This window comes from Carex rostrata, chromosome 1 (assembly GCF_964058835.1).
Source record: "Carex rostrata chromosome 1, lpCarRost1.2, whole genome shotgun sequence".
Lineage (NCBI taxonomy): Eukaryota > Viridiplantae > Streptophyta > Magnoliopsida > Poales > Cyperaceae > Carex > Carex rostrata.
The window spans coordinates 267,969-340,057 of NC_135918.1; the positions used below are offsets into that span (position 1 = coordinate 267,969).

Genomic DNA, 72,089 nt, shown 5'->3' on the forward strand with positions numbered 1-72,089 from the left:
TATATGCTGCTAAAAAAGACAAGTAACAATGACTTAGCAAAGCGCTAAAAAAAATTGCATCAGATTTTCAATCTAACTGAAAAGAACAAGTACCTCTGAATTGAGCACAATCGCTCTTTCACTTCAGATTTAATCTGCATTGTTTTGCCTTATTTGTTTCTTATATGAATAATAGTCCATGGTAATTTCATTTGCAGGTGGCTGGTACTCAAATACATATACTTGTGCTGTAACAGAATTCCAATAATCTAAAATCAACGCATTGCAGACTCCAACAGATTAAAGTAAAATAGAACCTTATCCATATATAGTCAAAACCGTAAAGAGAACAACCATGTACGAAGTGATCTGGCCTATTTTCTTCTTGAAAATGTAAATTAATTTGGATAATTTTTGCCAATTCTTACCAATAATTGCAATCTAAACTTCACTACTATCTTAGAATGTTGAAATTGGCACAGAAACTAGGAAACAAATAAAAGAATTAAAAAGAGAGAGCAATTTGGGAGTTTACTCAGGGATGATGCGAAAGGCGAGAAGCGTGTCTTGAAAAACGAGAAATTGGAGGGGCAGAGAGGCGGGAGGGTTTGGGTGAGCGGAGATTTTGTCTGCAGTTGGCGCAGAGAGGAAAGCCGGTGCTTGCTTCACCAATCTACGCACCTAGGCCGTTTACCGGCGTTTTTTGTAACGCCGCTTGGGTTAGCGCCGGGAGATCGTTATTTTCTTGTAGTGGTGGAAGAGGTCACTGGTTAGGGTTCCAAAGGAAAAAATGCATGGTTTGAAATTTCAGGACAAGGAGTTACTAAACGAGAGCCGCTCTTAGGCGGGATCCGTTGAAAAAGTATAGCCACGTCAGTGATCCGTGCGATTACATCTGATTGGCTCCCTGGCCTAGCTCTCTCTGTTTTGTTGAATCATGGCCATTCTATACTTATCAGACGGCTTTGACATTTGCCCTTTTACTGATGACATAATATATACAGCAATACATATAAAAAAAATCAAAAAATTATTTTTATTTTTCTTACATCTTTTATTGCCAGATAATACCTATCAATATAATTTTGAGTGACTTTCATCATTATATGTCCTTTGAAATTTAGAAAACTTTTTCGGACCGTTCGTTTTCACGCGGAAAATCAACGGTCGATCTGTAACAAAATCATTCCAAATCTATTTTACAATGATCAAGATACAACATTAAATGTAACCAACATAAAAGTTTGCAAGTTTTCTTATTTATGAGCTTTGATCCAACGAGAATTGCTCACGGCCATACGATTCTTCAATTTTCGATCAACTAGATGGAATGGTAAATCAAAATAAAATTTTATCAAAATTGGTTGGAAGACAATAAATGAAGTGCTCTTCGATTTCAACGGTCCCGATCGACCAACGGACGACATATCACCTTGCGTCTTCATTAACTCACCACACAAGAGTTTATGTTTCGTGAAACGATCAACTCTTGTGTGGTGAGTTAATGAAGACGCAAGGTGATATGTCGTCCGTTGGTCGATCGGGACCGTTGAAATCGAAGAGCACTTCATTTATTGTCTTCCAACCAATTTTGATAAAATTTTATTTTGATTTACCATTCCATCTAGTTGATCGAAAATTGAAGAATCGTATGGCCGTGAGCAATTCTCGTTGGATCAAAGCTCATACACAACCAAACTTGACATTTATTATGTTGGTTAGGTATAATGTTGTCTCTTGATCATTTCAAAATTATTTTGAAATTATTTTATTGCAAATCGACCCTTGATCGCCAGTACGAAAATAAACGCTCCACATTATTTACAAATGTGATCATATAAAATGTAATTGTAAGCGTGATTTTGTCATAAAAAATGCAAAAACTTAGAAAATATATTTTAGTAATTTTTCAAATTATTTGATGCCTACATTTACTCTTTACAACTTTTATAATATTTTTCAAAATAAATATGCTACGATTTTAAAGAATCACAAGCGATTCCACATCCAACCCTTCAGTTATTTTGAAATATGTGCAAAGATAATAATTATTGTTGAGATTCGTGTATTCTAAAATATTAAGGATGGGATGCCTTCGTTGCAGGGTGCCTGTGATTCTTATATGCCAAAAAAAATATATGCATAATTCTTCTTTTATGCTAAAAAATATAAAATAGGCGGTAAATTGGCAGTAAATTGGGAGCTAAAATAAAATCAATATCAATATCATTTGTTTCATCCCAAAAGATACAAAATAGGCAGTACATTGGGAGCTAAAATAAAATCAACCTTAGTTTCATCATTTGTTTTCATAGATCAATATCATTCTTTAATCACAAAAATAAAATCTTCTAAAAAAATGCATTGTAAGAAGTACAATCCAGATTCACTTTTAAGTAAATATGAACCGTTTCATTAACCAAGAAATAAAGCACACTGACATCCTGTTTCATTGACCTGACAGCTGACCCACCTACGTGTTCTCCAAGCAACTTCGAGTCTGACCACCTTCTTTCGTTTGGCAAGTATCTGAAAGAAGTACATAATTGTCAACCAAATTTAGCCTGCATGATTCCTTTTTGTGAAATTATGCAAAAATTAAGCCCCAATTTAGCTGCCGTTTATTATAAGCTATGAAATTAAGCAACAGCAATCAATAGCACCAGAACAATATGATAAGCTTTTCCAAAATGGGAAAAAGTGTCCATTTAAGAGTAACAGGGTTCAATTCGAGATCAGCTTGCACAATTTTACATGCAAATTAGAAATATAAATATTCTGTTAGAAGTTCTTCACTAGAAAAACCCAAACCTAGTTAGTCGAACAGTACCGTCTTCACAGCCTGTTGCCACCAAGGCACAAGGGGTAGAATTAATATAGTGACAATGACAGAAAATTAGTTAATGAATGACTATTTACAATTTGTACAATCTTTGCATGCTATATCTGCACCAAAGCATTGCTTAATTCTAGCTCTCTATTTAGTTAAAAAATGTTTCCCTTCTACCAGCTAATATCGTACCAGTATTCTGTATTCATCACTATATGCCCACGAATACCCATCTAGCAGAATATATAAAACCAGTTACTACTGGTACCGTACCAGCATACAACCCAGCTATTATAATCCAGGTAGCACACATAAATTACAAACCTATTACAAATTGCGGTTCCCTTCCACTGTGATATCCAATTTGCCAAAGTTTGAGGTCTCTATCTAAATCAGCTACATGGGAGAAATAGATTTGTGCAAGCTCAGAGTATGTTTTAGTTCCCTTAGATCTCTTTGTGTTCAAACTACATCTAGTTTGCGATCCAATTGAACTGCTAGTATCCCCAAGCATACAAGGAACCAGTTTCAATAAATGATTGTCATTCTTCTTCAATCATACTGGGTTTATTTGGGTTAGAGAAAAGCTTATCAGGTCGGAGAGGGGAGATATCGGATTGAGAAGGCATTTACCTGGAAGAAGAGGAGACAGACAGAGGAGGAGAGACGACGGAGATAGGCCGAGCGGAGACTGCCGTCGCTTCTCCGAGCGGAGACAGCGGAGATAGGCCGAGCGGAGACGGCGGAGAGGCGAGCAGAGACTGCCGTCGCGTCGCGTCCAGAGAGAGCCGTCGCTAGTGTCGGTAACAAGGCTTGGACGGCACGGCCGTCTCCACCTTGCCTCCGAGCCTCAAGAATCGCTAGCACACCACCCACTCAAGAACAGAAAAAGGGTGATTTTTCTTTGAATCGGAGAGAAGCTAGGGAGATTGAGAGAGGATGCCATGGCAGATCGCGAGAGAGAGGGTTTAGGTCTGAGATCGCATCGTGTGAGAGAAGATTAGGTCCGGCGTTTTTTTTTTTTTTCAAAAATGAGAGGACATAAAATTACCTTTTTAACCTTCTGACAATAAATTGGACTCAATTTCTCCGATAGTGAGAAACAATCTGAACCGTTTGATCAATAAGAAATGAACGGTCCTAATTAAAACGTTTCCACAGAAGCATTTGCCATTTTTATTTATTAAGTAATTGTTGACATCATTGAAACAGGGATATTAGTAATATATATATATATATATATATATATTCATGGTGAAACACACGTAGACGTAGGTCATTGGAATATTTTTATTTGTATGTGATTTTTGTGATGAGGAATCAGAAAAATGAACCAAGTCTACCCTCCTTAGGACTTAGGTTATGCGTAAAGCATATGATAATGATACCCAACCCACGTGAGTAGAACTAGAAGCCTAGAAGACCGCGTCGGTTGCATCACAGCCGCTGATAACAGAATTTTACAAGACAAAAAAAATATGGTCCGTTAGATTCAAGGATAAGGTCAGATGGGGATGGGAAGCTCATCGTTTGCCCAGGCCCAGCCCACAACAGCAACTGTCGGTGGTGTCGAGTGGAGTGTTGACACGTACGTACAGTCGTTCACAGTCTGCACTGCACCAGATTCCAGATAGGTTGTACGTAATAGAAAATCTGAACTACTCACCGCCTCACCGGCCATTAGTTAATTAGTTAAGCTGGTTAATTGCAACTTGTAAGTTGTAACCAATCACCAATGACAGTTGTCGAATTTCAAATGGTAGGCAGCAGAGCTAGGCCACGACCCACGATTCCACGAAGCATCAAATCATAATTATTATCAGCCATCAGGTTAGAGTTTGACAGGTAAAAATCTGGTACAAAAGCGCATGCGTTGCATTCTTTTTGAAATGAATCAATTGTAGATTTGTAGGTGTGGACCGTGTGGTACAGGTACACTGTAGTAGTGTACTGTACAGCCTCTAAAAGATAAAGAGGGCAGGGCAGGGCAGGGCAAGCATGTTAGATTGTTAGGTCCGTTTGATCGATCGATCGGTGCAGCATTGCATGTGTTCTTTTATTTCCATTTCACGTCTCTTTTAGATTGTTAGCCTCTTAATTTCTCACGTGTCTAAACATGTACATCACTTGATTGGTCAACTACATTTCAATTAACGGTCCGGTCCACCATATTTAATTTAGGGATGGTACTTAATTAAAGTGTTGTCGGACTCGGACCTACATATATAATTAATTCATTATGGATCTCATCTACATATTATCTTAATTCAAACTTAATTAGATTCCTTCTTTCTTCATTTCTTGGAGTATATATTATGTGTTTGGCTAATATGCTATGGGTTGCATAGAGGGCTACGGTGCTACGGCTCAATATTCGAGTTTTCAAAATCTTAACGATCGATCCGAACTGTTCATCTTGTTCTCCATATTAATATGTGTTTGGAGACCAAATTTTACATTTTTTGGAAATATTTTACTATTTTTTTAGATTTATTGAATATCGCTATTTTTTATGGTCCAGATTTGTCTGAAAAATAGCGATATTCAATAAATCTAAAAAAATAGTAAAAGATTTCCAAAAAAATGTAAAATTTGGTCTCCAAACACATATTAATATGGAGAACAAGATGAACGGTTCGGATTGACCGTTAGGATTTTGAAAACTCAAATATTAAGCCGTAGCACCGTAGCCCTCTATGCAACCCATAGCACCGTCGCCAAGTCCTACACATATATATGACTTTATAGCGCCATACCTTTTATGGTCCGAAAACACTATAACGGCGCTATTTAGAACCTTGAGTTTAATTAATATAAATAAGATCGCTTACAATTATAAATAGGTTTATATATACTAGATGTTGTTTAATAACAGATTTAGAGTGTGTTTGGTATTGCATGAATTTGGAGCAGTGTGTGAGAAGTGGAATGATCACTGATTTTGTGCTATTTGGAAGATGGAGTGCATATGTCGTTTTAATTGTATAATTCGGAATTGTGCAAACTTAAGAGCAAATTAATTTGTTATTCATACTGAATTTTGGATTATTGAAATAGCTAGGACAAATTTCCTTGTTAATTTTCATAATAAATGGTCTTTGAATTGTAGATTTCAAAAATCAATTGGTGAGTACAGCTGACTGTTGATCATGATTCATGCCATGCCAATGCAAGCTTCATTCAAGTTTACCACGATAATAAGGGCTCTGCCTCAATTATGGGTCCGATTTGAGTCTAGTCAATTATGGCCTTATGGCCTGCCTGATTAAGTAGCCCATTCATTAAGCCCACTAACTAGTCAGAGAGAGAGAGAGAGAGAGAGAGAGAGAGAGGGCCGGGGTCGGCATTCCTATTCCTATTCCGTTACCTCCTCAGCTCCTCTCTCTTTCATCAAAAGAAAAAGAAAAAGAAAAAGAAAAAGAAAAAGAAAAAGAAAAAGAAAAAGAAAAAGAAAAAGAAAAAGAAAAAGAAAAAGAAAAAGAAAAAGAAAAAAAGGGGGAATGGCAATGGCTATGGTGAAAATTGGTGGCGAAATAGAGAGGGTGGATGGGCGGTCCTTGACCTACGACCACTTCATCGACAGATACATGAAACCTAATCTCCCCGTCGTCCTCACCGGTCTAACTCACACGTGGCAGTCCCTCACCGATTGGGTTCAAAACTCTAACCCCAATCTCTCCTTCTTCTCTTCTCTCTGCTCTACTTCTACTGTTCAGGCACCATTTCTTTTATTACAATCTTTAATCCAAATTTTTAATTGTTCATCATCAAATCAAATCTCACAAGTATCGTCTTCTCTGTAACTCATTATGCAATAGGTTGCAGATTGTAATAAAAAACAATACTCTGATCAAAAGAGGCTAGAGATGACACTGCCAGATCTTATTCGCAGCTGGACTCAACATTCACATGATGGCTACAAACCTACCAATGAACCTCAATCATTCCTATATCTTAAAGATTGGCACTTTGTCAAGGTTCACTTTCTACACTGTTGCATTTTTTTTAATTCTTCTTGCTAAAATTTAATGAAATTAACCTACATCCTTAGTATAACTGACAACGAAACTATATTGTTACACAATTCTAATAATATATTGTGATATATACATAATATGTATATGTTATTGCTTATTGGTAATTGTATTTGCTGGGCAGAAACTATGCATGTTCAAAAAATAGAGGCTAGTTTTGTTTTAGGATGTTCCACAATGGTAAGGTTTAATGAATTTCCCCTGTGCCACCTCAAAATGTGAAGGCTGCATATATATCCCTTCAAATATAACTGTTTTCATCCTTGATGATGGGGTAAATGTTCAGGAATATACTTTGAAAATCATACTTTCTGTATGAATGTTTCCAGTGTGTCTCTTTTGTATTACAAAGTTAAATATAGGACAATTTTTTCTATGAATTGGCAGGAATATCCAAATTATTGTGCATATACAACACCAACCTTTTTTAAGGATGATTGGTTAAATATATATCTAGACAGCCATACTCTGCATAGAGACTCTGATATCTGTCCCCACCAAAATGAAGCAAATTGTGCAGACTACCGTTTTGTCTACATGGGCCCAAAAGGTCAATCTCATGTAAAGACTTTTTTTTCCTTTTTCTTTTTTTTTCCTGTGACTGTTACAGTAGCATACCAATTACTGACTGTCTGACTATCACTTGTGCATCTGGTTTTGTTTATTAGGAGCTCAATTGGCTGATAATAAGTTTTCTCAGAGACTTAGACTTCAATCTAATGTTCTTTATTGGGCAAATTGTACCCATTTTTCCTGTTTCAAATCTCCAAGATCTCAACTCTTTCAAATTGCTTCTTACGGTTTTGTCTGTTAATACACATCAACCAACCAAGCCTTTAGTCCCAAACAAGTTGGGTAGGCTAGAAATGAAACCCAACTGGAGTCATACGGTAGGGTTTCATTTCCATAAAGGGGCTGTATTTTTTACGTTGGCTCGCCACGCCTTATCACAACCCTCTTTCTTTTTCCTGGCTTGGGACAGGCTATGTGGAAACTACACAGGCGGAGTTTGTCTGTTAAATTGTTAATACACATACAACCACAATTTCAAAACAGCCTTTGTTTGATTATAGTTATTTGGAACTTGGATAAAACAAACGATTGTTAGCCGGGGCAAGGTTGTGAAATGTCAGCATTTAATGCAACGTGCCTTCTTCATATCCATCTAATGGTTCGGTGTTGTTTGCAAACATTAAAAAAGTTGGCCTTTGTTGCAAATGTGATAAATATTTTGTTATATCTTATAAAAACGCAAGTAATTGATTGTCCTTGCAAGAACTCACATGTTTTTGGTACTGTTTCATTTACCTTGTTCTAAATCATCTTTATTGTTTCTTTGTATTAAATAGGTACATGGACACCTCTACATGCTGATGTGTTCAGGTCATATAGCTGGTCGGCAAATGTGTGTGGTAAAAAATATTGGCTCCTCTTACCTCCTTCCCAATCTCACCTTCTCTTTGATAGGTAAACTTCAATTTTGCTTTTGTTTAATTCTAACTTTAGAATAGTGAAGGAACACACTCGATTAATTGCCTGCCATATTTTGCAAATAAAGCCCATGATTTTTGTGTATTTGGTAAAATGTACCATGGGCTATTAGGGGGGCATCAAGAGGTCAAGAAAAAGGAAATGCAGAATACAATATTTGTCCTGTTTGTTTAAAATGGCCTTTTGTCTTACCTGGATATTTTTACAAATATTACAATTATGCATTTTCTGGAAAAAGATAATTGTTGGTCTTGCAACTTATAGCCAGTCATTTAGTGAGTTCGTTTGCCTTTTTCTGGTTGACAAACAAAGTGATTTGTCTTTTTTTTTTTGTTATTCCCTAAATCATTTTTTTAATGCAGGAATGGTAAATCACCAATTTATAGTATTTATGATGATATTTCAGAAATGCAATTTCCTGGCTTTAAAAAGGTATTATTGTAAATTATGGTTTTTTTTTTCATTTTTTGTATTGTTTCTTATTGTGTTTCTCATGCCAAACTCTAATCAGTACATATTATTTTGCAGACTGTATGGTTAAAGTGCACTCAAGAAAGTGGAGATATCATTTTTGTACCAAGCGGTTGGTACCATCAAGTTCATAATTTAGTATGTATTATTTTATATTTTGTTTTGTTTCTTTAGTATGGATAATATTTTTTTCTCCGGAAATATTCTCTAATTGAATATTATTCAACACTTCACAGGAAGATACAATATCAATAAACCACAATTGGTTCAATGGATATAACCTTTCATGGGTGGTGAGTAACTATCAACAATTACATGAAAATCCTTTTTCTTCTAGTTATTTCCTTTGTGAGCTCATGGAGTTTGTTTATAACCTAAATTTAGGTCTCTAAATTCAGTCCTTTCACTCTGTGAAAGTCTTATTTTGAATTTAAGATTTTATTTTATTGAATTGAATTAAAGGAGATTTCCTTAAAATCACTATAAATTGACCTCACTCAGAAAGTATGGTTCCAGAATGATATCGACTAGCAATGATAGGATCATCTACTGTTTTATAGGGAAAATTTCTGGTGTACCCATCTAAACTTTCAAAATAGCCAATATCCCCATATAAATTTAACTTTCTTTCTTCTACCCTATCATTTATTTTATTTTTATTTAATTATTTTATAAAATTGTATTCACCAATATACCCTTCTATTAAAATGAAAGTGTTCATTAAATTACTAATCAGGAAACACTTTCATCTTTCATCTTCCATCTTCCATCTTCCATCTTCCATCTTCCATCGTCCCTTCACCTTCTTTCTTTAATGTCTCTCTTCTCCTCTTTCTCATGGTCTCAATAAAATTGTACCTATCTAAACTCTCTCCTCTCTTCTCATGTGCCTTGCCCTTGTCTCTTATCCACAAGTTCTACTGGAATTTAAAACTCTTTTTGTTCTCTTTGAAATTTGGAATGAACGCTGCAATTAGCCATGTCAGGACCAAGCAAAATACCCAACAAAACTAGTAACGATGAAAGAAAGAAGAGAAGCAGAGGCGTTTCATTTTTCCCATTAATCATAAACTTAATCGAGTATATACAGCACACTTAGTTAAATGGAAGTTCTTAATAATCTACAATATAAAGGAGATAATCATAGCATAGTTCGAGAAAAACAATACTATAGGATAAATTTTGCACCATCAGTTCTTGCTAGAACTACAAATATGTTGTTCTGTTATTCACAATAATTTTCATGCTTCATTCCCTAATAACAACAATCTAAATTCAATTTTGATTTAGGTAACTAAAAACCATGTCTTTTGTGTATCTATGACTCAATACTTCTGATCTGATATTACGATGGAACTTAATTAATACTTGGTCCCAAGAACTCAATCAGAAAGTCTCTACTTAATCTTATATTTGAACACGTTTATAACACACTCAATAGATAAATTGTGATTGAAATCAATCAGAATCTGAATTGTGACGACTCATCTGCTTCTCTTTGCCATGATTTTATTGATCCCATGAGAAGAGAAGAGAAGAGAGGAGAAAAGAGACGGAAAAAAAGAAGTTGAAGAGACCAAGGAAGATGAAAATGTTTCTCTGTAGAGATTTAATGGACACCTCCATTTTATTAGAAGGGTATATTAGTCAATATAATATTTAAAATAATTAAATAAAAGATAAAATAAATGAAAGGGGATAGAAAAAAGAAAGTTAAGTTTATATGGGGATATCGGATATTATCATGTATTCATGGGGAAATTGGCTATTTTGAAATTTTAGATGGGGACACTAGCAATTTTCCCTTTTTTATATTTTCAGAGGAAGTTAACTATTATGGCTGATGAAGCTTTATTTAAGCAATGAATAGAATATCGAGAAAGAGGAATAACACTTGTGGGGAAGGTAGTCTATGTTTATTAAACCTCATAGTCGGGAGTGTTTACCAAAGAATACAAGCAAGTGTCTAAATCACTATTACTTTTTAGCAATCTTATCTTTTGTCCCCTCTGTGTTTGTGTATTGTAGTGGAATTTGCTAGTTGAAGATTACAAAATAGCAAAGGAATACATAGAAGATATAAGAGACATTTCAGATGATTTTGAAAGTTTGTGCCAACGTAACCTGGCAGCTAACACCGGTACAATTTTCTCTTTCCAAGTAAAGTGACAAACTTCCAATGTAACTGGTACTATCCCAAGCATGAATTGACACCATCAAAGAGCACTCTATTTTAATAATTACCAGTAGAAATTCCTTCTGGTTTACTGGTTTATGTTTCTTTAGGTTTACTGTTAAGATTCAGCACTTGTCCAGAAAGCAAGAACCAGTCAATACATTACCCAACAGTCAGCCAGGTGACTGTTTTTTATTTTTTTTATTTTTTGTTCATGTAACTAAAATGATATAGGCATTTAATATGCAGGAATGAATTTCTACGACTTGTTCATTTTCATCACAAGATATGCCCTTGCAAATATAATTGAATTATATCATGTGCCAAACTCCAAAATTGCCATCCATCTTGTGCATAATCTGACATCGATTCAAGATGTAGCATTGAAAATGACATCAGAAGAGGCATTTAGTGCACAAAATGTAAGAAGCATTTCGTGGGAGAATTATGATGCGTTTTCAGATATTGGAAAGGCTTTTGAAGAAAAGAAATTCCATGAATTATGTGAGGCGGTGATTAAGACATATAAGAGTGTAGAGAGTGATGAAGAGGATGGTATTAAGTTTGAAATGAGAAATGGGATTAAAAAGGGGGGTTGCTTTTCAATTAATTGCTCAAAGGACGATTGTGATGTTCCTGGACTTGTTAAGGGGCTTGTCAGTAAGATCAGTGGGCCTCAAGATTTGGTCGATTTAATGGGTCGTGTTATGGAGTCGATAAAGGATAGAGATTAGAGACCACTCTAATTCTTTTGCTTATTATACTACCTTAATTTGTGATTTTATAATACGTGTGCTATATATATTTGCGTGAGAAACAAACAGCTATTCTTATTTTTCTGGAAGCTATTTTACATCATCAAAGCCTCAAAGGCCTCAATCAATCATTCGTTATTATGTTGTGAGTTTTGAATCTGTAATCTTTCATATCGAGAATAATAATTTAACAGACTATGGGAAGAATTATCAGAAACAAATTAAATGCTTTGCCAGGAAATATGGGTGGTTGGAGAGATGTAGAGAAGGGGATTAATTACTTTTAAAGTTTAACGTTTAAACTATGACTTTGTGACCTACTAAAATGGTCCTGTCTGTAGCCGAATTTTTTTTTTCTTATCACCCAATTAATTGGATTTAAGATTCCACCATAAACATAAACGCATACCCAGTATGTGGACGGATTTAAGATTCCACCAAAAAGGGTTGCTTTGTTGAAACAATTGTTAAACCAATTAATTAGGGGAAGCTACACAGGTATATATGTTGAGATGATATCTTTGTTGGTTTTTTCTTGTAGCTTTGGAAGGAAAGGAAGAGACAAACAGCTGGAGAGGCACTGTACTCTATTAACCTTTTTCATTTTCATTTTTCATTTTTCATTTTTCTTTTTCTTTCTTCTTTTGCTTTTCTTTCTACGCTAATTGACATCAATCTGACCTTGTCAGGTGAGAGAAGGCTTTGTTGCATGAGATTGAGAGGGGGAGAGAGAGAGATGGAGAATTGAAATTCATAGAACGTTAAGAAAAAAAAAGAAGAAAAAAAAAGAGAGGAAGTCAAACAGTGTATGTTATGGTAATTACTAATTAATTCCTTTTTCTTCTCAAACTTTACAAAAAGAGCCCACTAAAATAAAATAAAACTGTATATAATGATAATGATAACCCAAATTTGGTAAAAAAATAAACCCTTAATTTAAGATCTCTTCGTCAAGCGTATATACCTTCAAAATGATAATGATAATGATAACCCAAATAAGCAGGCTTATATCAAACTGTGCACCCCTGTACCCTAAACCCTAAATCTGGTGCAATTAAATTAAATTTCTTTCTATATCCATATCTATTAGTGCATCTTTCTTTTTTATTAGAGAGAGCACCAAGAAACATTTTGAGCCAATCAATTAGATAGCGTGTCATTAAGCAAACGTTTTCTTATAAAGTAAATTTGTTATTTAGCAATTGTAATACATCCCAACAATTATGTTAACAATTAACACATCAGATTAGCAATGTTCAAACAATTACCATTGAAGATGCTCATATTAGAGTTAATTTGATCCACAGACTTCCATTTGTCCATTAATTGGCACATCGATCTCAAGACGTGTCAAAATTAATTAAGCAGCACTCATTTTGTCCAATTCACTGTGTTTGACAACTCTTGCAGGCATTCCTTCCACTTCCACCTGATTTTGAGGATTTTAAAATGTTTTATATCATTCATTCGTTGCCAATCTTCATTCCAAAATATCTATTTGGTTTCTTTAATTAATTTTGATTATTAATTATACTTTTCGGAGCGTTATACTGAAAGTGGGTGTTGAAATTACTTTTCTAAAAATAAATTTTATGACTTTAACCTGTATTTATTTAGATTATTTAATTTATTGTAAGTAAATTTTATGACTTTAACCAATATCAGAAGATCATCAAATAATTATATCAATTAGGACAATATATATATAGTACTGCTATAAAAAGTTAATTATTTACTATCGGTACACTACAACTGACCGATAGAAGAAAGTGGAATACATCTCCTATCGGTTCCAGAGGACTCCACTGATAGAAGAATATTTCAACTTATTTACTAACATCCTACGACATCTTTAATCTATTAGCTTCAGGCCAAGTTCGGCTTAAACGGTTAGAAAATCCCCTTTTTGTAGTAGTGTGAGAAGTCATGAGTAGATCCGGACCGTTCTTTTAACCTAGCTCAAATCTCAAAATGGACCCCTATATTTTTCATAGCACTACAACAAAGTAGACACTTTTTGCGAGAAAAAAAAGTACATTTATGACGGTCGTCTGTAGCAAAAAAAAAAAAAACTGAACAATAAAAGTAGTCCGTCGCAAAAAATCATTTTTTTATCCTCACAAAAAATGTCTCATCCTTGTTGTCACTAGTGGAAAAACAGAAATCAGGATCGGCCTATCTGGATCGGTTATATGGACACCCGATCCTAATAAGTATCTGGATCGGTTTATTTAAAAAAACCGATCCTAAAAACTATTCAGATCGGTTTTTAGTAACAACCGATCCTAGTTTATTACTATTAGGATCGGTTTTTTGTGGAAACGGATCCTGATACTATCAGGATCGGTTTTATTTTAGAACCGATCCTAATAGTTCAATCATTTGGATCAGTTTTTAGTAAAAACCGATCCTGATAGTATCAGGATCCGTTTCCAACAAAAACCGATCCTGATAATTAAAATATCTCAAATAAATCTTATTAATTGAAATATATCATAAAATAGCATCTGGATCGGGTCTATACATAATAACCGATCCAGATAACTTAAATACATATAACAAATTAAAATATATCAGAAAATAGCATCTGGATCGGTTTTTAGCAATAAAACCGATCCAGATACTATCAGGAACGGTTTTATTGCTAAAAACCGTTCTTGATAATTTTTTTTTTTTTTTTTTTTTTTTTTTTTTTTTTTTTTTTTAAGGTAGCATGGTAAAACCTGGCCAGCTTTCAAGTACTTTTTTTTTTTTTTTTAAAGAGGTTTATAATTAAATTAATTTCTTTAAAGAGGTCAAATTAAAGATATTTCATTCCCTATGTACATCCTATATATGAACCGTCTGATCAAATTCGAAATAATATGGTCTTGGTCTAACCATATATATTTTGTTATCTCAGGTAATATGAATTCGTTTCCATTTGTTCATGACATCAATTAAGCAATTAATTTTATGGTATTAATTTATAAATAACAAATAAATAATTAAACAAACAATTATACAAACACAAACAAGTTGTTTATTTTTTTTTAAATAATCTCTGGTTATATATATATATCTCAGATAACTTAAATACATATAACAAATGAAATATATATCAGAAAATAGCATCTGGATCGGTTTTTAGCAATAAAACCGATCCAAATACTATCAGGAACGGTTTTATTGCTAAAAACCGTTCTTGATAATTTTTTTTTTTTTTTTTTTTTTTTTTTTTTTTTTTTTTTAAAGGTAGCATTGTAAAACCTGGTCAGCTTTCAAGTATATATATATTTTTAAAAAGAGGTTTATAATTGAATTAATTTCTTTAAAGATGTCAAATTAAAGATATTTAATTCCCTATGTACATCCTATATATGAACCGTCTGATAAAATTCGAATCAATATGGTCTTGGTCTAACCATATATATTTTGTTATCTCAGGTAATATGAATTCGTTTCCATTTGTTTTTTTTTTTTTGCAGAAATTTTTTTGAAAAAAAAAAATTTGTATCAGGATCGGTTTTTTTATAAAAACCGATCTTGATAGTACGTATCTGGATCGGTTCTTAGTCAAAAACCGATCTAGATAACAACTATTAAGATCGGTTTTGTTAAAAAACCGATCCTAATAGTTTCTATTTGGATCGGTTCTTTAAAAAATATAAAACCGATCCTGATAGTATCAGTATCGCCTTCAACAGGATCGGTTGGATTCCGATACTGATATGTGTATATAACCGATCCTGATTCCATATTTTCCACTAGTGTGTGTAGGCAACGGATTGAGTTTGGCTTGGCTATAATTAATCTGGGCTGTCAGTTTTTCATTGTACCCCTCCAATATCTGACGGGACATTCACTCCATAGAGAAGAGAGAGGAGAGGAGAAGGACAACGTCATCAAAAGTATACTTCTTCGTATTTCAATCTTTGATTACAAAATGTAAATAATATGTATATAGAGGTTATCTTCTTTATTATCATCTTTCCTTATTTTCTCTCTTCAAAATTTAGTATTTAGAAATAGTTTATTGAAGTTGTGTCGTGTCGTGTTTAGGTGTATTCGGAACACCTGTCGTGCCATTCCAACAAGTATAAATTTTGAAACGTGCAGTGTCGTGCCATGCCGCACAGTTAGGGATGGCAATGGGCCGAGCCCACGGGTATTTTGTCAAGCCCAGGCCTAGCCTGCCCGTTAAAAATCAATGGCCCGCCTGCCTGGCCCAAACTGACGGGCTTGAAAATTTAGGCCCAACCTGCCCATAGGCCTTTCCTCCAGGCCCAGGCCTGCCCGTGCCTGCCTGTCTATGCCCATGGGCTGCCTTACCCGGCCCGGCCCTGCCATGCCCAACCAAACCAACAATAATTTTTTGTATAATCAACAGTTCAACAAAGCATAAATTAATACTTAGCATATATTGAAAAAAAAAATATCCAACATTATATGACAGCACATCCCTAAGCAAAACAACACCATAAATTAATACTACGTAAAACAACACAGAAACAAAAGTTCCAACATAGCAAAACACTTTACTATCCAATACAGCACAACAAAACAACAACACAACAAAGTATAATTCAGTACAAGTATAATTTAATACTAAGTTAAAAATAAAAATTTAACAATTACACAAATATTATTTAGCACCCAAGCAACAAGCATTCCTCACCTAATACTTGATGTTACCTTCTAAAACTACAATTCTCTCCTGTTGCTTGCTTATTTGATCAATTACTATCTGCAACTCACTCACATATTTGTTTTCAGCCTATTCCTGATTAAGAAAAAAACATAGTACCTAAACATTAGCAAAACAATATTTACGAGTTACGAGCAAAAATTGGACTACAATTTTGAGAAAATCAACATGCACAGATCAACTAAGGTGGGTTTAACAATTCAAAATCATCAATTCCACAACTCAAATTTCAACGACTTCAAGCAATCAAAAGGCCTCAATATCAAATAATTCATCACAACAGATTTTAAGCATATAATTCATCACAACAGATATTAAACATATTCAAAAATCATACTGGGTTTATTTTAAAAATAACTATACCAGAGGCCACTTCCACATTTTATTAGTGCATTCATTCAAATCACAGAACCAACAACAATATGGATATATAGACATATGGATAGAAAGCTAATTTAAGAAAAAGATGCAAAATGAAAAATATCATGGCTATATGGATAGACATATAGGAAAATACATTTGCTGGTTATATGGATGAAATAAACTGAAATTCACAACACAGCTTTGTTATGCCTCCCATATGTAAACCTAGGCTTCCACAATTCAGCACTTAAGCACTAAAAAAATTTTTGAAATTTACCAATTTCCAGCAAAGTCGAAGCGAAAGATACTAATTCCTTTCTTAGTAATTGTTGCTGCAAGGTTGAGCATTATAACGTCATCCTAAAATTAGCAAAAAAATTATACAAAAAAAATAAGAGAGAGAGAGGTACAGCATTTCTAAGAATAGAAGAGCCATAAATGCAAATGTAGTCCCTGCAACTAGAAGTACTATTTGAGATTTATATTTGAAAAATGCAGTCCCTGCAACTAGTCTTAAAACTTGTGGCATTAAAACCCTCCTCAGTGAACAATTCAAAAATAGTTATTTGAGATTTAATTTTATTAGCACTGATTTGGCGCCATGACCATGGGCAATGGATACCTCCTCATGGTCTACAAGCAAATGCAATATTTTCCATATTTATTAGTGGGGTAAATGGGAAATTTTGTTCCTCAAGACTGAGTGTTATAACAACTAACAAGCACTATAATGACAATGCCACGAAAACAGAATATCAACCCAAAAATTTTAACTCTAGTTTAAGCAAATTCTATTAGTCAGTACCTTACTAGACCTGAAACCATGAGAAAGGATCACAAGTTCACAACCCCCTTAGAACCAGTGTTGTGCAACACGCCAACAAGCTTCTCTCCATGTTTGTTAGTTATTTCAAGCCTTTCTTCTGATATGTCTGTTTTATTTCACAGGGAAGAACAAAATAAATCATTAGTATTGAGAAAGGATGCATACGTGACAATTTCAATAGCAAAATTTGTTATGATCTTCTCAGTTAAAATGCCAAATTGGTTATTACAATTTCAGTATTCCAGTTTAATTATACGAGCATGAATCAGTAGCCCTTAAGCCGAGCTAAGTTTCAGTTCAGAAAAACGAAAGCAAACGACAATCGATGGAAGAGAGAGGGAGCAAACTAACCTGATAGAAGAGCGATGCAAATCGATTTTGAGGGCGTGACTGGTGGCGTCGTGGTGGAGGACTGGCACCGTAGCCAAGGACTGGTGGCAAGAAGAGAGGGAGAAAGACAAGAGAGTCGGAGAGAGTGACAGAGAGAGAGATGTAGTGAGGGAGGTAGATCAGATCTGTGGTGGCGGAGGGTCCGCGGTGGCTATCCGGTGGCGGAGCGAGTAACAGAGAGAGCCGACAGAGAGAGGGGGCTAAGAGACAGAGAGAGAGAGAGCGAAAGAGACTCAGAGAAAGAGCGGCTGCACTGCCTCCACATAAAACCCTAAATTCATATTTGCTGTATTAACATATAAGCCCAACGGGCTGCCTGTGGTCTTCGACTTAAGCCCAGGCCTGACCTGGCCTGTCTTTAGGCCCGGCCTTACCTGGCCCATCACAGCGCCGGGCCGACCGGGTAAAGGACAGGCCGGACGGATATGACCGGGCCTCCGGGCCATCTGGGCTTTTTTGCCATCCCTACGCACAGTGCTGAAGATTAACACAACATGTTTCTCAGCACAACACAACTTGGTAAGGCCCAATTCGGTGTGCCGTGTTGATTTTTGAATTCCTTTTCGGAAATCTTGCTACAAAATAAATAAAAATTTAATCAAAAAAAGTAATAATGTAAAAAAATATGAAAAAATTGTCCAAAAAGCAGGTAATCAATTCAAGTTACTTTTTTTTTGCAAGTTTCAAAATTTTCTTTACATTGTTTTCCGGTCTCAGACCTTTTTTTAAAGTATTTTTTATGCTTTGATATACATAAAAGAACGGTTTTGGGTGTGCATAATATGAAAAAAAAATGTCCAAAAAGCAGGTAATCAATTCAAGTTACTTTTTTTTTGCAAGTTTCGAATTTTTCTTTACTTTGTTTTCCAGTACGAGACCTTTTTTTTTTAAAAAAGTATTTTTTATGCTTTGGTATACATAAAAGAACGCTTTTGGGTGTGGATTTGCTTTTTCAAACTTGATGAGATTGTATGACTTGAAACCAGAAAATAGAACTGTTAAGCCGGAGGTGATCGATAGTTGATATCTGTACCTCATAACCAGACTTATATATATTATATCTGTGAAACCAAATCTTTCTGGAAAATTCGTTGATTGATGTTGATGAGATGTGAATTGAAATCTGTTTGAATCTATTCCCGGTACATGTGCATTTATTATTACTGGTAAATGAATAAATAGATGCCCTATTGCTAGTGTATTTAGTTCTGGTGATGGATTTCGCACAAATCCAGTAGCCCTTTAAATTCCGCACTGAGAAAACGGATGACAGGTTTTCTCACCCCCTCCCCTCGGGGAATTTTTCCCTTTGAATTGATATGTGCAGGTAAACGCGAGTGAAGTGGGACTCGGGCTCGACACGTGAGTTTAGGCCGGGCTAATAGGTTATGCCAAACCCTTTTATGTCCATTTTGAATGTGTAGTTGAACCCGTAGTCGGTTATTTTGATGTATAGGTTATTATCGAACCGTATTATGTTATAAAACCCTAACGGTATGTTTTAAATAGTTGTTATGATTTAAATGTTGAAATTGCATTTTTAATGTCATTAAAAGGTCCAGTGAATGGGGAGTAATTGTTTAAGTATACGGGGATTTGATCGGGTTTGAAAACGGGGTGAAATTCCACGAAAATGGGCAAAGGAATGAAAAACAGTACTCTTATTGCGGGCCGCAATAACCCTATTGCGGGCCGCAATGAGAGCAGACAGAGGGAAGTTCGCAGGCTGACTTCCAACCAGGTCATTGCGGGCCGCAATGAATGGAGGCAGAGGCTCCCTTCAGAGGCTGGGAAATTTGGAAATTGTTGCGGGCCGCAATAAATTCATTGCGGGCCGCAATGAATGGAGACAGAGGCAAATTTCAAAGGCTGGAAATTTTGGGAAGTGTTGCGGGCCGCAACAGCCCTATTGCGGGCCGCAATGGGTTCTGAAAAATGCTGTTTTAGGGTATAACTTAGTCAAATTAAATCAGTTTTGAACCAAACTTGTTTTAAATCAAATCATATGATAATTTGACTAATCTGGACCGTCGGTTAAAGGATTTTCATGCAATTTGACTTCTCCAAAATAAAATTTTTCGTAACCTCAGACAACGCTCGCAGGGGGCTGCCGCCCCCCTGCCACCCCCCGCATACTAATAGAATCAGGCCCACCCACATAAAAATATATTAATATAAATATAAATATAAATCCGCATGCATGAACAAAACCGCATTTTAAAACAAAACTGCGCGACCCCCTGTTCCGGGGTGTGACAGTACCATACCAGAGGTCATTCTAGGGTGCTTGTGCATGGACAGAGGTCTGAAAACGTTATAGCGCCGCTACTACACCGATATAGCACTGCTATAGCCCGCTACTGCGCCGCTACTGAGTGTGGAATTCAGATCCTAGATACCTGAGGTTCAATTATAAAATCTAAACCGTTTTTTTAACTTGGCACACATCTTGAAACAGACTCTTATATTTTTTTAAGACATTGGATTTATTTCGACATAGAATTAATCTAGATCGTCTATATAAATTGCACCTCAGGTCCCATAAGATACGGATTCTTTGAGTGTGGTGTTCCGGTTTGCTCTTTTATTTTTTTGAGTGGTGATTTGACGAAAGTAAAACGTTGATTTGACAAAAGTTAAAACAATGTATGTGAGCTGCATATTTGATTCCCATGCACGTATCATGTATAAATCGTAGTAAAGAGTTACGACATAACTTCATAAATATATCAAATGTCTTATTTTTTGGCGTACACTCTAAACAAGAAAACTTTTTCTTCTCAAAATTATTTAAATCAAAATATTAATATCTCTAAATAAAAAAATAGAGAACTGCCCCATGTAGGGGCGGTCCGCTAGTGGACTGGCCCGTCTCTGCATGGGGCGGTCTGATGGATTTATTGGGCCACCTGTGGGCCTAGCGGTTGGGGCAGTTTTGAAAAAAAAAATAGATAGCAGGGGTATTTTTAAAATTTTCTTTTTTTTGAGGGGTATTAATAAAAATGGCCGCTAATTTAGAGTGCTAGACATCATTTATTTAACTATATATCCGTGACACTTTATACAAACAGTACATTTAGACTTCCTGATCTTTTACAATAGCTACAAACAGTACATTTAATGCTCCATCATAGTCTTAGGGGCTGGGGAGACATACATGAGCATTGTTAGCATCCCTTGTACAGACTGAGTACAGTACATAGATTTATCAGTATTGTTCAACTTGATAACCCTCTACAATTTACATATGTTCTAACAAGCAGATTACATAGTTCAACGTAAAATCCTGCAGAAGATTTAGTTGAAGATTGGTTTACCTTCAATTTAATTTTTAGGCAATCCTAAATTTAGGAAACAATGAGGTAAAGGAAATATGTTATTCAGGCAATATGTATCTGTTTGGAAATATGTTTTTTAAGGCAGGATAATATGTTATTCAATTGACCAATGACCTATCACAGTTGACGAGGAAATTGAAAGGTCTTCAGGTGTGATAATAAACCGCAGGAGCATCATAAAAAAATATATCCCTCGATAATATCTCTTCCTGGATGATGTCATACCCTTATTTAAATCATGTAATAATTTTTTTAATTTAATTACTAGTCCTTCAAAGAATATCATTTGGGACTTTAGGTTTCAGATAATTTTTCAATTGACAATTATGATATAAAATTTACTTAAGATATCAATTATTCATGTATGATTCATGTATATGTAAAATTTTAGTTTATACATGATTGTATAAGGGTTCATCCTTAATGAGCATAAATTATGCACAAATTATTCGTACTATAAGCCTGTTTTGGTTATCACGGAATTGTGTGGAATGAGATTTTACGGGAACTCATGTGACATGAGTCATGTCCATGAGTATGCAAATTAATGATCACATAAATTTGCTGAAATAAATGTTCAGTTGTAATATGAAAATGGTTATGAGAAATCCTCTTGTGTTCTCAAAATATGTATATCAACGTGACTAATGAACAAAAAACAAGTTTAATTATAAAATTAAAGACGCATATTAGACTATTGACCATATAGTGAATTTATCCAGCTTATATGGAAGAAATTATATTTAATTTTTATACAGAAGATGAAATTAAAAAAAAAAAAATATCCATCTTATATGGAATAAACTATACCTAATTTCCCCTTAGAAGCGTCTTTGGATTAAGACAAGATAGGTGTCGTTTGGAATTTCCATGAATTGGAGCATCTCAATTAAGTTCAATTCACTCACATTCATTCACTGCGTTTGACAAGTCTTACTGCCATCCTGCCTTCCCTTCCACCTGATTTTGAGGATTTTAAACTGTATGTTTTGTATCATTCACTTGTTATCAATTTGCTGATTTCAATAATTAATTTCTATTATTAGTAATAGAGCATTATACTAAAATTGAGTTGAGTGCTGGAATTACTTTTAGTTTACTACAAGTAAATGTTATGACTATACCTGTATTTATTATATTAAGATTATTGACCAATGACCTATCACAGTTGACGAGGGAGTCGAAAGGTCGTGATCAAGTGTGATAATGAACCGCAGGAGCTAGTATCACACAAAAAATGGATCCCCCTAATCATATCCGTATTAATTTATAGCATGTAATAAATAATTGGTTTAATTTTCTAATCCTTTAAAGAAAATTATTTGGGTTTCAGATAATATTTCAACTGATCGTTCCTGTATGATATACGCTTTTGTAAAATTTAAATTTATACATGATTAATTGTACAGGGTTCATCCTTAATGAGCATTAATCCTGCACAAAATATTCGTACTATAAATTAGTAGTATGAATGAAGGAAAACCATGTATCAATTATACTAATTTCCAACTTATGTTGCTGGTTGAAAATAAAAAAAAAGATACGATACACTTTATTAAATGTTGATGAACAATATTTTAAAACAGAAGGAGAGTGATCCAGTATCCAAATATGAATAAGATAGTTTGTATGATAGTACCTGCTAACATACATACTTCCCCAAAAACCCTGCGAAAAGTATGTGTATATATCAATTATTTCTGATACGCAATTAGAACCACTATCCAGCTAGAAAGGTTAATTGTGACATCAACTCAATTTAATTTTAATTTATGAGAAACAAATATGGGGTTGGTATATTGCATATATTGTTCCCCGCGTATAGTTGCTGATGTTCAAACTTCAAAGTGAGATCAGGATCTAACCTTGCAGCTGCATTGAACCCAACTGAGATCAAAGCAATGCATGTAAAATTTAAATGATCATGATAAGCCCATGCTAAAAACATATTAGTTAACTGAATTTAATATTTGAATTGTTACCTAATTAATTACATAAATTCAATGGAATGTAATGATTGGTTATAAAAATATCAAATGCATCACTGACACAGGGAGGAGCTGTTGCCTCTTTCATTAAATGTGGACCCACGTGTCAAATATCAGTTACAAAAAGCTTCTTAATTTGCTTCAGATCAGAGATCCCTATAATAATAAATAATTGAGCCCTACCCTGCTCCCAAGTCCCAACTGACTCTTCTTAAATTTACCTACGGGTTTTTCCTCAGAAAAAAAAAAAGACTCTTCTTAATTTTCGGTCTGTATGTATACACTATAAGATGTAACCAATGGCACTGGGCGAGCCTGGGCCTGGTTCTCCCTCGGCCCAGAAAAATACACAGATGACACTCTGGCGACTGGACTCCGCAATGGTACTCTGCCCCTCCCCGATGGCACTCTGGCGACTGGACTCCTAGCCCTCCGATGGGTTCCGCCGGTTAAACCATGTATATGTGTCTGTATGCATGCACTATATAAGATGTTTTTTCTAGACACTAAGTTAATTTTTGGTTATGATATAAATTACTTCAAATTTCAAAAAATTATGTATTCCTGATTAACCGAGTAAAATAAATATTTTATAGACAAAAAAAAAAAATCATGCGAACAAACCAAGCTATATAATTCATTATTTGTTATATTCTTCAGGAGGAGCATTAAATAAATCATATATTTTTTTTAAAAAACAGATATCAACAGGTTGATGGTGTTTATTCAAATAAAAGTGTTTAAATATCAAATTAAATGTTAATTTGAGTGGAGTAAAAATAAAAATTGTTATCTGCAATAATTTTAAAATATTCAGGGATATCATTCCCAAATAATTTTTCATCAAAAAAAAATTTAGTAATTTTTTATTTCTCATATTTATATTTATTTTAGATACCGGTTAACTTTTTAACTTAATTGTATGAAAAATCAAACTATGTTTTAAAAATATTCTGAATTCAATTAAGAAAATAAAGAATATATGGATATGCTCAATGACCAGTGGTACATAATTTCTTTTGATTAAAATATTTTTTATTAATTAAATGAAACTTGTTTGGAAGTAGAAATTGAGTTCGAGAATTATATTTTTAAATATTGGTATAAATTTTGTATACTCTGCACTTTGCTTTTCTAATTTGTTCGTCGAAGTTTTTTTTGTAGATTCACGACAAATTTGAAAAAAAAAATCCAAATTTTTTCAAAAATAAAAACCTCAACAGAACTAAATAAATCTGAATTTTTTTACCAACTTTTGTTCATTTTAATAACATTTTCTAAAGACCTTGAGACCGATTTTTTTCATTTTTTTTATAATTAATTACTAAAAAAATCCGAGTCATATGAACATGGGCAAGTCAGAACAAAAAAAAAACAAAGGTGAAACACCATCTGAAAAATCGACTAACCCTATGGTGCCGGAAACAAAAGTAGATAGAAGAAAAGAACCGACATTTTTAAAAATACCCAAAAAAAAAAACAAATTATTAAATATAATCAGGGTCTGCCCAAATTTCTAAAAATGCCCAAACTGCCTATTTTATCGGCGGTTCGAGATTTTTTTTTTTTTTTGCAAATCAAATTTACACATTTGGTTAACATAACAAAACACCTTCAAAAATTATAAAAATTGACCGACATATATTCTTGACATCGTAGAACAGGACTGTGAAGTTTCATACAAAATCTTTGAACAAGTCGTGAGATATCAGCTCTCAAAAATTGCCCGAACTGCTGGATATTTCATTCTGAGCCCAACTTTACACATTTGGTTAACATAGCAAACCACCTTCAAAAATCATGAAAATTGACCGACATAAATTCTTGATATCGTAGAATAGGACTGTGAAGTTTCATGCCAAAACATCGAACAGATCGTGAGATATCCGCGCTAAAAAATAGTCCGAACAGATCGTGAGATATCCGCGCTCAAAAATAGCCCGTGCTGATCGTGTTTTTTTGTTTAGTGTTCTTTTGTTGTTATTTTTTTAGTTTTTTTGTTTAGTGTTTCTTTTAGTGTTTTTTTGTTCTTAATTATTTAGTGTTTTTCTGTTGTATAAATACTACCAAAAAAACTCAGCTCAACCCAAAACTAAATCTAAAACATAATAAAACATAAATCATAATAAGCTAACTAGCGTACATACAACATAATAAAACATAAAACACTATAAAAATATAAAAATATAAAACTATAAAAAAAAACTCTCTATCAATGATACTGCGAATCAGAATATCGGTCAGCTGGTCTACCTCTATTCTCTCTGCTGAAAACCCGATGCCAGTTATTCCACTGTACTTCTCCTTCCTACGCCACGCGAGCTGGTGTGATCTCCACATTTGGCTCAGCCTCTCTGCTCATTGTGAGTGCTGTACCCCATGGATCCTCGGCGGCGTGGGTAGCTGGTGGGGGGGGGGGGGGGGGTATATGAAACAAGGATAAGTCAGGCTGAGTCCCGCTACCAGAGGCCTCCCAATCGTGAGCCCTCTCTAGATACGGCTGACGCGGTGGCGGAGAGGCGGTTGTATCCCACTGATCCCCGCCAACTAGATCTATAAGGCTAAAAGACAAGCTCTCATCATGCATAGGGTGGATCTCTGGAGATCCAACCTGATGCTTAGGCGGTGTCGGCATACAGGCAGGACCCTGTAAAGATACCAATAATTCAATAAATTTTAACTAACTTACTTTATCCAAGGAGGAAATTTTAACTAACTTGACATAAAATAAAGAATGCCATACCTGGGGAAGACACGGACGTCCATACTGGTCAAAATAGGCATGCCAACTGGACATGCCCAGAACCTAACGATGGTAGTCTCACTCTGGCTAGTCTGCGGGCTCTGGTGGCATCTCAGTAGCCATATCAGGTGGCGCGCCGGGTTCTAAGCATCGTGATTAGCTTGGCCTCATGGCTGTGGCCCTCAATGCAAGGCGCAAAGTAGTTCAACATTGTGTGTCCAAAAGCCCTAAAGCCACGCTTTCCAAGACAAACGATTGAATGTGCTCCACCTTTAACCGCTAGTAGCAGCTACAAAAAAAAAACCAATGTTAGACAACAAAAAAAAAACATTAGGGAAAAAGGTTAAAAAGGTGGCCAAAATGAGTTGTTTTAGGTGCATTACTTATATCGCGAGCAGCTTTTCTGCCAGTGGGAGTATAACCATCATCTTCGAAGATCTTCGCGCGAAGATAATTGCCGTAATCTCCCTCAAGATACATGAATGCCATGTTGACCCGCAGGTACCAAGCCTGATATCGCAGTAGAGGAGGCCCCTACAACAGCATCTTATCAACCCCTGACATCTGCCATTGGATCTTGAGGGATATGTTTAATTATCGCAGTAGAGGAGACCCGCAGGTACCAAGCCTGAGACTTGGATATGTTTAATTATTATTTAGAATTGTAGAGAATAGAATTTGGGTTCATTTGGAACTGATTTGAGTTAAATTGGACTTAGTATGAGAAAGTTATGATAAAAAATGACTTGAAATGACTTATTTGTAAAGATTTTTATATTTTAGGGACTTGTTTGTGATTTTCCAGGGACCTGAGGCTATGATTTGGGCTTTTGACAGGTTTTGGAGTGTAAATTGGGCCTTTAAGGGCTTGTTTGAAAATGTTTTATGCTGATAGTGGCCTTTTTGTAAATTTACAGGATCTTTTTTGCATATTTTAAATAAACAGAGGGGTTATATGAAAAAGGGCTTCTTCTAGTCACATGTGGACTTTAAGATTTGTGCTGTGGTATCAAGATTTGGGCTTTGGGCCTTTGAGATGTGTACAAGCCATTGGATTGATATCATTGGGCTTTGAGATTTGTGTAAACATGATTTAATTTACAGAGCTTTGAGATTGGAATTTTGGGCCTTTGAGAAGTGCACTGGATCGTCACTTGTTGTGCAGAGCTTGAATATCCTCCACTTGGTGTAAGGAGGTTTATTTGAATTGACAGATGGGCCCCACTATGTCAGAGAACCGTTGGATTTGTTTTGAATTTGGTTCACTGGATTAAACATGTGGCTTTGAGATCCGTGTTCTATGCTTTGAGAATCGTGCCAATAGTTATCAGGCTAGGTTCATCTCTAACAAAGTGGGTTCCGGTCATCTCCAGTTACGGCGGTGCCGATCAAAGGCATGGTTGAGATCGCCAAGACGTTAGGAAGTCATTGGTGGTATTATCGGCCGTCGGTGATCATCGTGGCAGCGGTGCTCGGCAGAGATCAGGTTCATCGGTACCCGCATAACCGTAGATTGACTTTCATCAAATTTCTCATGATTTTCTCCGCTTACTTGGTTATTTAGCATCGTATTGGACGCTTACTTGGTTATTTAGCATCGTATTGGATGTTAGATGCCATTAGAAACATTGATTTGTATAACATGTTGTATACTTCAATTCGGGGCGCCATCGCTCTACTAGTCCCTGGATGAGGGATGCATTAGTGACCTTGCTCTCCGTCTCCAAAATATCGACCAATCCGTGAGGATACAAATGAGGTGGTTTAAATAGGCCACAGAAAATCATTCTCAATGACTCCCTGTGGTGTGGGCCTCTCTGCCTTAAAAGACAAACCAGCCCAAACACTACTACAGCTTTCACTAATTTCTCTCCAGCTCTCTCGCGCACTGTCTCACATATGCTGCTCTCTCTCTCTAACTCTCTGTTCCTCTGTTGATACAAGTTCACCAGTGGAAAAACTAGAATCAAGATCGGCCTATCTGGATCGGCTATATGAAACAACTGATCCTAATAACTATTTAGATCAGTTTTCTTAAAAAAACCGATCCTAAAAACTATTCAGATTGGTTTTTATAAACAACCGATCCTAATAAATGAACTATTAGGATCGGTTGTTTGTTAGAACCGATCCAGATACTATCAGGATCAGTTTTTATAAACAACCGATCCTAATAATTCATTAATTAAGATCGGTTGTTTTTAAAAACCGATCCTAATACTATCAGGATCGGTTGTCAAACAATTGAATCGGTTGTTTCAAAATAACTGATCCTGATACTATCAGGATCAAACAACCGATCTTGATAATTACTATCAGGATCAGATGTTTGAAACAACTGATCCTGATGTTATATTGGATCTAAATTTTTTTTTTATTTGGCCAGCTTCCATATATATATTTGTTGGCCAGCATAAAATATTTTTTTATTTACCATTGATTTATTGAAGCTACAATATAAAAGATTATCCTAACTACATATTCGCCGATTGTGCTGAAGGTGCTCGCAAAAATCACATTATAAGCTTGAGAATCATCTCTTAATTATTTTCCATTGTGTTCCCCCTCTAATGTAATTTGGATTTTTTATTGGGAACATTTTCTTTTGGAAACTGGAAAACTACATTTAGGAATTCGATAATGTTATAAATATAGAGAGTTCATGTAAAAATGGAAAGGTCTTTCTTTGACAGTTTTTCAATTTTACAATTGAGTATGATTTTCAAGGTACTTGCTAAATTTTCAACTGTCCAAAAATATAATATTTCGTATTTGAAGGTTTCAAGTCGGCATCCTTCATATACCTAATTTAGGTGGATAATGTCCAGACGGTATAGATATATACAAAATTAGAGTAAAGCTAAGGTGTGACATGCTCACTAAGAAAGTTTGGTGAGCATAACTCTAAAAATATATCGGATCGACGTCAAATGCCGAATCCAAACCGTTGAAATCCATGTACTTCATGAGTGATGCATATACATACAAAATTTTGAAAGTTTCGAGTTTATTTGCTACACGGTCAAGTGGTCAAAGAAACGAACATTTTATTATAAATTATTTTATATATTCAATTTTTATTATTTCTTTGACCACTTGACCGTGTAGTAAATAAACTCGAAACTTTCAAAATTTTGCATGTATATGCATCACTCATGAAGTACATGGATTTCAACGGTTTGGATTCGGCATTTGACGTCGATCCGATCTACTTTTGGAGTTATGCTCACCAAACTTTCTTGGTGAGCATGTCACACCCTAGCTTTACTCACAAAATTATATATAGTACTAAATTTTATATTTGTACATACAGTTATATAATATTTAATATTATGATGATATTTATTTATACAATATTCTATAAAAAAATATTAATTTGTGACAAGATTGATTTATACCACATATTATATAATTTTATGAAATTAGCAAAACAAAAAATTAAATTGATCCTGATAGTATAACTATCGATCGGTTGTATACTATCAGGATTAGTTGTTTGAAACAATCAATCCTGATAACTCCCTAGGATTCTTATTTTCATTCCGCGCCTATCATTTTCAACTTAAAGAAAATCAAACCCGCATCTCAACTCCTCTGTCTCACTGTCTGTCTCAGTCTCTCCCTCTTTTAGGATTCTTATTTTCATTTCGCGCCTCTCATTTTCAACTTAGCAAAAATCAAACCCGCCTCTCAACTCGTCCATCTCTCTGTCTCTGTCTCCGGCGCCTCTCAACTTAGCGATCTCTGTCTCTCTCTCTGTCTCGATCATGTCAAAAAAAAGGTGAAGAAGGCGAAAACTGACAAGGATGTGCCATCCATCTCTTCCAAGTTCATGGAATGAGATGAAGAATGATGCCCCGGCTTATGCCCTTAAATTATACTTAAGGTACATAATGTTTATTTCCTCAAATCTCTTATGTACATTTGAGCATCTTTTGTATTTTTAATTTACACTAAATTGCAGTATTACAGTTCATGCTTTCAATTTTTTTTTTTTTCATTTGAGCAAGGCTTTTTGAGAATATTCCATCGGCGGTGAAGAGGTACACTTTGAGGTAAGCTAGCTAGGTTTTCCTTGTCTTTCAATTTAAATAATACATGTATCGAAGATGCACAAGCAATCAATTAATGATATAAATATTTGTTCAGATTTTGAAGTTTGCACTGGTGGAGACGATAAAAGAGGGAGTGCCATACATGTGGCTGAATTTTATTTTACTATTGCATCAAATTTCTTCAACTATTGTACTTCTTTTTGTGTTTCATGAATTTTATTTTGTGTTCTTAATTGGTTTTGAGCTCCAATAAATCAATGATAAATAAAAAAAAAAATTTATGCTGGCTAGCAAATATATATGGAAGCTGGCCAAATAAAAAAAAATTTAGATCCAGTATAACATCAGGATCGGTTGTTTCAAACAACCGATCCTGATAGTATAAGATTAGGATCGGTTATTTAACCGATCCAAATTAGTGTAGTATCAGTATCACCTTCATCAGGATCGGTTGTATTCCGATACTGATATGCGTATATAACTGTTGTACCCTAGAAAGTTGCCAATTTAAATAAATGGAAATTGGCACCAATTAAAATGCTTGAACAATGCTAAATGTGCATAAAATCTTCCCAAAATGAAGGGAAATGGAATATTGGATTTTATGGTAATATTCTACATATAAAACCATGAATTTTGATATTTTATACAGATTCTAACTCCAAATGGTTAAGGAGTTATGAATTTTCAAAGAATATGCTGACTTGGCCGCTTCTGAATGGTGCCACATAGCTCTGGGTACCCCTAGCAATAATCTGGGCTTCCCTGGGTGCAAATTGGGAGTTCCTAAGCTAAACCTGATCCCTGGGACCCATTGTCAGCCTCTCAGGTTAAAATTTCGCTGAATACTGGATATAGATGAGCTCAGTGCATGAGAAACAGACTCTGTACACCGAGTGGCAGTGCAATGGTGCATGATACACCCTGACCAGCCAGATCAAACAAGGAAAGCGCTAAGTTTAAACTCAGCGCCTTTGATCCCTTCGATTTGCACACACCTGGAGCACCGTGCACCATGCCACTGCCCTCTTGCACGGCCTATGATGCGCCAAGCTCACCCGTGATCAAACAAAGGAAAACATTGGGATTGAGCCGCTGACAGGCGGGCCCCTAAACCCTAACACCTTCTTCTCCCTTCAGCCGTCGACCAAGCTCAATTTTGAGCTCTGAATTCGCTGAAATTAGAAAGTAATTGAAAGAAAGTTCATGAGGAATCGAAAGAACTACCTTCCCTCTTCTCTCTGCTTAAACCTCAACAATTATTTCCTTCTCACAAGCTTTAATTTGAGCCGAGAAGAGGAGAAGAGCAAATTTGTGAACTCGGGCTAGAGATGCAATCAAGCTTTGAGACTCGACAGGGATGCTTAATACACTTAGGCGATGCCATTTATGCTCTCAATTTGAGGTTTAATGGATTAAATAAGATGAATTGAGCGAAGAGCTTTAGCTCAGTTCTGGCCATGGCTGAGAGCATCAAATTGGTTATGCAAGTGATAAATTAGCCTTCAGAACATCATAAGGAGGTTAAAACGATGCTCTCTGTCATCCTTGCATGCTATGAAGCTCAATAATCGAGAAGGGCCCATGTTAAGCTATGAAATGGCTCGGGTCCAACACAACATAGCCTATTAGCTGCTCACAGCTCATTCTGGTCCCCTGGACACATGTCAAATAGACCTGAGGTCATGCCAAAATAGGAGAATATGCTCCTGGAGGCTGAGAACATGCATTCCCTCATACCTCATCTACATGGCAGTAAATCAAGGGCTATTATGCCATGCAATGCCCTACAGATTGATCCAAGGGCTCAAATGTTAGTTTGTAATAATCTAGAAGTTAATAATACGATAATTTATCATAAAACTTTGTTCATGAATTGAATGTTTATTTATATATCATTTTGTTGCCTTGAGTATTATTGAATTTATGGATCATTTCGAGTTCATGACTGAAATTGTGAAACTCCATAATATAGATGATATATACTCTTAAAAAGTCACTGACCAAGGTAATTAGCAGGAACACTAATTACCACGATAAGGTTAGTATGTGGATTAAAAGATGGTTAAGTTTTACAAACCACCTGACACGAGATGTCATTTTAATCACATAGATACATGTTCTAGGAACATGGTATTTGACAGACCCCGAATGAAACATTAAATAGAATTGTGTTCGTGTCATTTATGTTTTCATTCAGTGTCACGTTCTATAGTATGAGGTATTTATCGTTCCCACTGAGAAATATGTATGTGTGATTGTTATCTACCGCTGTCCGTAAAAAGCAGTCATAACGGTAGCATTCCCATATGTGTATCTTAGCTGAGGAAGTGATAGTTTACCAAAAGTACTATTGTCCCTCGTATCTCTATATGAGCTATAGCATCACTGGGCCCCTTGATAGAGTAAGATTATCTGCTAGCGGTATAATTACAAGAGTAATTATATTTGATAATCTGCTCAAGATCAAGAAAAGATTCAGTTAGCAAGGATGACACACATCTACCTTGAAACTAATCTGATAGTTATGAGACAAAAGAACTGACACAAGTAAATAGTTTACTGGATCGTGATATTGTACAGTACAACATCATCTGTGCAATTGGATGGTCATGATGTGTTGCCAGATACCACTCATGATTATAGAAGTTAAAATAGTTTTAACTCTGTTTACCAACATAACACAGATCCTATTGGGTCACACCATATAGGAGCTACTCGGAGAATCTTACTGATTAATTATAAATTGATTATAATTAATATTAAGATGGTTATAATTAATTATACGTGATATAATTAAATTATAAATGTCATTTAGAATGACAAGCAGAAACAACGGTTAATTTATAAACGTACACGTTACGTTGTATAAAAGTTACCGAACAACAACCGAAAAGAAATATAATTGTATATGACAATTATATATATTTGATTTGGATTTTAATTTGTTAATTATGGATTTGAATTATGGGTTTAAAAGCCCAAAATAATCAAAGCCTTAATTAAAATTAAAAGCCCAAGTCAAAGCCCAAAATCAAAGCCTTTTACTATTCATGCCTTAATGGGCCAAGGGAAAAATGGTCATTTCACACCTATGCCACCTTGCATGACACCTTAGGGTGTAGAAGCATGGAGAAGAGTGTGGAAGGGTGTGGAAGGGGTATTTTGGTCTTTTCACATATTAAAGGATGAGGTGTCAAGGGTTTCTGGTAAATAGATTTGTTTTGAGGGGTATTTCGGTCTTTTGCGAACCTCCTCAAAACACTATAAATAGAGGGGTGAGGGTAGAGAGAAAACTTACTAATTCACATGTTAATCTGATTACTTCGTTAATCGGAATTTCTCTCTTCCCCCGTTTCGGTTATTACGAGATTCGGAAAAATATATTTTTGCAAACTCTGCGGTATTTCTTGTTTTGCTTTTAAGTGAAACGGAATAACTTGGAGTCTTAAATATATTTAATCTGTCCCTATTTCGGTGAATAGTGTTTCTGGAAAATTCCGCGGTTTATAGTATTTCTGGCAGAAGAAATAAACCGCTCTCCGGTTAGTCCTGGTGGATAACTAATAGAGGTATCACACGTGTGATACTTCGAGTCGATTCCTTCCCTAGTGAGGCTCTACTCGCTCGGTCTGCATTCCAACTGTGATTTGGAAACAAGGTATAAATATGTTATATTAATCTATTTAATTGGTAAGTAGATTAAAGTTTTAGAAATCAATCATGGAGTAGATCTGTAAAAGGATTAAATTGGGTTTTGATGCCAAAGGAATACTGAAGGTGGACCGCCTTGGAAAGTTTCCTGACATACCCCGTTTAATCCTGAGCTTAAGTTGGCCGTAGAAATTTTTGTTCTACGGTCATTCCGCAGCTTAAGCCTAAACGGGTTTTGGTTAGCACTGTGAAACCCCAACATCAAATGCATCCAACACATTCAAATGACATGTCAAAGCATAATTGGGTGATCCCCTGCCTTGATGGCATTCAAATAAACATAAATCAAGCAGAGGCATTTGATCAAGTACCTCTGGCCAAGATGAGACCACCTCAGCTGGAGCAGTTCTAAACCCTAGCTCTTTGCCTATAAAAGGGCACCCCAAATGAAGCATAAGAAGGGAGACAGCCAGAGAGAAAAGCATACACACACACAAGTTCATACAGCTACACACATATACACACATTTACACACATACAAGTGGTGCACACACACACCATAAGCTTCATCTGTGATTACAAGTCTAATTCATAGGTAATTAGAGCTTGGATTCAATGTAAAGTCCCTAGGGACCATGTTATGTATTACTTTTATTAATAAAGTGTGTTATTCTTGCCATTTGATCTTCTTTTCTTATAACTTTTGATTCTTTTCTGTTCTGATGCAATAAACTTCCTTAAAAACACCTAAATAATGTATATAAACATTAAAAACATAAAATGTGCTATTTTGATACAAACTTTTCATAAAAAAGTTATATTTTTGTACATTTTTTCTCTATTTTCTTTCATTTTCTTCTTCTCTGCCTCCCTTGATTATTTTTTGTAAATTAATTAGAGGTAAAGATGAGTGTAGTGAGCCACAGGCATCCTTGCTCATCTGACCCTTTGATTTCTTTACAAAAATAATCAAAATAAGGGAATAAAGTGACTTTAATTAAAAGATAAATACACAAGGGTTGTTTAAAGTGAGCCACAGGCATCCTTTGCAACTCTCAACCTAATGATCACTTGAGAAGGCCTAATTGCAAATAAAACTAGAGAAATAGTGAAGCTATGCTACCAAAATGGCTAATTTCACTATTCTAAAGGGTTTATTTGCAAATAGTGAGAAACTGAGGTCCAAGGTGTAAAAAAGACAACAATCATGTTGCTATATGTCATTTATATCCTTGAATCCATGAAGTTTTGATGATAATGCCTTCAAATTAAGTGTAAAGGTGCCAAAACATGATTTTCAAATATTCAGGGGCCTCCCTGCATAATCTAAAAGTCCTGACATGTTTTAAACATTCTAAAGTGATGATTTGATGAACTTTTGAGCTTTGATCTTCTTTCTATTTGATACTGGTACCAAAACAGTGGCTTGATAGCCCTTGAAATATGTTGTAAAGACAAACCAGACTCCAAAGTGACTTGTAGCAGTCCCTGGTACCATATTAAGCATGCCTTCAGTACTCAATTGATTTGGAAGACCACTGGTAGAAAGGAATGCACTGAAATAGGCCTTTTTGACCTCTGCTGACAAATCTGATGATTCAGACAAACATAAGGACTAAAGTGAAAAATGGACTTCACAGTCAGATAGAACACATCAAAACACATGAAATTGATATAAAGTTTGCATCATTTGGACTTTCCTATACAGAGTTATGATATGTCAAAGTTCATCTTTTAAAAAATAAAAATTCTGTAAATTAAAATGGTAAAATTACCATATATGCCCTTGGCACTGATTAAGTCTTTTGACTGAGCTATGTTTCTTAGAATAAACTCAAATTTGAAACAAAGGTCATTGATATATACATCTTTGAGCATATGAAATAAAAATCATATATCTTATACAAAATTCAAAAGAAAATGACATGTAAATATTGAAAAATATAGGTTCTTTATGCTAATTTGAGTCAGAATCCAATCCAACATAAACCAAAGCTTCTAAACTCTTCCAAATCATTCCAGATAGCATAAGTGACTCCTTTGGATACTCAATTAGACTTAAAATCCCTTGTACCAACCATTGGTACCAAATCGGTACTGGAACCGAGACCCTATAACCAAAATTGTGTTCAAAGCTTCATCCAAGGCCAAATTGATGCCTCCAATGTCCTCTGTGACTCCACACGACTTCAAACAACCAATTGATTGAAAGAAATCACAAAGAAATTGATAGAAATCGATCTGAGAATCAATCGGTACCGATTGGTACTGTAGATGCTTGTTCCGCCGCCTCCGATGATCGCCGACGACCGACAATACCACCAATCGACTCCTGACAACCCCACGATCCTAGCCATGTCCTTGACCGGCGCCGCCGTGGCCTAGATCGACCGGACTGAGTTTGTCAGAGAAGAACCCTAAGCCGATAACCCTTTGCACGATCCTCAAAGCAAGAAACACGGATCTTAAAGCAACCTATTTAATCAGATGAACCAAATTTAAATCAAATCCAACGGATCCTGACATTTGGGCCCCACCTGTCATATGTTTAAATCCATTAAAAGGTTAACCCAAAGTTCAAATGAATGGCATCTGAAGCCCTGCACATTAATTAATGATCCGGTACATATCTCAAAGGCCCAAAAGCCAATCTCAAAGCCTTGATTAACCAAATCACTTCTGCACAAATCTTAAAGCCCAATAATCTCAATCCAATGGCTTGTGCACATCTCAAAGGTCCAAAAACCCAAACCTCAAAGCTCAACACCAATCTTAAAGTCCACATGTGACCAAAAGATGTCCTTTTGCATATAAACCCCTCTGTTTATTAAAAATATGCAGAGAAACCCCCCTACAAATTTACACAAAGGTCCCTGTCAGCATAAAACTTTCTCAAACAAGCCCTTGAAGGCCCAAATTTCATTCCAAGCCCTATTAAAAGCCCAAATTACAGTCCCAGGTCCCTGAAAATTTACAAACAAGTCCCTGGAAGTATAAGATCTTCACAAATAAGTCATTTCAAGTCCTTTTTGGCCATAACTTTTTCATACTAAATCCAAATCAACTCAAATCAGTCCCAAATGAACTCAAATTCAATTTCCTATAATTATAAATGATATTTAAACATATCCATTTTCTACAAATAATCTGAAATGACCAAAATGCCCCTCTCTCGACATATTTTTATAAATAAAAGTATAAAAATGATATTTGGATACTCCTTTCAAATTAAAAATACATAAATGGCATCCCTCATGAATGTTCTCATATTTTGAATGTGTAAATCCATATTTTCATGCATATATTATGGTAACTGACCAAAATACATCTATAAATTAAATGAGAACCAATCACATGACCCAAAATAGACCATACATGAGCCCTTTTAGCCTCTTTATTCAGTTCAATCTAAATAGGCATACATCCTGGAATGCTTGAGGTCTTCAGATAGACTCGAAAGGTCTTTCTGATATAATTAACGGCGGGGGCTTGCGCCCGTCGGAAGTAAAACGTCCTCACAATCGAAAATAATAAAACCTCCGACAACCGATCATGAACGTAAGTCGTCACAAGGGGTGAACCAGGAGAAATGCAGAAAGCAATTCCGAGTGAATGCCCTTCCCCTGAGTTCGGTGACCTGTTCACACTCAAAGAGACAGAGCACTGAACCCAGCCGGGAGCATTACCACTCACCCACACACATAAAAAACCCGCACCGTTAGCTAACCTGACGCCGTGCAATTTTCTGCGCCCTACAATAACCGATCCTGATTCCATATTTTCCACTAGTGGTTTGAAAGAACAACGCAATAGGACTTTGAAGGAATTCCAACAGACACAATATATGATGGACTTTGAAGGTTAAATGATGGACGCATTACATCATTAATACAATTAATAATTGTTTTAAAAAAGTTTTAATGATGGAAGTCACTTCAACCACGGTATATAGTGTTTGGTAAAAATCCGTGGGGGCTCAACCTGGACCAGTCCGTCTGTGCCCATGCCACGAGTATGCATGGGTACATGGGCACGGGTATTAAACGGGCCGGATCCAATTTTTTGGAAAAAACCCGTGCTTACCTGGACCCCCGTACCCGTTAACCCTTACCCATGAGTCCATGCCCATGAACCCGTGCGTCCATGCCCGTGAACTCGTGACAGATTTTTTTTTTTTTTTTACTTTTGGTTTAAAATTCAAATTTTAAACCAAAATTTCCTCCATTTCCCCCTATCCCCTACCTGGACCCCTACCCTTTTTTTCAGTTTTTTTTTTAAAAAAAATTCAAATTTCAATCCCTCCAAATAAAATGCTATAAATATATACCCATTCCTTACAAATTTTCACATCTCTCTCAATATTTTCATCTCTCATTCTCTCAATCTCAATCTCAATATTTTTATTATTCTCCAATTTTAATTTTATTGTTAAAAAAAATATAGTTGTTAATTTAACAAATACGCAAACGAAAAAGGAATTACGAAGGTATTCTCGAAGATTTTCCCGCGAGATTAAAAAGGTAACATTTATTTCATGTTATATTAAATTTTGTTAGATTAAATTTTGGTAGATTATATTTTGTTAGAATAAATTTTGCTAGATTAAATTTGGTTAGATTGAAATATTGAATGTTAGATTTATTTCTATAGAGTAATTTAAAAATTAAATTGGTGTTAGATTTATTTTTGTAGAGAAATTTAGAATTTAAATTGAATGTTAAGAAATTAGATTTGTTATATTTATTGAATGTTAGATTTATTAAATTTGTTAAGTAATTAGATTTGTTAGATTTATTTTATGTTAGATTTGTTAGATTTATTTAGTTTATGTTAGATTTGTTAGATGTGAAGTAATTAGATTTGTTTTGAATAGGTTAGATTTTATATTTGAAATTCAGACTTATTTTTAATAGGTTAAATAAATATGATAGATTTATTTCTTTTGAATATGTGAAGTAATTATATTTGTTTTGAATAGGTTAGATTTATTTTTCAAAATGTTGGATTTATTTTTTAATAGGTTAATAAAAGATGTTAGATTTATTTTTTTGAATATGTGAAGTAATTAAATTTGTTTTGAATATATTAGATTTTATGTTTGAAATTCGGATTTATTTTTAATAGATTAAAAAAATAGGTTAGTTTTTTTTTTGGAATATGTGAAGTAACTATATTTTTTTTAATAGGTTAGATTTATTTTTTAATAGGTTAAAAAAATTGGTTAGATTTATTTTTTTGAATATGTGAAATAATTTGATTTGTTTTGAATAGGTTAGATTTTATTTTTGAAATTCGGATTTATTTTTAATAGGTTAAAAAAATAGGTTAGTTTTTTTTTTAGATTTGTTAGATGTAAAGTTGTCACACCCTCGATCCGGAGGTGCAACGAACCTACCGCGTCTATTTATCATTCAATATACGTAACATATGACATGGATCTTTTTATGCATTACCAATAGCATCCATTATATTTTGTCACATCCCAATTTATTTAACAAGAATTACCTGATATTTTGTAGTGTATGATGCTAGAGAAATACTCTATGCACCATGTCAGATAAAATAACCCAAATCAGCTTTAAGTGACCCTGCTGTCAATTATAACTCGTAAGCGTTTCTCTGACTTCGTATAATGAACTTGTAACCCACAAGGGAAAACGAGTGAGAAATAATAAATTATTTCTCAGTGCTGATTGCCACTCAGATTATTGGATTCGAAGGAAATCCATATTCATAATGAAATCACCGCACGAGAAATTATCAGTTCAGTTCTATAATAACGAATCCAAATGGTCAATAACATATCTAATGGAACAACAAAAATTACATAAATAAATCAGAACTCTAAGAATCTTATGGTTTGGGTCGAAATCTTTTAATCCTTTAAGTCTGGTAACGTTTGGGACCTAATCTTTACAACCACTAAGTCTAGTAACTTTTGGTTTCTTAACTTTACAATTTCTAGTCTGATAACACTGATAGATACTATAACATGTATCCGTCATGTTATGACTTATACCATTCTAACTATCCTGACATCTGATTAACGGAAGCAACACAAAATCAATACCACAATACTGTCATTATCGGAAAGAAAAATCAATGATAAGACAGTTACCACAGTTCATTAGTCTTATGGTCACAATTCACATTTATTCAATATCCCCTATCCAACCGGTACTGGATTCAATTGGGGCCATTCACCATATGCGCATAAGGGTCCTGAAGTAAAGTCTAGTAGCTAGCTAGACTTTACGATATATTAATCTTTTTTCTCCACTATATGGAGGTTCAAGGATTACAATATTTTATATTCATTCAATTCAATTACTGTGGTCTCAATCAATCATTTACAATAAGAATCAAGCAATCGATAAACAATATCAACATGACAGTCAACGGACTTACCTATAATTCAGTTTCAGTTGTATTGGACTATGCATATGATGCAACAGCTCAATCAATGCAGTCAATCAAATATTCAAAATGCACAGCGAGTTACGATTTAATTCCTAGTTATGAATCTCAGACTAATCCAATAACCTCGCACCTGATATCGTAGGGCAATAGATGAGGTCACTAACAATTTGTTCTTCCTTAGTACTCCATCTCATCAATCTCTTTCGTAATTATGCCTACTTTAAAACAATATATTATAATCAATACATGTAACAATTTCATATATCACAACAGTATACGATCCATAATTAATTATTATTTCATAGTACAATGTATACTTATTAACCAATATTCTTTTCTTAAAACTACTATATTTCAAAATTGATTAGTTTAGATTCAATTTTGAAGTCACAAGGTGATACTATTATTAGATAAATTAATATACCTGTAATTATGTTTATAGATCCAATTCTATTATTAATAGAAGTATCCATTTTAGTTATTTATGATTAGCTATTTCAAGTAGATTTCAATCCAATCAGTACAAAAGTCCTACACTCCACCAGGTCATATGTCTAAGAAAAATTATAATCCAACTCCATTTATTTTCAGGCAGAGCTAAATAATTCTGAGCCTTTTTATATTTATATATATTTTGTTTTAAATTTCACATTTGTTGTACCCGAAGACCCACAATACAAATAAATTTACATTCTTTAATTTTCAACCTGTCTATAGATATAGAGATATTTGCACCAAGACCCCTCTTATAAATCTTATTTACCAATATATGTTGGACTTTGCAATTTATATCTTTCTTTTTATATCTCTTTTCCTATCAAGTCCTGAAATATAAAACAACATACCAATACCTAAAATAAGACTGGTATTTGTCTGTATCGGTTTCAGAATACCCAACATAAAAATTTGTATTCATATAACCACTCCACCACATATCAAAACCATATTCAACTAGCACACATTAAGTAAAAAGAGTGGCCATTTCACATTTTCAAATATATAAGTTTATTTGTAAATATCATCACCACTACACATTTAAACAAGATTTCTTTCAATTTGACTTGGCAACAAGAATATGGTTTGCTTGCCACTTTCTTCAAAAATTTCCAAACCCTTATCGGTTAAGAAGAAATTCACATCCAATAGAAAAATATATATAGGAGATTACCAATAACTGTGAAGCTTTCCAAAAGAGTGTATCGGCCAATGATTTGATATAGCAAAAGCTAAGCTAATGAGAGGTATAACTCTCTGTTATTTTCCGAAGAGAACAAAATAAACAAAAATAATAAGAAACATAAGAGTTCAGAGAGAGAACAAGCAAGCGGGGTTAAAAAAAATTACAGAAGCAGCTAGGTGGCCTTGTAGCCGCTGGAGCAATATGGTTTTGCCACGCAAGAGAGATCAAAGTATCTTGATCCGTATAGAGAAAGAAATTGAATGCAAATAAGTAGATTGAATTGTCATGTGGGTCCCACCTTCCTAGTTTATCAATTTAACATTTATGTTTTCCAACTTTTTACAATATTAACCTTTCACTTTACAAACTTTGAAAATCAGTCCAAATATATAAAGTAATATTATAAATATTTTCAAGTATTTGCTCTGTTATATCTATTTTGTATCAATTCTGAGTTTGTAGATATTCGTTGCGAACTATTTCATTCTACATATATTTTGTTTAATACAATAAATTTTCAGATAATTTGTTTATCGTATTTAAATCTTAAATTTACTAAATTATCTTGCTTGTCTGTTCAGATAATACTATTTGCTAGTTAGATGTTACCTATTTTTATTGAAAAAAAAAAACATCAATCATTTTGTATCTTACCTTCAGTCATTAATTTCATATATATATTTTTGCACAGTGTTACAGAAGTAATTAGATTTGTTTTGAATAGGTTAGATTTTATTTTTGAAATTCGGATTTATTTTTCATAGGTTAAAAAAAAATAGGTTAGTTTTTTTTAGATTTGAATATGTGAAGTAATTTGATTTATTTTTAATATGTTTTGAATATGTGAAGTAATTATATTTTTGAAATAGGTTAGATTTATTTCTGTTTTTTAAATACTGTTTTTTATTTATGTTTTTTAAATTCTGTTTTTTATTTCTGTTTTTTTTATTTCTGTTTTTTTTTTTTTTAAATTCTGTTTTTTAATTTCTGTTCTATTATTTCTGTTTTTTTTAATTCTGTTTTTTTTTTTATTTCTGTTTTTTTTATTTCTGTTTTTTTATTTCTGTTTTTTTATTTTTGTCTTTTTTATTTCTGTTTTTTAAATTTATTTTTAATAGGTTAAATAAATAGGTTAGATATTATTTTTGAATGTGTTAAGTAATTTACATTTATTTTTTTGAATAGGTTTAAAAAATGACAACTCATTGCGGATCGGTGGAAGAAACCATCCAAAGATTTTCGACCGATCTTTTTGGCCCCGATATGCCACATAATTATCCACAAAATTATCAACCCAATTATCCTGATAGTTCCTCCCAAATGCCACCATCTAATTATCCACCTAATTATAAAAAAATTATCAAAGAAGAGACCAAATGCTAGATTTAAATTATCAACAACCCCCTCAAATGACCGCACCATATTATACTTCAAATGATCCAAACATGTTTATTCCACAAGAAGCACATCAACCGATACCACCGTATGCATATGGAGGCACTTCTTCTGTAACATCGAGTCAATTCACAGATATTGCCCCTATAGCAAGTACTCCTTCGACAAGTGTCACTGAAATTCAAGAAGAAGATGTACCTCCTTCGACAAGTGCCCCCCCACAAGAACGAAAGAAGGCTAAAAGATGGCCTGAGGGATAGGCATTGGAACTCACCAACATAGAGGAGGCTTTGAGAGGCTCCATCTCCGAGGGATTGGAATTGGAACTCACCAACGGAGAATTGGAGCAACTAGAAAGGGTTAAAGAGTTCCTAAAAACCTTTTTTACAACAATCGTTCAACTATCCTGCTCGTACTCACCAACGTCGTTTGAGTTGCTCAAACATCTCTATAACATCTCTAAGGTATATAGTGAATTGGAACAAGCTGAAACCCACGATAAATCTCTCACACCGATCGTAGATGCCATGAAACAAAAATTTCTAAAAATATTGGGAAGATGTACCCCTCCTGGGCGTTATCGCAAACTGCCTTAACCCGGCATACAAGAAGTATTACACGATCAAATTTATTGAAAGGTACAAAGATAATCTACATTTAGACAAAACCGGGGTGGAGGCATACGTGGATTCGAAGTTCGATGAGATGTTTAACACATACAGCTCAAGAATGAGTGGCAACCAGAACCCGTCTTCGTCCCGTGCCGACCCTAGGTATAAATATAAATATACATGTGTTTTTAATCTTTATTATTTATAATATTTACATTATTTGTCCGCTAATTTTTATTTTTATTTTTTAATAGTTTCACTTCTAGGAGCACTAGCAGTGGTGGATTGTTAGCAGATTTACAGTCGGAGAGCCAACCGCACACATCCACAAACGAGATATTGAGCTATATGGTGATGCTCAATGAACCTGAAGATGTTGACATCGTTGGGTGGTGGAGGAGGCATGCAAGGATCTATCCAATCCTGGCGATGATGGCCCGCGATGTATTTGCCGTGCCGATGTCAACTGTCCCATCCGAAAGTTGCTTTAGTTCGGCGAACAGGATCCTCTCCGATAAACGTAGTAAGTTGGGTGCACATGTCTTTGAGATACTTGTGTGCTTAAAAGATTGGATTGATGCTGAAGAGTGCACGCAACATCTGCCTCAACAACAATCATCACCCGAAGCCAACACTGAAGAAAGCGGCACTGAGGCGCGGCACGAGAACGAGGCTAATTCGGATTCAGACGGTGCGAAAGAGAGCGAACAATGGTATAGGAATGCGAACTTCTAGATAGGTAGTGTCGGTATATATTTCTAACATCTTTAATCTTTATGGTTATTTTTTAAATTATAAATTTCTAAATATTTCAATTAGTTTTTAAATTATTCATTTTAATGAAAAATTACTAAAAAAAAAAAAGTTAGAACTCTGTCTATGTTATTTTACATAGCCGGTCCCAAGTCCGGAATAAAAGATGAGGGTAACTTTTATTTTTTAATCTATTGTTTTAAAATAAGAGCTTAATTATTTTTAAAGTAATTAATTTAAGAAATTTTTTATTTATATTTTATTATAACAAAAATTATTGAGTTCAAATATACAACCATGTCAAATGAAATTTAATTGGTATGAATTTGGATTTATAATTGATTGGTTTTCAAAGAAAAAAAAACAAAAAAAGAAAAATGGATCCGGACTGCCCGGCCCCCCTATCCGGACCGTCCTGCCCCCGAACCCATGACGGGCACTGGTATTAAACGGGCAGGGCAGGATTTTTGAAAAAAAACCCGTGATGCCTGGCCCGTTGTATCCGTGTGCCCGTGACGCCCGTGACCGTGTCTACCCGTGCTTGTGCTCAGGTTTTGCCCGGACCGCCCGGCCCGGACCGTTTACCAAACACTAATGGTATATATAAATAAGGGCCCAATTGATTATTGTTTCAAAAAAGGGGAGAGATGAGTAAGGTATATATAACAGATTTTTCTTTTGAAATTAGGAGGTATAACAATATCTCTACTTGTTTTCATTTGTTTGGATATGTAAAAGAAATTTAGATGAAGTGAGATGTGGAACCCGCTTTTTCTATTCAACATGTATATGCGCTCAATTCCAATTATATATATTATATTGATCAACTGAAGAATCCGTACACATTTCTGATTTGAACACATGGCAAAGTCTGAAGAAGCTTGGTGCATGTATTTTTAAATATCATAATAACATGCAACCATATAAATAGTAAATTATTTTTATATATCAAGATGGAATTTTCATAATCAAATAAAACAAATTATAATGCCTAAAAAAATAGAGAAAAATGTACGGATTATATGTTGATGATATGTACCGGTCATGTTCTATGTAAAGGAAACAACAACTGAGATTATTTATTAATATATATATGAGGAGGGTTCTAATATCTCACATTTTTTATACCTCATATATATCTCATATTTTATATTTTCGTTTTCAAAGTCCAAATTATCGATCCGAACCGCTCAACATGATATTTATACTAAAATATGCCTGGGATCACTAGTGGAAAAACTGGAATCAGGATCGGTCTATCTGGATCGGCTGTACTAACCAACCGATACTAATACCTATCTGGATCGGTTTTAACACTAAAACCGATACTAAAAACTAATAAAATCACAGGTCATGCACTATCAAGATCGGTTCCTAGCTTAGAACCGATCCTGATATTATCAAGATCGGTTTCTAGCTTAGAACCGATCTTGATAGGTATTATTAGGATCGGTTCTAAGCTAGGAACCGATCTTGATAGTATCAGCATCGGTTCTTATCTTAGAAACTGATCTTGATAGTTCATTTAAAGGCATTGGTAAGTCCGATTCATCACAGAATCGCCTTTCTTTCATCCTCAGACCTCGCCTCCATTACTTAGCGCAGCAGCTATCTTTGACGGCATTAATCAGCTATCTCCCTTCTTTTCTCAGGTTCATTAATTGATCGATCATCTTTTTTCTCAAGTTTGATGTTAGATGGAGCACCATTAATTCAGCTCATTTTATAAACCCTAAATCTCTCTTTTAGGTTTTTATACATTTTCTATTTCAAGCTTGGGTATATATGTGGAGATTAGCAAACTAATTGTGGGATATATGCGCTTTTGATATAATTATATTTGCATGTGCATGCTATATATGAGCTTTTCATATATACCCATCTAAACCCTAAACCCTAAACCCTAGTACGTACCCTAGCTAGCATATATATATGCATCATATATATGTTATATATATATACATCCCTTAATTAGATTTCGATGGTTTAATTTTGTAGTTTGGCTATTATTGAGATATTTAGTGCAGCGATTTTCATCTCACTCGGTACAGCATCTAAAAAAGTTGTAAGTAAAACATAAAACTCAGGTTTAATTAGTTTAATTTGTGCATGAATGTGTATTTCGATAGCTAGACTAAATAGATTTGTATTACGTATGTAGCTAGAGTATTGTCTTATGAGCCACAACTGAATGATTAATGCATTTAGGTCATGATACCCGTTCAAAATTAATCCATTAGGGATTAATTTTGAATAGTCCCCGTTTTGGAACTGCTCTTTGAATACTTTGTCTCAATTAGGATGTGACCACGTGTTAGTCGTGTTTTAGTATTTAAGAAAATTTCTACAGCATTTCTCCTTATTAGTTCCCCGAATACTCGGGGAACTGAGGGGAAATGCTGCCGAAATTTTCTTAAATACTAAAACACGACTAACACGTGGTCACATCCTAATTGAGACGAAGTATTCAAAGAGTGGGATAGGATGGTAACCAGGCTCCATGTAAGCCCTATTGTGAATAGAATTTAGTACCCCAAGCTTGTTCTAAATTAATTGTGTTCTACTATAATTGCAGATGGACCGCAGTTGGATGTACAAAACATCACGTCTATCGGATGAATATATGACAGGTGTCGAGGAATTTATCAAAGTTGCTATGGAAGATATGGCGAATAAGGGGAGTACAATGATGTTGTGTCCTTGTCGTGATTGTAACAATGGTCAAAAAATTTCCAACCCGATCCAAGTGAGGAGCCATTTAATCCGTCGTGGATTCAAGCAAGGATATAAGTGTTGGATATGGCATGGTGAGAGTTTTCCAACCGACATAGGTACTGGTACTGAGCATCAGGAATACCATACCATTGGAGATAAGGGGAATGACTTACGGGGATTGGAAACCGACGTAGGTACTCGTACTGCGCAACAAGAGTATCATACCGAAGAAAATGATGATATAGTGGTAGATAAATGTGATAATTTTGATCAAATGTTACGTGATATAGAAGAGGATTTTGATAATGATAAGCAGTATTGTTTGTTTGAGAATTTGTACGAAGATTCTAATAAGGAATTGTATCCTGGTTGTTCTAAATTTTCAAAATTGAAAGGTGTATTAAAATTGTATAACCTTAAAGCATCTAACGGTTGGAGTGATAGAAGTTTTACTGAGCTATTACAAACTTTAAAAAAAATGCTTCCGGAAGGAAACGAGATACCACCCAATGTTTACGAAGCGAAGAAAATATTGTGCCCAGTGGATTTGGAAGTTCAAAGAATACACGCGTGCCCAAATGATTGTATATTATATCGAAATGAGTATGAAGACCTTCACGAGTTTCCAAAATGTGGTGCATCACGTTACAAACCAAAGCAGATTGCCAGTGATAAAAGTGATGATTGTAAACCGAATAAAGGACCTCCTGCAAAAGCATTGTGGTACCTCCCCGTAAAACCGAGATTCAAACGTTTGTTCTCAAATGCTAAAGATGCGAAATTAGTGCGTTGGCATGCCGAAAACCGGAAGAAAGACGGGAAATTACGGCACCCCGCTGATTCTCCTCAGTGGAGGAATATTGACAGAGAGTTTTCTGAATTCGGACGTGACCCTAGAAATCTAAAGCTTGGGCTGAGTGCAGATGGAATAAATCCGCACAGTAGCATGAGCAGCAAGCATAGCAGTTGGCCGGTTCTATTGTGCATTTATAATCTTCCGCCTTGGTTATGTATGAAGCACAAATACATCATGTTGACCTTGCTCATATCAGGACCCAAACAGCCCGAGAATGACATAGATGTGTATCTAGCGCCATTGATTGAGGATTTAAAGGAATTATGGCAACCCATAGTGCAAATATTTGATGCATACAGCAAGGAGAAATTCACTTTACGGGCCATGCTTTTTTGCATCATTAATGATTTTCCGGCTTATGGAAATTTGCCGGGTTATAGTGTCAAAGGAGAGAAAGCGTGCCCTGTTTGCCTGGATGATACAGTCGATGTGTGGCTACCCAACTCCTCTAAAAATGTGTACATGGGTCATCGTAGATTTCTTCCTGCCAACCACGCACACCGAAAGAGAAAAAAAGAATTCAATGGAAAGACCGAGAATACCAAAGCAAATTATCCGTTGACCGGTAAGCAAGTTTATTCGCGAGTGAAAGATTTGAAAGTTAAATTGGGTAAATTTAAAAAGAAGGTGGTGAGAAAGAAAGGGGCTCCGAAAATATGTTGGAAGAAGAGGTCAATATTCTGGGATTTACCATACTGGGAGCACTTAGAGGTTCGACACTGTCTCGATGTGATGCATGTGGTAAAAAATGTGTGTGATAGCATAGTTGGAACATTATTGAATATTCCGGGTAAAACTAAGGACGGTATCAATGCTCGGAAAGACATGCAATTCTTGAACATAAGGCCAGATCTACAACTAGCAGAGAAGGAAAGAGAAAAAGGAAAAACTTGTACATATCTAAAACCCGCAATGCATATACTATAGAAAGCAGAGAAAAAAAGCTTATTGGAATGCCTTCATGGTGTCAAAGTTCCATCTGGATATTCTTCGAATTTTAAAAACCTAGTTTCATTGGATGATTTAAAATTGACAGGAATGAAGTCTCATGACTGTCATGTTTTAATGACACAGCTTCTTCCTGTTGCAATTCGGGGCATATTGCCAAAGTGTGTTAGGCAGACCATTACGAAGCTTTGTTTTTTCTTTAACGCCATCTGTTGCAAAGTAAATGATCCTGATACGCTAGATGCTCTGCAGAAGGAGGTTGTTGTCACTCTTTGTCATCTTGAAATGTATTTTCCGCCGTCTTTTTTTGACATCATGGTTCATTTAATCGTTCACCTAATTAGAGAAATTAAGATGTGTGGACCTGTTTTCTTGCGGTACATGTATCCGTTCGAGAGATACATGGGATTGTTAAAGGGATATGTCAGGAACCGATATCGTCCTGAGGGCAGCATCGTAAGAGCTTACACTGTCGAAGAGGTTATTGAGTTTTGTACTAATTATATGGATGATGTCAAAGCCATCGGCATCCCTAAATCTCGGCACGAGGGGTAGACTTCACGGGGTAAGCACAATTGGTGCGAAATTATTCGTGCCTGATAGTAAAACAATGTCACTAGCACATTTTCATGTTTTGCAACACCTCACTGATGTTCATCTTTTTTGGGACGAGCATATGACTCTCTTGCGGCAACAGAATCCTAAGAAATCCGACAAGTGGTTAATCGGCGAACACAATAAAAAGTTTGAAAGATGGTTTACATGTAGAGTCATGCAAGCTCCGGAGGGAGAAAACATTAAACATTAAAGTCCATGTCGTGAGGACCTTCCAAGGATATGACATCAACGGGTACACATTTTACACAAGAAATCAAAATTCAAAGAGTACCGTGCAAAATAGTGGAGTGACGTTAGTAGCTGTTTCGAGTGATTTGTCAGATCCTAAAGGTGCCGGACCATCGCATGCATCGATGTCATATTACGGGTTTATTGAAGAAATTTGGGAGCTCGATTACAGAAGATTTAATATCTTGTTATTTATGTGTAAATGTGTCGATAACCGTAGGGGGGTTAAAGTCGACAATGATGGTTTTATTTTGGTGGATTTCAACAAAGCTGGATACAAGGATGATCCATTTATACTTCCAAGACAAGCCGCGCAAGTGTTCTACGTAACTGATCCGGCCGATCATTCAAGACATGTTGTCCTCTTTGGAAAAAGACGTATCATTGGGATTGATAATGTCGAAGACGAAGAAGCGTACGATCATTTTGATGAAATACCACCATTTTCCACTGGCATGGCATCTCTACCGGGCGCTGAGGATAATGAAACAGGTCACATGTGCATTGATCATAATGAAGGAGAATGGGTTGAAGAAGTTTCCACTGGCAACAATCGCTGATTTTTTATTGGTATGTCAAAATATATAAAAATGTGAGTTAATATTCTTTAATATTGCTGACTTAAGGAATTTATTTTTTTCTTCAGGATGCATTGAAACACCGGATGCTGGGAAGCATGCAAGTTATTCTTCAACACTTCTTGTAGCTTATTTTTTTCATGTTATATGTAATTTATTAGCTTATCTTTAAATTTTTAATGTTTTTATTTTAGTAGCTTATTTTATTTCATTTTATAAGTAATTTTCAAGGTATTAAGTTAATATAATAGAATAGTTTTTAAAATAGCTTATGTACTAAAGTAATTTTTAAACTAATAATTATACTAAAGAAATTTTCAAAATAATTTTCAAGTTTATTTATAAAATATCATACACATAAACATCCCGTTTTTTTTTATTTTTTAAAATAACATACACATACAAAAATATAAAACAACACATAAAAATCTTTTTTTTATTTTTTAAAATAACATACACATACAAAAATATAAAACAACACATAAACATCCTTTTTTTTATTTTTTAAAATAACATACACATACAAAAATATAAAACAACACATAAACATCCTTTTTTTATTTTTTAAAATAACATACGTACACATAAAATATAAAATATCTACACAGTAACCAAATACTATCAGGATCGGTTCCTAGCTAGGATCGGTTCCTAGCTTAAGAACCGATACAGATAACTATCAGGATCGGTTCTTAAGCTAGGAACCGATCCTGATAGTGCTCCCTCTCCAAACGGCGCCTCTATATCCTTTAAAACTTACTAAGTTTTCAAAACAACTCAAAACCTCAAAACCCTCTCCAAGCCCCCGTGACCTAGCTGTGCTCCGCCTAGCCGCGCTCCCTCTCCACGCTGCCTCTCCAAACCCTCTCTCTCAAACTCATCTCTTTCGATCTCTCCTCCTCCGTGACCTAGCCGTGACCTATCAAAACCGATTCCTAGACGTGCTCCGCCTACCTTCGGCTCCGTCTCTCCCTCTCAAACTCGGGTAAGTCTCCTTCTCTAAACCACGGGTTATTAGGGTAGTACTGTGCGAAATTATTGTGTGTATACCAGACTTTGAACTAACAGGGACCATTATGCAAAATTTGGACTGATTTTGTGCTGATTTTGTGTGTATACCTAATTTTGTGTGAAATTTTAAAAGTTTAGGGGTTGATATGCAAATTGTGAGATTGTTTAGAAATTATGAATTATTTAGAAATTGTTAGCAATTCGGGTTAGAAATTGTTGCTAAATCGGTTTGTTAATTGCTTATTAGAATTTCTATTCTTGTTGCTAATTAGAATTTCTATTTATAAAATTGTTTATAAATTAGACATCCCATTACCTGTACCAAATGGCGAGCAGGAAACCCTAAAGGATGCCCTCGGTAGTTTCACTGCATGGCCGATGTCCAAGATAGTGGTAGGTTCAGATGAGGTATATTATTATTACAAGTTCTTATACTTCCGAATTAGTATATATGTCATAGAGTTATAGTTGGTTCTGGATTTTATTTCAATGAAATTTTGCAGGAACCATACAAAGAATTAGTCATTCCTGGAGGTCCGAAAGCAACGAGTCACTGCAAGGCATTTGATGGTATCAATTTTGACAAGCTAGGACGGACATTCAAGCATATTCGTGATCGATTTTTGGAGCTAGATGGCAGTCCAATCGAAATCGATTCCTCAGCTGATCTTTTATGTTCAGATAACTCCATATGCGTCTATGCAGATGATTATGCGGCCTTGCTTACACCACGGGAGTGGCTCACTGTACCAGTTGTTCAGATCTGGATGTTGTGAGTTAATATTCGTAATAATTGCAGAATTTTAGTACTTGTAATTCAAATTTCACAAAATTGAGATCACCTTTGTCTTTATTTTGTAGGTATTGGCACAAATACCTCAAGGAGGAATATCCCGATGAGCAGGTTGGTTTCATGGACCCCAATCGAACGAATGCCAACCTGTTGAATGATGACCGAGGACGTGTTCTTCAATACATAGGGAAAGCATTCCGAGAAAATCGGGACAAGAGATTAATCTTCATACCATACCATCAGAGTGTTATATATATATATATATTCTAATTTTATTATATTTCTTTCAATTCATATAAATTGAATAATATGACATACTACAAACCTAACATGCAGAAATCATTGGATATTGGCCGTGCTTATGCCAAGAGAACGTGCATTGTACGTGTACGATTCCGATAAGAAGTGTAAAAGAATGCTGATGATCAGTGCTGCTATCGAGGAGTAAGTGCCTTCCTAAATTTTACGTTTGTTTATAATACTAATGATTTTATTATTATATTATCATTTTAAAAATATCTCGTAAGTACTGATTGTTCAATGTTTTCATATTTCAACAACGTCTTCATGAGGGAAATGGGTACTTCTTTAACGATTCGTAACGATTGCAAGGTAATAGTTTCTATTGCGATATGATTATAATGACCTAGATGCACACATTTGTGAATATACATATAAGCCATTTATATGCTCGTAATACAAACATTTTATTTTTTTGAAACTTGTTATATAGTGCCCACAACAACCAGCCGGCTGGGAATGTGCATATTATACCATGTTGCTCATGCAAGACATAATAAAGCACTGTCTCGATGTTTTTCCGTAATTAAAGGTATATATGCATTTATAAATTTTTCAAAAATAATAAAATATAATAAAATATAATAAAATATAATAAAATACACAATTTAATTGTATATATATGCTCTTCTAAATTCTAAAAATGCAGGATATTCCCGCTAAATATACGGTACAACGCTTGGCCGACTTTCGTCAAATGTGGGTCCAAATTTTGCTGAAAGAAATAAAGCCGAGAAGAAGTACAACAATTTAGGGTGTTTTATCCGAACTTGCATGCATATATGAACATGAATTTCTTGTAATAAGTTAATTAGGATGTGTTTGATTATAATTAATTTAGGATGTGTTTTATTGATAATTAAATTAGGATGTGTTTTATTGATAATTTAGGATTTGTGATAAATTAGAATTTTGGCCAGCTAAATAAATATGGAAGCTGGCCATTTAATAAAAAATATTTTTTAAAAATTCAATAAAGCATCAGGATCGGTTCTTAACTTAGAAACCGATCCAGATAGAATTTTTTACAAAAAAAAGGCAACATAACTATCAGGATCGGTTCTTACGTAAGAACCGATCCTGATAATTATTTTCTGAATTTTAAAAAAAATCTAATTTAAAATATACATCTGGATCGGTTCTATAGTACAACCGATCCTGATAATTATTTTCTGAATTTTAAAAAAAATCTAATTTAAAATATACATCTAGATCGGTTCTATAGTACAACCGATCCTGATAATTGTTTTCTGAATTTTAAAAATAATCTAATTTAAAATATACATCTGTATCAGTTCTACAGTACAACCGATCCAGATAGTAACTATTAGCATAGGTTGTAAAACCGATACAGATTTGTTTGGTATCTGTATCGCCCTGATCAGGATCGGTTGTGAACCGATACTGATATGTGTATATAACCGATCCTGATTCTATTTTTCCCAATGATGGATGAAATTTTATAATTTTTGAATTTTTTTACTATTTTTATAATTAGATACAAAATCACTATTTGTGGACCTTTCAATGATTTTCTACCCATATATATATATATTTATAGAGAGAGAGAGAGAGAGAGAGAGAGAGATAAATGGGCTACGGTGAGTTACGAAGTAAAGCGACTATTTTACTTCACACTCATATTTTGCGATTTGAAAATTCAAACGATCGATCCGAACCGCTCAACATGATCTCCATATTGAAATGTCCTTGGATACCAAATTTTATATTTTTTGGAATTTGTTTACTATTTATTAAGCAATTTTGAAAATTACTGATCTGATGGTCCAAAATTTTTTACTGTTTTTACTGTTCACAGCAAAACAGCAGTTTTCAAAATTGCTTAATAAATAGTAAAAAATTCCAAAAAATGTAAAATTTGGTCTCCAAGCACATTTCAATATGGAGATCACATCTAACTGTTCGGATCGGTCATTTGGACTTTCAAAATAAAAATACGGCATGAAGTAGAAAGACGTTTTGCTTCGCAACTCACCGTAGCTCATCTGTATATATATAAAAGACAAAACAGCTAAATCACCATCGCGCAACACATCAAATCACATATTCTGTAAAGTATGTCTCTGAACTTATTCGAACTTTAATTTAAATAAAAGAATTCAGACAATCCGGTTCCATATATACGTATACTCTGTATCAAGCTGTCATCTATATAAATCTTGCAAGACATATATTATAGAAAAATAAAGATATATCATATATATTGCGCATAATGAATCCAAATAATTCAGTTCCATATATATGCACCCAACTATAAGTTTAATCTATATATACCATCTGTCATTTATTTACATCAAAAAGTGCGGTTACACATTTGTAATATTTAGTTCGACAGACTATTTAATAAAAAATTCGGTATATATATGAAGAAGAAGTGAATATTTATTAAATTTTTTTCTTAACAACTGGAGCAATCTGGTTCCTCATGTTTTTTTTTTTTTTTTTTTTTTTTCTCTTTTGCATGTTGCACTTGAAAGAGATAATTAAAAAATATCTTTGTATTGTTAAGAAATATTTATATGTTGTTATTCTTATTTTAAAATTACTCGCGATTCAAATGTAAAATGACCACTTTAATGTAAAATTACCACTTTAATTTTTGCCCGCTTGATTTTCTTTTTAGTTCTATGTAAAACAATAGAAAATGTTGTAGTATAAATCAATTTTCTCATAAATCAATAATATTCGAATTATATAAATTCTTGGCTAAATCAATTTTATCTTAAATTAAAAAAAGTATATAAAATATTGTATAAATCAATCAGATCATAATAATAAATAGTATATAATTTAAATATTAATTAATTATCATATCAGGTAATGAGTACAAAATATAAATATAATTTAAATATTAATTAATTATCATATCAACTAACAAAAATGTTTTCTTATCCATATCTATACGCATGTGTTAAGTTCATAAAAAAAAAAATACCAATACTCGTCTTATCAAATACAATTCCAGTCGAATAATTTGATTGACACCGCATCACGGAGGGAAAGTATTTGATATGCTAATATTATTCTAACTTGCTGAATTAAGAGGGAAAGCATTTGATTCTTTTCAAAAGCAAAGGCAAAAGCAAAGAGGCAAAGAGGCAAAGGCGAAGGTGGTGTGATTGGTTAATTGATGATCAAACAGAGATTTTGGCAAAGGCAAAGCGTGGGATGAAGGTCTCTAAGTATTCTCTGCCTCGCCTCTCTCATAAGCCATCCAAATTTGATCCAAACTTTTAGTCCAACGATCTATGTTAAATGACGACCACGTGGCTGCAGAAAATTTCAATTTTCTTTCAAAACTTGTAATCCAATGACCTCTGATTAGCCATACTTACAAATTCTAATTGCGTAGAATGGCTCCTTGCTTTCTCTAGGAAGAAGAATGTTGTTATGTTATGAGCAATTGTTAACATAACTGTGCAATAACAAAAGTTCCATCCCCTAAAACCAGCGCCACCACCTAACTACCAACTACACCTCTCTTTCTCTCTCCCTCTCTGTTCCTCTGTTTGATACCCAGCTTGCTTGAGAAGAATCCATGGTAGATCCCTTGACCACATCGGCAATCAACACCTAACTACACCTCTCCCTTGTCTCTCTCTCTCTCTCTCTTTACCTGTACCTGCTTGCACGAAGAAGAATCCATGACAGATCTATTGGCCACCACAGCAATCAGCTGGGGTTTCTCGGCCGCCAGTTGGCTGATCTCCCTTGTTCTAATCCGTCTCTTGAACAAATGTTTTGATGCACTTGGCATAGATCCACAGTTCCAGTCTCGACAGCAAATCCTCGTTGACAAATTGAAACAGCTCGAGACCACGCTCCTCCCAAAGCTGCTCATCTTGGCAGATGCTGCACAACAGAGTACCCACCGGCTGATTCTTCAGAAGTGGCTTCAAAAGCTCAAGTCTACTTTCTATGAGGTTGAGCATGTGCTTGGTTTAATTGAGTATAAGCGCCTTGAAAAGGAGGTCAATTCCCACTTCTCTTCTACTTCTAAATGTAGTTTTAAGAAATTAATAGTCAAGCTCCCAAATTTTCATGTGAGAAGAAATATCTCATTAAAAGCCTTGAGAATTTGGAAAAAATTGTTAACGAAGGAATGGGATTTGTTCCCCTGTTGAACCTACCGAGCAGTAGTGGCAATACTTTAACTCACAGCTCTAATGAACAGTATAGAAAAACCATTTCTGAGCCAAGTTCCACGGTTATTGGTCGTGAAAAGGATAGGGATTACATTGTAAAATTGTTGCGGAAGGATATCCCAGAATCGTCTAGTAATGCCAAGTGTTACTCTGTTATTGGAATATGGGGCATGGGTGGGTTGGGAAAGACAACCTTGACACAGTATGTTTGTGACCATGAAAAAGAAGAGAAATACTTCGACCGTGTCATGTGGGCTCATGTTTCTCAAAATTTTAATGTCGATGCCATTTTTAGAAATATTTGGGAGTCCACTTTTACGGAAAAATATCCCAAATTTAATAGTCTTGAAGGGCTACAATCTGCACTTCAAGAGAAATTAAGAGGAGAAAGGTATTTTCTGGTGTTGGATGATGTTTGGTGCGATAAAGGGGTTAGTGAATAGGAACTAGAGTAGTTATTTGTCCCTTTAAGATCTGGTAAGAGAGGTAGCAAAATATTGGTTACAACTCAGATTGAAGCAGCGGCAAAAGTTTTGGGCGCTATGAATCCAATCCCGTTGCGGGAACTTGATGATGAACAATTCATGTCTCTATTCATCAGTAATGCAATAGGTGACGTACAAATCAGTGACAATCACTTGAAGGGAAGGTTAATTTCCATAGGAAAGAAGATTGTAGTAAAATTACGTCGATCACCATTGGCGGCAAAAACTATTGCAGCTCAATTGCGTATGAAGCCATACCCATAATTTTGGGAATTTATGCTAAATAGAAGCTTGATAAATGATACCATGGGAGCCCTGTTTTTGAGTTATCAACACCTCCCTCCCCCATTGCAACGATGCTTTGCATTTTGCAGCTTGTTTCCTAAAGGGCATGAATTTGAGCACGACCATTTGGTTAATTTATGGATTGCAGAGGGCTTCATTGAAACCGAGGGTAGTAATGAACATATGAAGGATATTGGTAATTGGTATATTTTGGAGTTAATTTCTAGTTCTTTCTTTCAAGTTGACAAATGGGGTGATTACTCTATGCATGACCTAATCCATGATCTAGCTCAAGATGTTTCTGAAGGTGAATATTTTAGAATTGAAAGTGGTGAGGAAAAGGATATCCCTGCACATACTCGCCACGTATATGGTGAAAGCTTTACGCTTGGGGAGTATGTGGAGAAAATTTGCAAATTGAAAGATCTACGTACAATTATTTTTCCTGAAATAATTTCAAAACAAGGGGACCTTGATGCTCTTTTTAAGAAGTTAAGAAAATTATATGTAGTGGAAATAGAAGGGATATCTCCTGATTTTAAAAGAGTTCCTAAGTCTCTGTTTCAATTGAGAAACCTACGCTTCCTCAACTTAAGGGATTCTAATTTAGAGTATTTAAATTTAGATGCACATTCAGAATTACTCTGCTACCAATTACATTTCTTCTCTACTCTGAGTAAGAACCTAATTCCTAATGTTGGGAGACTAATATTACTTCAGGAGTTGGGAAAGTTTGATGTTAGAATGGAAAGGGGGTTTGAACTAAAACAGTTGGAGCATCTCAAAGACCTTTATGGATTGTTATCTATCTCTGGTCTAAAGAATGTCAAAAGTAAGGAGGAGGCAGATCGAGCCAAGTTATCTGACAAAAAAGGCATCCGTAAATTATGTTTTAAGTGGGATTATGAAAGTGGAGATGTCTTGAGAGACAATGATGTTGAAATTGTAGATGGCCTTTGTCCACCACCCCAAATAAAAGAGCTGACTATTTACGGATATAGTGGTAAGAGGTTCTCTAGTTGGATTTTAGAAACTAATGATAACGTTATTCATCTCCAACATCTTGAACTTGATGGATGTGATGGCTTGGATGCCCTACCCAGAATAAATGAATTATCAGATCTTCTATCTCTTTCCATCAGTGATCTTCCTAGGCTCAAGAGTTGGGTACCTCTTCCCTTGAATCTAACTAAACTGAAAATTATTTTTTGCCCAAACCTTGTTTCACTAAGGGGCTTAAATGAGTTGACCAATCTTGAACGTTTAGAGGTGTGGTCTGGGTGTGATAAGTTCGAATGCTATTCAGATGCTGATAAGCTACCCCAATTGAAAGAACTTTGGATCTACAGATTTTCACTGCTTGAACAACTTGTCTCAAGAGATGGGTTTTCATCTCTGGTTTCTCTAGAACTTTACGGTGCACAGCAATAATACTTTTCTCAAAAAGAATGTGATGAGATGTTTTGTTATCTCTCTTCCCTTACAAAAATTACCTTTTCGTCTTGTAAAATGCGCTCGTTACCCAATCTGATGTGCCTTCATTCTCTCATACATCTGGAGATCAAGTGGTGTAAAAATCTAAGTTCTCTCCCGGATGTGCCGCCATCAGTCGAGCGTATTCTAATTGTTAGTTGCGATGAAGAGTTCATAAGGAGTTGCATGGATCCAAATCATCCAAATTGGCATAAGATTTCCCACATTCCTCAGAGGGAGTTCGTATTATAATAAAAAGGTAATTTCTATTTGTACAAGCCAAAGAATTTTGTTTTTGTAGCTTTTCTATAAGAGGAGGGTTCCAATGCCTCATTTTTTTTTATACCTCATCATACCTCATATTTTATATCTTCATTTTCTTCATATTCAAAGTCTAAATTGTCAATCCGAACCGTTCAACATGATATCCATACTAAAATATGCTTAGGGATGAAATTTTATATTTTTCGGAATTTGCTATTTTTTAAGATGGGTAGAAAATCACTGTTTTTTGAACGGTTCAAAAATAGTGATTTTGTACCTATCTTAAAAAATAGCAAAAAAATTCCAAAAAATATAAAATTTCATCTCCATGCATATTTTAGTATAAATATTTTTTTGAACGGTTCGGATTGACAATTTGAACTTTGAAAATAAAAATATAAAATATGAGATATGATGAGGTATGAAAAAAAATGAGGCATTGGAACCCTCCTCGTCATATATTTACTTTCTAACAAAATCTCAAAAAAAAAAAAAAAAAAAACTTCTTTATATGAGGTCAATTGAGATTCGTGGGAGGAAACATTAATTTGATAGGAATGTAAATAAGTGCATTAATTATACAAAGAGGAGGGTTTCAATGCCTCATTTTTTTCATACCTCATAAAAAAAAGTGATTTTCTACCCATCTTAAAAAATAGCAAAAAAATTCTGAAAAATATAAAATTTCATCCCTAACCATATTTTAGTATGGATATCATGTTGAACGGTTCGGATTGACAATTTAGACTTTGAATATGAAGAAAATAAAGATATAAAATATGAGGTATGATGAGGTATAAAAAAAATGAGGCATTGGAACCCTCCTCATATATGACTGCAATTGGCCTTTGTCCACTTTTTTCAATCTTTTACTTTAAAGGATGAAAAAATTTAGGTTGTCATAACAATTATGGTGCATTTTATTAATGTATTTTATTATGTTTGCCAAGTTCTAATTGACAGCAATTAATGTAAAGTTATTTATGCATCATTAATTAATTATGTCTCCAAATTATATATCAAATTATGACAAAATTAAGATATTTTTTTTCTCAGAAAATATCAGTTGATTAAAAATATGAAGTTAATTTGTTGTTCTATTTCTTTAGATTTGATTGATTGTGATTTTGATGCTACCACAAATATTAATCAACTTTTTATTTAACTACTTGTAGATTCAAGATGAAGTTTCAATTGTGCTTGAAATAAAAGGAAAGAAAAAAGATAATTGATGAGTTTTCTGTAGCATCTCGTGTACAATCTTCTGCTCTGTATTTGATTTTTTTTTTTTTAAAAAGCCAAAAAAAAAGAAAGAAGAAGAAAATTGAAAAAATTGAAAAAATTGAAAAAGAAAAAGAAAAAGGTGTTTTGTTTCGTATGTAGAAGTATATTGGTTGGTTGATGTTTTTGTGTGCCCAAGAAAATGAGTGTTGTGTTGTGTTTTTGTGTGGCAACTTATTTATTTGTAGTCATGTAAGTGTTTTGCTTGCTTTGGTTTTCAGTCCTAAAAAATTAAAACTTGGAGCTTGATTGGAGAACCATTGGAACCCTGATTTTCTTTGTGTTTTGTATCCGGGCAAACTAAAATAAAGAAGTCTTAATTCTGAAAGTGCATGTTTTTCCAAGAATGGTTTGATTGGAGGAAAAATGGAGCTAGGGCTCAATGAGCTAAGTCTTAATTCCTTTTAGATATCCATTTAAATGTTCTTAAACCATTTGCTTCTATTCCTATCTCATGTAGGTCCTTAGATTCGGTCATACTTTACTACAAATTGAAGAAGAAGGTCCACACCTTTCCAGTCGGTGCTTTTCTTTTGTCAAATGTGTATTCGCTTTGAAGTTTTCTTTTGTATTATCCAACTATTTTTCTTTCCTATTAATTGTTGCTACCTATATTAAATTGTACTTTTGTTTGGTTTTATTGTGTTATTGTAATAAACAGTTATCGAACTCATTGTGTGATAAACCTCGTTGAAGTGTGTGAAACTATTTTTTTCTTTTGGACAACTAGATGAATCTTGAGTGTGTTAACCCCGTGATTTTTTTTTTCATTTCATTTTTTAGTTTTAATATGGACCTAGAATATGTACTTCGGTTAATTGTCAAAAAAAAATGCCCGGGAACTATACATGTTATAAAATAAAAGTTCCATTGCTCATATTTATTCTCTGTTTTTGTTATAATTTGTATTTTAAGTCATACATAGATCGAATTTTCTTTCCCTTGTATGTATTATCTTGGGGTAGTAGAATTTGAAGAGAAAGTATTTCGAAACAAGTCAGATTACTGGTCATAAATTTTTTTAGCCAAGCAATATGGTCATGCATGCTATTAGGCTTTCATGTCTACCGAAGATGAGAGTAATGAAGTCTAGGTAACATTTTTATGCCAAAGAACGTTGCTGCTTTGTCAAAAACAGTGTAGTGAAACGGATCCAATAGTTTAGACCTACCTGAATCACACCCCCCTCCAGCCTTAACAGACGCTGATGACCAATTGGTGTGGAAATGGTCTACTGATGGTAGGTACAGTGCTAAATCGATTTACTCGGTTATGGCTGGTGGTGGCCTGGTTGATTGGAGGTTTAAAGGAATTTGGAAATTTTCAATTCCACCGAGCACCAAGGTCTTCTTGTTCCTCCTGTTATGAGATAAGCTCCTCACCAAACAGGTCATGGAAAGGAGGCAATTCAATTGCAACCTTGACTGTGTGTTATGCGAAACTTGCCATCTGGAAACCTCTACTCACCTCTTCTTCCAATGCGAACATGCTTTAGCAATCTGGGAAGGTATCAGTTCTTACCTTGGAGCTACTATTCTAATTGGGGCTGATTCGGTGGAACTGACATGGAGCAGATCAGCTACAAGATTCAACAGCAGCCCTACAGCACGGTCAAGGTGGCAGGTATTTTTTTCTGCTGTGTGCTGGGCGATTTGGAAGCAGCGGAACTCCACAATATTTGAAGGAAAACGGATGCCGGTAGATGTGGTTGTCAATTGGATAGTGCAGGAAGCAACACTATGGGAGAAACATTGCAATGCAAGGGTGCTCTCAACATGATTGCTTAATTTTACTTAATTTTCTTTTTATAAGCTGCGCTGGGGTATATGTCTGAGGTCACAGCGATACTGTTTTTTTTTTCTCTGTTTTTGGTTTCGGGGTCAGTGCTATGCAGATGTTGTTGTAATATTTGAGCTGACTGTCACACTGGACCCCTCTGGAAGTGAACCTTGTAATTTACTTTTTGCAAATATAACCCTGGCAGCCTCTGCCCGGTGCTTCTCAAAAAAAAAGAAACGGATCCACACATATTGCATTCAACCCTGCTATTGTATATTTGTCAGGTGTTCCAAACAAATATTGTGTCAATTTTGTCAATGTCTTCTTAGAATTGCAGCACGAAAAAAATTCAGTATGCAATTTTGATATGTTATTACGTTACCTCTACTTTAAATACAGGGCCTGATGCTGCCAGTATTAATCTATGTCACATGAAAAAGAACAGTTTTCAAATCAACATGAAAAGTAACATCAGCCCAGCCCTGTCTCGCTACTCCCCCAGGGATGCCTAATTTCGTTGTTGGGGAGTATATCTGTGTTATGGATGCTACAAATTAATTCAAAACTACCATAGATGAGAAAATCCTTCGGAACGACAAAATTTATATGATCACCAGCATAAACAAATACCTACCCCGAAAAGGATACTTTTGTACTGAGAAATGGAAGAATGCTGTCCCATTTCTCTTAGAACTTGATTTGGAAGTGTGAATGTTGTCCGATGTCTCTTCATTTATATTTACGATTTATAACTTGATTTGAAAAATTGCAACTGAATATTAGGTTGACGGTTTTATATTCACCATGAAGCCTAACAAGAAAAGAAATATGAATACCAGACCACTCTCGGCATGTACAGTCAATGACCTATTCATTGCCTAATGCATGAAATACAGGAGAGGAAACATAACAAGCTTTTAGTTCCCTAGGGCTAAAATTTTTATTAATACAATATTAAAAAACACATTTTTTTCTCAAAATTCGAAAAATAGCAGGGCCGCAGGACCAATGGGCGATCATTTTCTTGGAAGCCGCCAATTGGCCCTGCGGACCCACTTTTTTTTTTGTAAACAAAAATTGTATTATTTTGTGTATTTTTTTTTTGATAAAGTTTATTGATTATATTTAATTGTTATTTTGTTTAAGGTTGCGTAGTTTTTATTTATACTTTGATATTTTTTTATTTTTAAGCCATCTTTTATAAATAATAAAAATAAAATAATCCAAAAATAGTAAAAATAGATATTTTACAAGTTCATTATATAGCTAATTTACTGAGCTACTTAGATCGAAAATAGAAATAAAACTTAATCCGAAACTTCAACTCAAGTGTTGAGCCTCTTCCTTAGTTTTTTTGCAATTATAAATTTTGAAAAAGGCATAGCCATCACCAGCGCATGCATCTTCTCGCAAGCTTTCTCAAAAGTTGTTATTTGTTGAAATCGGACACTCGAGTGTTGTTTTATGACCGTTTGAAGTTTCGTCAGTTCGATGTCTGGTCAAAACAATTTGATTCGCTTTTTAAGAATTGTGCAAATTTTAAAATGTGTGAATCTAAGTGGAGTACGAATCTTGACAAAAATCAAACAGCTTTGATCAGACATCTGGTGTAATTTGATCTGATGCATGTCAGAATGCCCCTTTCCCTAAGCCAAGACTTGAAATTATTTAGTAACTTTTTAGGTTCCCTCCCTTTGTCTTTGATTGTTTTGTCTTAATTTGTCGTAAATTTAATTAGTCCAATTGACTTAAATTCAAGCCATCCGATTGAAGTTTACAAGAATCACTTGATAATTGAAGCGTAATGGGAGCTTGGTTTATTACTTGTTTGAAATAAAAATGTTTGGTATTTAAAAGCCATTTATTGATTAATTGTTTTCTTCTATATTTTATTCACCGTTTTTGTTTTTGTTTTTGTTTGTTTTAGGAAAAAATAAAGAAGCGATTCTAATAGAAAAACTATAGGAAGTACGAGTTAGGTGGCACAGATGTTTGGCTCAAATATCGAGCCTGAAGAACTAATTGGTGAAGAAAGAGAATGTACACTACAAGAAAATGTGGCCCAAAAAGGTCCAATGAAGTACCAGATTAGAGGAGAGGTGTGTTTGGTGAATTGATGGGATAATTTAAAAAAATGCATCTGTATTGGAAAAAGAAAAATATGAAACAACGAATGAGATTGTTCTGAAGAAAAAGTTAGGTGAGGTCCTCAACTTGGATGCATGAACCAGATTTGTGTTGCATTAATTTGAAACTTTAATTATTCTACTTGGTTTCTTCTCTTTTCATATTATCTTAAATTATTAATGCTGTGATGAGTGGGTGAGATGTGTTTGTTATAATGTCTGTCAGCTGGTAATGGCAAGAATTTATGGAGATATTTATTGCTCTTGACTGAATCCTTTCCAAGTCATTGTGGCTTTCTAAATTATTTACTGTTTATGAAATTTTCTAGGGGCACACATGAAATTGTCCTTCAATGTCAAGTGCAAGCAAACATGGACACCTGATTCTACCCCAGTACCAGTACCAGTCATCCTGTCTTGTCTCACTTGTTTCTGGTATTAAGTACAATACAAAATTGATAAGTTTTCTTAAGCAAAGTGAACACCTTTGGACTGTATCATAGGGCATTACTAAATCTTAGAAATTGTGTATTGCTAAATCATCAAAGGTAGCTGATTTAAGTAATCATACAAGGGAGGAAACCAATAGAGACAAGTGAAAACATATAAAACACATCACAGACATCAACACACATCCTGCAAATGAAAAAGAATAAAACTATATTCTTTTATTTAAAAACATAAAACATAGACAGTCAAATTAGGCAGCTCCTGGAACATATATAGTGAGACAGCTGATGTAACTTTTTAAGAGTGTTCTTTCATGAGACATAGATTAATACAGGCAGCATGATCCCCTGTATTTAAAGCAGAGCACGTTGGAAATATGGCCGAATCGACATAGAAATGCATGTATTAAGTTCGAAGACTGTCCCCTGAGGTATTCGATTTGAGGCACTGCTGCACTTTATTGCAGAAGCACACTTTTGTAGCACAATTGAATTAATGAGTCATTATACTCTGTTTTCTAGGGAGCACACTTTTCACATGCTCATCAGTAATGTCTTATCTAAACACTATTTCTTATTCAATCAGCAAGAAAATTTAGCCATAGTCAAGTCATAGACCCTATTTTGTTCATCACAGGTACCAAAGAAATAACTGAGCTATATTTGACTTATTTTAAGTATTATTTATAACAAAAACAAACAAGGACCTGAGGTGAGATTTCCTCTATTACAACCTCTCTTGGTGCTCAACCAATGCTTTGATTTGGTCTAGAGAACAGCAAGTAAGCTTAACAATTAAGCCCTGTATATGGGTCCGGTCCCAGGGTTTTTAGTGGTTTTTGTTTTTTTGGCTGAATGTTATACTGTGTGGGGATTGTATAGAATACTTGTAGTGTTTACTGGTAAATATAAAGGGCTGTTACTGCCTTTTTCCAAAATAAAAAAAATATATATTAAACTTAACATAGTATCAGACTATCAGTGCCAATGCCATGTGATAATCTCATATATTGATTACCTTCCACGTCCTGGAGCTCGATCGGTTTCGAGTCTCCTTTCATTGATTCGAATCAAGCGGAGCTAGTTTTGGCAGTTCATAATTAATTCCCCGATTTGAGATCAGCTCATGTGAAATGGAGATTAATTAATCCACTAACTTGACAGAGCTGTGAGGGTTAGGAGCAAGATTAAAACAGATGATTCGGATCTCTTAATCTTTAAGAGGAGGGCCTAATTTAGAAAAAGAAATTATTAGTTCCTCTCTTGCGTAACAAAAACGCATAAACAATATTATATACATACATTATATTATTCCAAAGAAAAGATATAAGTTTATTTCTATTATAAATTATAATCACAATAAATTATAGATCTTCTTTCTTGACATTTTTATTATGCCATCGGTTATTGTTTTCCGGGATGAAGCTCGAAACACAGCTTTAGACGGAGCAAATACTAGTAAATTTATTTATTAAAATAGAGCAAATGTGATTTTTTTTTTCTTCACACAATTGGAGCCATCTGATCCCTCCTGTTATTTTTTTTTCTTTTTTCCATGTTCCACTTGAAAGAGATAAATACATATCTTTGTATTGTTGAGAAATATATATATATGTTATTATTCTTACTTTAAGATTACTCGCGAGTCATGTGAAAATACTCCTTTAATTTTTTCCGTTTGATTTTCTTTTTAATCCTATGTAAAAGAATATAAAATGTTGCAGTGTGAAACATTTTTTTTCCATAAATTACTAATATTCAAAGTATATAAAATGTTGGATAAATCAATTTAATCTTAAGTTATAAAAATTATATAAAATATTTTATAAATAAATCAAATCGTAATAATAAATAGTATATAGTTTAAATAATAATCAATTATCATATAGGGTAACAAGTACAAAATATAAATATATTGTTTGTATCCTTATCTGATAAGCTAACGAAAATGTTTCCTTATCCGTATCTGTACGCATGTGTTAAGTTCATAAAAATAATTTTTACCAATACTCGCCTTATCAAATACAATTCGAGTCAAATAATTTGATTGACACCTCACCACGTACGGAGGAAAAAGTATTTGATATGCTAATATTATTCTAACTTGCTGAATTAAGAGGGAAAGCATTTGATTCTTTTTAAAAACAAAAGAAAAAGCAAACGAAAAGAGGCAAAGGCAAAGCGTGGGATCAAGGTCTCTAAATATTCTCTGCCTCGCCTCTCTCATAAGCCATCCAAATTCAATCCAAACTATTAATCCAACGATCTCTGTTAAATGACGACCACGTGGCTGCATAAAATTTCAATTTTCTTTCAAAACTTGTAATCCAATGATCTCTGATTAGCCATACTAACAAATTCTAATTACGTAGAATGGCCTCTTGCTTTCTCTAGTAGGAATACCAATGTTGTTATGAGCAATTGTTAACATAACTGTGCAATAAAAAAAAAAGTTCCATCCACTAAATCCAGCTCCACCACCTAACTACTAACTACATCTCTCTCTCTCTCTCTCTGTTCCTCTGTTTGATACCAAGCTTGCTTGAGAAGAACCCATGGCGGATCCCTTGACCACGTCGGCAATCAGCACCTAACTACATCTCTCTCTCTCTCTCTCTCTCTCTCTCTCTCTCTGTTTAATACCAAGCTTGCATGAGAAGAATCCATGGCGGATCCGTTGACTACCTCGGCAATCAGATTAGGGTTCTCGGCCGCCAGTTGGCTGATCTCCCCTATTCTAACCCGTTTAATGAACAAATGTTTTGATGCACTTGGCATAGATCCACAGTTCCGATCTCAAAAGCAAATCCTCCTTGACAAATTGGATACACTCGAGACCACACTCCTCCCAAAGCTGCTCATCTTGGCAGATGCTGCACAACAGAGCACCCACCAGCCGAAGCTCAAGAAGTGGCTTCAGAAGCTCAAGTATTATTTCTATGAGGCTGAGCATGTCCTCGGTTTAATCGAGTATAAGCACCTTGAAAAGGAGGCCAATTCCCACTTCCCTTCTACTTCTAAATGAAACTTTAGAAATTAATTGGCAAGCTCCCAAAATTTTCATCTCAGAATAAATATCTCATTAAAAGCCTTGAGAATTTGGAAAAAAAATGTTAATGAAGGAAGCCAATTAATTGTCCGATTTTAAATATCTCATTAAAAGGAGGCCAATTCCCAGATCCAGAATTTTGGTCATCCATGCTTAGCAAAAGCTTGTTAAAAAACACAATGGGATGTTTGTTTTTGAGTTATCAGCACCTCCCTCCCCCATTGCAACGATGCTTTGCATTTTGCAGCTTGTTTCCTAAAGGTCATATATTTAACCACGACCATTTGGTTAATTTATGGATTGCAGAGGGCTTCATTGAAACCGAGGGTAGTAATGAACATATGAAGGATATTGGTAATCGGTATATTTTGGAGTTAATTTCTAGCTCTTTCTTCCAAGTTGACGAATGGGGTCATTACTCTATGCATGACCTAATCCATGATCTAGCCCAAGATGTATCTGAAGGTGAATATTTTAGAATTGAAAGTGGTGAGAAAAGGGAAATCCCAACCCATACTCGTCATATATATATTGCAGATGATCATATGCTTGGTTAGTATGTAGAGAAAATATGCAAACTCAAAGATCTACGTACAATTGTTGCTTTCAGATCATATTCTTGGTTATTTTTGAAAGATAGGGACCTTGATGCTCTTTTTTCGAAGTTAAGGAAATTATATGTAGTGGAAATAAAAGGAATTTGCCATGATACTAAAAGAGTTCCTAAGTCTGTGGTTCAGTTGAGAAACCTACGGTACCTTAACTTAGGAGATATTAATTTCGATGCACATTTTGTATCACTGTGCTACCAATTACGTTTCTTATTTACTAAGAATCCGATTCCTAGTGTTGGGAGACTAATATCACTTCAAGAGCTGGAAAGGGGGTTTGAGCTAAAACAGTTGGAGCATCTCAAAGACCTTTATGGATCGTTATGTATCTCTGGTCTAAAGAATGTCAAAAGTACAGAGGAGGCAGATCGAGCCAAATTATCTGACAAAAAAGGCCTCCGTAAATTACATTTTGAGTGGGATTGTGCAAGAGGAGATATCATAAGAGACAATGATGAGAAAGTTCTAGATGGCCTTTGTCCACCACCCCAAATAAAAGAGCTAGCTATTAAAAATTATAGAGGTAAGAGGTTCCCCAGATGGATTTCAGAAAATAATGATAACGTTATTCATCTCCAGCATCTTCAACTTATTGGCTGTGATGGCTTGGAAGCCTTACCAAGATTAAATGAACTATCAGATCTTCTATATCTTAACATCTATTCTCTTCCTAGGCTCAAGAGTTGGGTACATCTTCCCTTGAATCTAACTGAACTAAAAATTAGTTATTGCCCAAACCTTGCTTCACTAAGGGGCTTAAATAAGTGTGATAAGCTCGAATGCTATTCAGATGCTGATAAGCTGCCCCAGTTGAAAGAAATTCGCATCTACAAATTTTCACTGCTTGAACAACTTGTCTCAAGAGAAGGGCTTTCATCTCTAGTTTCTCTAGAACTTTATGGTGCACAGCAAGAATACTTTTCTCAAGAAGAAATAAAGATGTTTTGTTATCTCTCTTCCCTTGCACAAATTACCTTTAAGGGTTGTAAAATGCGCTCGTTACCCAATCTGATGTGCCTTCATTCTCTCATGTATCTGAAAATCGTTTGGTGTAAAAATGTAAGTTCTCTCTCAGATGTGCCGCCATCAGTCCAATATATTTACATTGATTTCTGCGACAATGAGTTCTCAAGGAGTTGCAAGGATCCAAATCATCCAAATTGGCATAAGATTTCCCACATTCCTCACAAGGATATACGGCAATATTAAAATGGTAATTTCTATTAGAACAAGCAAAATAATTTATATTTTACAATCCTATCAAATGCTTCAACCCACGAATCTTAGTTTCGTATTCTGCAGGCAAAAATATTTTCAACTTGTACTTGATTTTTTATGTTGTGCTAATTAAAGCACAGTGTTTGAGATTTTGTTAAAAAGTAAATATATATCTGACTTCATTTAACCTCATATAAAGAAGCAATAAAATAGGTAGAGAAAAAGAACGTAGGAAAACGTGCAATAAACATTAATAAGTCAATTGGGACCAATGATTATGTAGCATGTACAATTATGGTGCATCTTATTAATTTATTTTTATTATGCTTGCCAAGTTCTAAATGACAGCAATTAGATCATGTAGAACACAACTTAATGTAAAGTGATTTATGAATCACTTAAGTCTTCAAATTATATATCAAATTATGACAAAATTAAAACATGTTTTAAAAAAAAAAAACCTGATTAGTGGATTAAAAGTCGGAAGCTAATTTGTTGTTCTCTCTATCTTTTGATTTGATTGATTATGATTTTGGTGCTACTGCAGATATTAATTAACAATTTGTTTAACTAACATGTAGATTCAAGTATGAAGTTTCAATTGTGCTGAAAATAAAAGGAGAGAAAAGAAATAATAGATGAGTCCTGTAGCCTAAGCTCTTTCTTTGTATTTGCTATTTTGTTCATAAAAAAAAATGAAAAATGAAAAAAATATATTATTGTGTATTGTATTTAGAAGCGTATTGGTTGGTTAGAATTTTTGTGTTGTGTTGTGTTTTTATGTGGCCATTTCTGTTGCTGTAGCTAGTCATGTAATTAGTGTTCTGCTTATTTTATTTTTAATCCGAATTAAAAAAAAAAAAAAAAAAAAACTGGAGCTTTATTGGAGAACCCTTGGAAGCCTGATTGATTTTCTTTTAGTGTTCCTGTATGTTGCCAACGACGGACTTATTTGGGGAAAGTTATATATATAGAGGTCTTGATGATGCTGCAATTAATTAATTAAGGTGCGTCACAATAAATTAAATTATTTTTTTAGATATCCAAATGCTCTTATTATATTTGTTTATAGTTAAGCTTAATTATTCCATTTATTTCTCTGTTTTGAAATTTCATATTTCATGTAGATCCTTAATTAGATGAGGTCGTCCTTTCCAGTGTGTGCCTTTTGCTTTGGTGTGCTTTAAACAATGAAAAATTAAAGTTTGCTTTCATTGGATCAACTATTTTAATTTATTTTTAATTTATTTTTCTATTATTTGTTGCTACCTTTCAAATTAACTTGTACTTTTGATTGGTTTTATTAATTGTGTGTTATTGTAATAAACGGTTATCAAACTCATGGCGTGATAAACCTCATTGAATTGTGGCAAAATTAATGTTTTTTTTTTCTTGGATAACTAGATGAATCTTGAGTGTGTTATTAACTCATGATTTTTCGTTCATTTCATTTTTAGTTTTTAATACGGAAGTAGAATGTGTTTTTTTGTTAGTTGTTCCAAAAGGCACGGGAACCGGGCAATTACCAAATCGGATGGCAGGGAACCATTTGATCCGAATTCGTTCATCATAACTTTTTTTTGTGTTCTCCGTTATATTGGGAAATGAAATGCATGAAATTCAGGAGAGAAAACAAATTCCTGTGAAGATGCTTATCACCCATCCTACAGTAAGAAGTATGAAGTCAGATCTCAGAAGTATGAAGTCAGATGTGAAGATGCTTATCACCCATGAAATTCAGGAGAGAAAACAAATTCAGGAGAGAACAAATTCCTGTGAAGATGCTTATCACCCATTCCTGAGAGAAAACAAATTAACCAAAATGGGTTTGCCAGGAATATTGTCAGATGATTCAAATTGAAGAGTTAAGACATTTTTTTACCATTACTATTCTTGTCATGTTAAGACACATATTTTTTATTCACATTCATCGATCTAACAGTATTAACTCAATTCATTTTTACTGTATATATTCATAGCCGAGCCCAAAGTCAAAGAGTTCTTTGATTTACATTTTTCAAAGTCGAAGAGTTCAAAATTAGAATCCAAGGGCACCTAAAGGCTAAACAATTTTGTTATTTAGTCTATCTGACAAGTATATTCCAGTTTTACACAAACAACCTTATAATTTCATAAATTTGTCATTAGTCCATGCCAGTATAATAATCCAAGGGCACCATTGGAAAAAATAGAATCAGTATCGGTTATATACAGATATCAGTATCGGTTCACAACCGATCCTATTCAAGAAATTTCATATTCAAGTTTTCTACGGATTTACAAAGAATATTTCCAACGTAGAAGCTTTAGTTTAATCTAAACATGCGTATCAAGTGATATCAAGGTGAAACATCAGTTTTAAATCAAGGGCCCTATGACTGAAGGTAAAAATTATGAAGCAAAAAGACCACAAATTAAACACTGCAGCCTTGTTTGTTGTGACATTATATTTGTAGCCCCTGAAGCCTGGTCAAGGCTAAGTACTAGATTTTTAACTTTGACGATTTTAATGCCACGTGTTTAATTTTTTTTTTTATTTATAGTTAAAATAAATCGGTGAGTCTTTTCTCTCTATATTTCATTTGCATCGATCATTGGTTTAAACACATATTGACACAAATTTTATAATTGCACATCTAATTACTGATTAAGATATTTTCACTCAAAATGTTTCATGACCATGTTGATTGCATATAATTAAATCATATTTATAAATT

At 34.5% G+C, this 72,089-nt stretch overlaps 2 protein-coding genes, 3 long non-coding RNA genes and 1 pseudogene across 6 annotated transcripts; 4 read left to right on the forward strand and 2 right to left on the reverse strand.

Annotated features, from left to right (window-relative positions):
- Positions 1–2,188: 2,188 nt before the first annotated feature.
- Positions 2,189–3,985, reverse strand: LOC144564741 (uncharacterized). Its single transcript, XR_013514729.1, has 2 exons — positions 2,791–3,985; positions 2,189–2,508 (listed from the first exon to the last, which is right to left on the reverse strand). It is a non-coding gene; the product is annotated as an uncharacterized LOC144564741 (long non-coding RNA).
- A 2,228-nt stretch (positions 3,986–6,213) lies between these two features.
- LOC144549157 (arginine-specific demethylase JMJ20-like) lies at positions 6,214–11,874 on the forward strand. Its single transcript, XM_078297920.1, has 9 exons — positions 6,214–6,525; positions 6,628–6,786; positions 7,231–7,393; positions 8,193–8,310; positions 8,697–8,766; positions 8,863–8,943; positions 9,042–9,098; positions 10,834–10,945; positions 11,231–11,874. The coding sequence occupies exons 1-9, from the start codon at positions 6,310–6,312 to the stop codon at positions 11,713–11,715; spliced, it is 1,461 nt and encodes a 486-aa protein (XP_078154046.1). The 5' UTR covers positions 6,214–6,309; the 3' UTR covers positions 11,716–11,874.
- A 4,322-nt stretch (positions 11,875–16,196) lies between these two features.
- On the reverse strand, positions 16,197–17,945 carry LOC144564748 (uncharacterized). Its single transcript, XR_013514733.1, has 3 exons — positions 17,592–17,945; positions 17,064–17,146; positions 16,197–16,498 (listed from the first exon to the last, which is right to left on the reverse strand). It is a non-coding gene; the product is annotated as an uncharacterized LOC144564748 (long non-coding RNA).
- Positions 17,946–29,865: 11,920 nt separating this feature from the next.
- Positions 29,866–30,363, forward strand: LOC144554093 (uncharacterized). The gene is made up of 3 exons (XR_013511536.1): positions 29,866–29,957; positions 30,082–30,126; positions 30,221–30,363. It is a non-coding gene; the product is annotated as an uncharacterized LOC144554093 (long non-coding RNA).
- Positions 30,364–55,471: 25,108 nt separating this feature from the next.
- Positions 55,472–60,463, forward strand: LOC144549256 (putative disease resistance protein RGA4; annotated as a pseudogene). Its single transcript, XR_013509649.1, has 2 exons — positions 55,472–58,854; positions 60,035–60,463. The product of XR_013509649.1 is annotated as a putative disease resistance protein RGA4 (transcript).
- Positions 60,464–67,722: 7,259 nt separating this feature from the next.
- LOC144564141 (putative disease resistance protein RGA4) lies at positions 67,723–68,857 on the forward strand. Its single transcript, XM_078313682.1, has 3 exons — positions 67,723–68,008; positions 68,180–68,677; positions 68,829–68,857. The coding sequence occupies exons 1-3, from the start codon at positions 67,723–67,725 to the stop codon at positions 68,855–68,857; spliced, it is 813 nt and encodes a 270-aa protein (XP_078169808.1).
- Positions 68,858–72,089: the final 3,232 nt, after the last annotated feature.

Excerpts from the sequence above, each read along its gene's own strand:
- LOC144549157 (XM_078297920.1), top strand. The coding sequence starts at position 6,310 with ATGGCAATGGCTATGGTGAAAATTGGTGGCGAAATAGAGAGGGTGGAT. Across the intron at positions 9,099-10,833 it reads GATATAACCTTTCATGGGTG|TGGAATTTGCTAGTTGAAGA; the intron begins GTGAGTAACTAT and ends TGTGTATTGTAG. Across the intron at positions 10,946-11,230 it reads TAACCTGGCAGCTAACACCG|GAATGAATTTCTACGACTTG; the intron begins GTACAATTTTCT and ends TTTAATATGCAG.
- LOC144564141 (XM_078313682.1), top strand. The coding sequence starts at position 67,723 with ATGGGATGTTTGTTTTTGAGTTATCAGCACCTCCCTCCCCCATTGCAA. Across the intron at positions 68,009-68,179 it reads AGCCCAAGATGTATCTGAAG|ATAGGGACCTTGATGCTCTT; the intron begins GTGAATATTTTA and ends TATTTTTGAAAG. Across the intron at positions 68,678-68,828 it reads AGCTATTAAAAATTATAGAG|GCTCAAGAGTTGGGTACATC; the intron begins GTAAGAGGTTCC and ends TTCTCTTCCTAG.